Below are 72,089 nucleotides of genomic sequence, written 5' to 3' on the forward strand. Positions count from 1 at the left end.
TTTTCTCAATTAACATTTTATTCTATCACCTTAAACTAGTTTACAACCTTTAGGAATCAGAATTTCAGCAATAGACTTTAATTCCAAACATTTTCACAATTAGGTCCCAAAAATCAATTTCCATTGAAATTGCCTAATAAAATCATCTCATAAACAAATTAAAGCTTTAATTTCATTATATTTCATCATAAACTTACAGAACTCAACCATGGTGACTTTAAATTTCATCCATGAAATCAAAAACTAATGAATTTAATAGTAGGACCTAGTTGTAAAAGTCTTAGAAACACAAAAATTACAAGAAAAAGGCAAGGATTAACTCACTTGGTGCAAAAATTATGAAATACCAGCTTATAGAACCCTCCTATGGTGTTTTTAGCTGCTGGAATTGAAGAGAAATGAAGAGAAATCTAGATATTTCCTATTTAGTCCTAGTTTTATTTAGTTAATTTTGCAATATTCCAATTTTACCCTTAATTTATCAATTTTTCTGCTGATTTCATACCCTTGCCGTCCAGCCCAAATAAATTTTGGGTCTAATTGCCTTTTAAATCCTTTCTCATTAGACTAATAAGCTATTTATCACTCTAGCAACTTTTACACCTATTACAATTCAGTCCTTTTCATTTAATTGACTACCCAAACATTAAAATTTCCTAACGAAATTTTAATACCACATTAATAACATTTCATAAATATTTATAAAATTATTTTTGACTCGGTTTTACGAGATAGAGGTCCCGATACCTTATTTTACCCAATTTCTTCAATAATTTCTTTTTCTAACTAATCACTAAATTGATAAAATTTTCCTATCAATATTTTCATACGATTTTCCTATCATATAAATTTTCAAGCAAAAATATTGAATTAAATTTCTCTTTAAATCGGATCTATGGTTACGAAACCATTGTTCCGATAACCTTGAATTTAGGCCATTACATCCATTGCCATTCCTAATAAGTTAAACTAGAATTTATAACTCACCTGTATAACCTTGAGTTTTTCAAAGGAAAATTGAATGTGATAAGGACCAAGCCACTTCGGTGGTTAATGTAATCTCTCGAATTCGAAACTACCATCTAGGTCGAGTTGGGGAGGTTACATAATCGCTACGAAATTATAATTAATTAAAGGACCAATTAGAAATTGGACCCTTCCAATAATGTCAAACAGCTGTGGATGTTGTTTGTCACCCACTTAATTGATTAATTAAGTTTATAATTAACTAATTAAGAGTTATTCAATTAAATTAGATTAGTTAAGTATAAAACTAGGTATATAAGTAAAAATTAAAAAAAATTATTTTGTCCTTCTCTATTCGTCTTCTCAAAAAAAAAGGAAAATTAGGGTTTTGAATTTGAACTTCAGTCCTTCAAAATAGGTAAGTATACAAGTTCGTTTCTTGTAATTTTTATATTTTTGAGATCATGGTAGTTCGATTTAGCTAATCCGTGTTTTATTTTTCAAAACTGCCGAAGTTTCAAAATATTTCCATTGATGAATGCTTGAATTTGTCGGTGTTATTTGGTTAGATTTTAAGCTTGGATATGAAAAAAGACTAATTTGTAAAGTTTAATTATTAATTTTGAACATAGACACTAAAGTGTAAATATTTCAAAATTGAGGATAAATTTTTATAATTATGGATAATAGAGGGCTGTAAAAGGAGGTAATTAAAACCGTATTGTAAATCAAAGCTCAAATTTGAAAGATATATCTATTTCGAATTTAGGGACTAAATTGAATAAAATACAAAACTTTAAGGAAAATTTAAAAAATGAAATTAAAATGATTTATGCTTACAATAGGATGATATAAAGTATTTGAAATTGATAAATTGAAATGAATTATCATATAGAGCGAGAATTCAATAAAACAAGAGATAATCGAGAAAAAAGCAAAATTCCATATTAGCCCTCAACATCTTATTGCTTGTTGTTTTTCCATGTAAGTTTATATGAAACTTCCTATGTTAAATTTTTTTTTGTATTATTTTGCTTGTTGATAGAAATGATGTGAAATTTAATGATTTTTGGCATCGAAATGACTAAATTGTAAAATAAGAAATATATGATAAATATGAATACATGATATTGAACAAATGTTGAATTGTTATATGATTGGATGTGTATATACGATAATATTACAATGTTTAAAATGTATATGGATTGTTATTCGAAATGTGAAAAGTGTGTATACGATTATAAGGTTTGATATGATATGGAAAATGATTAAATTGTAAAATATGAATTACACGGCAACCATGAGTGGATATGAGGTATCGAATGGTAAAGAAATGTTTATATGGATGATATGATATGTAATAACTATTAAAGAGAGATTGAATTGATACAAAAATGGTAATAGGCCCATGTGAACTTAGTAAATGATTAAGATACGAATGACATGACATTAGGGTTCAAAAAAAATTGGGTGTGGGTTAGGGATTCATTTATCGATGGATAAGATCCAGCATGTGTTGTGAATTCTCGAAAACTTGAGTGAGCAACATCGAATAAAGTTTGTAAAAGTAAACTTGACCTATAGCTTGTGTGAGCAAATTCAAATATTACAACTTATGTGAGCAAAATTGTCCCATGTATCTAACATTAATTAAGTATAGCTCTCCGAGCGAAAACTATGATTAAAATGGAAATGAAATGGTTGAAAGGTATGATCATGAATTGAATTGTTGTGTTTATAGTTTGAACATGATTCGAAAAGTATCTGATGTATAATGGAATAGTTGTATATGAATTGAGTTTTCGGGTTTTGTTGCAAATGGACTGACCTATTGATTGTATAATTGAATTGTACACGATAATGTAAGGATGCTAAGGATGCCATGTTGTGTAGCATTATATTATAATTACTTAATTTGTTGTAAAGTTAAAGTAAGTTAAAGCCAATTTTTGTATGAACTTACTAAGCATTTAAAATCTTACTCCAGTATTTTCTATTTATGCAGATTTTTTATTTGTGGAACTTTTTAGTCAGATTAACTAGAAGATTACACTATCCCATCATCATTTCAATAGTCTTTTGGCCTGTTTTAACTTTGGTTTGGTGGCATGTACATAGGCGTTGTTTGTGTAACATCTTGTGGATGAACGGTCTAGTTCAAATGTTGTTTAATGCTTGTTGAGAGGAATCTAACCATATACGCATTAAAGTATGTTTTGGGAAATATGATATATTATATTTGTGATTTGGTATGAATGGCTAGTTGAAATTTCAATGGTATATTTTGAATGTGGTTAGGGCAAAGTTTCAACTTGGTTGAATGATTGAAATCATGTTAAGTGATTTGTACAACTTATTAAGTTGTTTTGAGTTAATTTGGTGTTAGTTCAAGATGTTTTGAATTGGGGAAATTTATATGATGCATATATGAGTATGAATTGACTTGAGAATGTGAATGTTGAATAATTTGAAATGTTAAAAATAGTTTTGATATGAATTGGTGCCGAATGTGGCATATTGTATGTATTGTGCAGGTGTAGGTTGTGTTAGGTGCCATCTTTGAGTTGATTTGGAAAATGGTTTTAAATTGTTGTCAAAAGGCTTATTCAATACCAATAACAGAACCCACATCACGACGTCGTATAGTGGACGTCTCGACGAGAAATGGACTTTAGGCCATGTCAAAACGAGGCCAAGTCAGTATGTCACGTCACAACAAGGAACTCCCTCACGTCGCAACATCGATATGAACTTTTGCAATATTTGTAGTTTGGTCCTTGTTCAAAGTCTAGTCAACTCTAGAGCTTATGTAAGCTCGTTTAATATTCAAGAAAGGTTTTTAAATTGTACTGAACGACTTAAATTATGGTAATTGATGATTTTCGATTCGAATTATCCATTAAATGTCTTTAATTGGTCCATTTTGTACTGTATCATTTTGTAGCTTAGTCCATGCGATCGGGACAGGCGAAGAGTCTTACAATTCTCTAGTCAATGTACTTATTTTTAAGGTAAATATGAGATCTAAGAGTGTTCTCTAGCCACTATGGGATTAAAACTAACTTTTTCATGAAAATAGTGAGTAAAATGATATTTATTTATTGGATGTGAGCATGTGAATGTTCTCTAGCTAATGTGGGATTAAAAATATTTTTTAATGAAATAGTGAAAAAGTGAACTATGAGAGTATTCTCTAGCCAATGTGAGATTAAAATTAACTTTTCAATGAAAATAGTGAAAGTTAACTATGAGAGTATTATCTAGTCGGTGTGTGATTAAAATTAACTTTTTAATGAAAATAGTAAAGAAATTGTTCTTATTTATAAGGTAAATGTGAGATATGAGGGTGTTCTCTAGTCAATGTTGGATTAAAATTAACTTTTAACTTTTCAATATCTTAAACTATATCTAAAAATATGTATTTTTTTATCTTATTAATTTATCTGAAAAAATAAAATAAATGGTAGTCGAACAATAAAACTATTTCATATAAATATATTATTATTTAAATAATTTTAAGTTATGAACCTTTTCTCATAATTTTTTTCAAAGAAAAAACTTTAAAAATTTTATGAAAATATCAAAGAAATTTATACTTATGTAAGTGTGAGTTATGAAGTGTTCTTTATTCGACGTAGGATTAAAAATTCAGTGTAACATCCCGAATTAAGGCCTAGTCGGCACAGTGGTTTTGAGACCACAAATCCAAAGTAGAAATAATTATTTTATGATTATTAGGAGGTCTATGATATGATTGCATGCTTGTGTGAAAATTTCATAAAGAAATTTCATTGATAAAGTGTCCAATTTGACATTAAGGACTAAATTGCAAAAGTTGCAAAATGTGAGTTCTAGAAGCCTTAAGCATTAACATTCCATGGATTATTAATTAGAGGTCCTTAAATATCAAATTGCCTAATTTCTATTTTATGGGCAAAAATGGGCATGAATAGGAAATTTTTGAAAGAAATGCCTTAAGGGCATTTTTGTCATTTGGTTAATAAAAGAATAAAAAGGGAAAATAAAGCCAAAATTTGTCCATATTCTCCAACCCTTGGCAGAAATTCTCAAGCTCTCCATAGCTAGGGTTTTTTCATCTTTCAAGCTTAATTGTAAGTACATCCTAGCCACGTTTTTAATGTTCTTTACATTTTTAAAGTCCTCGCAACCCGATTTACCTATTTCTACCATTATTTTGAAGTAGGGTGCATGTTTGAAATTTGACCCATGTATGACATGCATGTCTTTTGATGTTGAATGGAGAAATATGAATGTTTGATGTGTGATAAACATCTTTTACCAAGTGATTTCTAGTGAAAATGGCTAAAAAGGACTTATTTGTAAAGTTCATAAAATGGGAAGTAAGATGTATGATTTATTGAGAAATGTGGGCTTCTATGAGTATGTTTTAAGTCCGGCTAGGCTTGGGTAACAAAGAAAACGAACACATTTCATTTTACGAGCCTAGGAACTAATTTGTAAATATGTGAAATTTAGGGGCAAGATTGTAATTTTACCTAAATATAGTTTTTGGACTTATTTGAATAATCTGATTATTAAATGAGCTGAATTTTCTATTATAGATCAAGAAAAATGGAGTCTGGACCTAGACCGAGGAAAAAATAATGTTTTGGACTAAATTGAATTAATTGCCCATATTTTGCACCGAGTTAAGTTCATGTGTAAATAATGCAATATTGTATCATGTTTTAATGATTTATTTATGTATGAATTTCTATGTATGAATTTCTATGTTTGATTTTTATAATGAGTGTATGAACGATATTGGTCAATGAGATTGACATTATGAATGAGTTCGACGAATATGTGATGTCGAGAAAAATCCCGTTTGAACCTTAGGAATAATTTAGGATACAATGTGACATGTCACTAGGAACTATGTGACTATGAGCTCATGAGATTATGTGAATATGTGACTATGTGAATCCGGGTGCTAGTCATGTACGTCCTACCGGTGGCTGGGTAGCCTGGCATGTGTTGCGGGTACCTGTCAACTTGTGTAAGCAGCCCGAATAGTTACATCCTGACTGTCAACTTATGTGAGCAGGCCCGTAATTAGCTCAAGAATGAGCAATGTCTGATTGTGATACGAGGTAGCATGTGGCTTCGTCTAAAGCACTATGTGCAACTCTTCTGTGTATCTGATAGTATTCCAAGTGTTCAACAGGTAAATTAGTGAGTTGTTCGACAAGTAAGTCATTGATGAGGAAATACGAGAATGTATTACGATTTAGTACAAGTATGTACAAAAAACTCTTATGAATGAACTCCGTATGTGATAATCTTTTGGTAAGTTTGAAAATGTGTAAATTATGCCTATAAATTTAAGTTATGCCCATGAATTTATGATGACACATATGTAAACTATGTTATGTCAATGGTATCTATATTTATATTTATATATATTAATGATTATGTTGCTATTTATTTGCATGTAAACTTACTAAGCTATATGCTTGCTTCCCCTCTCTTTTCCATTTTCTTATAGTATCGCCAAGCTAACTGGGGGATCGAAGGACGTCAGAGATTCGATCACACTAGCAATTGGAAAATTTGGGTATAATTAGTCTCAACATTTTGAGTATGGCATGTATAGGGACTTGGTCTTTTTGTTATATGTCATATTGGTCTAGCCAAATGTGTTGGCTTAAGGTAATATTTGATTCATTTTGTATATTGCCGTGTGGTATGGTTCATATTGATTATTTGTGTTGTAACCCTAACAAATTATGCATGCATGCAATGTGTTATGCTTGATGTGGTTGCTTGTGGATGATATGTGTAATGAATGGCATATGTGCTAAATGAATGAATCGTGGCTAATAAGTATGACCAAAGCTATTGTATAATTGAGTAGGTTTATCATGATGAATAAATATGAAATTGGTGTGGAATGCCATATGAAAGCATAATGGTTTGGATAGGTGATATGTTGACATTACAAAGTCATGGATTAATCATGTTTATGAGTATTTAAATGACTAAATATACTATGTTGCATGCCATCAAAAATGTATGAGTGAGCATTTAAGGGTGACAAATGGCTTGGAAAATAGCCTAAAAGTTGTCCACACGGTCTGCCCCATGACTGTGTGATTCGACCGTGTGTCCCCGCCACCCTAATTAGGTGAAATAGAATGCCCAGTAGTAAACACACGGGCAGAGACACGACCGTATGTCTCAGCCGTGTGAAGAACACGACCTCAGGACTTGGGCGTGTGTCCAGGCCATGTGAAGACTACACTTAATTTTTGGAATTTAATTCACCACAAGGCCTAAGCACATGGGCGTGTGATTTGGCCGTGTGACCCTAATTAATTTGATGACATCATAAACAGAGAGTTACATGGGCTAAGGACATGGGCATGTCCCAAGCCACACAGGTGTGTGTGGCCATATGGCCTACCCATACGGGCATGTGACTCTCTAAAGTAGGAAAATTTTCTAAGTTTTTCCAAAGTTTTCTAAAGATCTCAATTTAGTCTCGAACCACTCCCGGTGTATGCTTTGAGCCCATATAAGGGACAATTTGCTTATGTATGAATAGAATGGATTTGAACAAAATTTTATGGCCTGGTTTTGTATGTTTGCTGGTGACTAAGTCTGATAATACCTCGTACCCTATCCCGGCATCAAGTACGGGTAAGGGGTGTTACATTTAGTGGTATTAGAGCTACAATTTAGTCGATTCTCGGAATAACTTAGCATGTGTACGAGTCTAGCTATACATGCCATACATATATTATGATAGTGTGATGACTCTTAACGATTTTAACATATGTTTTTATATAGTAAATTGATCACAACAGAGCAATGGCGGATGATGTTGAAAGTAACGTGCCTATACCCACTGAAGGGGCAGTGCCGTCTGATAGTAGACCCCCTACAGTTAGTCGAGGAGAAGGACACAGGGAAGCCTTTCTCCATATGATTGACGCCAGGTATACGAAGTTCGTTCGAATGAACCCAAACGCTCAACCCCCTCCACCCCTATCTATTCCTCAGCCTATTCCTGTAACACCCCAAGGTATACGTTTTATGAGACTAAATAGACCTCCAGTGGAAAAAATTTGAAAACAAAAGGCCGAAGAGTTCTGAGCTAGTATAGATGATGACCCCGAGAGGGCAGAGTTCTGGCTTGAGAATACCATTAGGGTGTTTGATGAGTTATCATACACACCTGAAGAATGCATGAAATGTGTTGTGTCCCTCCTAAGAGACTCGACTTATCAGTGGTGGAACACCCTTGTGTCGGTGGTACCAAGGGAGAGAATTAACTGGGCATTTTTCCAATAAGAATTCCGTAAGAGGTACATTAGCTAGAGATTTATTGATCAAAAAAGGAAGAAATTCCTCGAGTTAAAATAGGGCCGAATGACGGTAACAGAATATAAGCGTGAATTTGTGAGACTGAGCAAATATGCTCGAGAATGTGTATCGACTGAGGCCATTATGTGCAAAAGATTTGAAGATGAATTAAACTAAGACATTCAATTGTTGGTGGGTGTCCTTGAATTGAGATAATTTGTTATGCTCGTGAAAGAGCTTGTAAGGCCGAGGAATTGGCTAAAGAGAAGAGAAAAGTTGAGATAGAGTTTTGAGATTCGAAGAAGAGACAGATGGGTAAATCATTTCAATCCTCAACTAAGAAACTGAGAGAGTTTAATACTCGATTGAGTGTTTCAGTTAGGTTTTCGAACAGAAACCATGGAAAACAATATTCGGGTCACAAGGCTCAAACTACTTTGATAGCGAGTGTGGGTAACGCTCGACCAAATAGACCTAAGTGTCAACATTGTGGCAGACGTCACCCTGATGAATACTGGATGAATAGTCGGGCATGTTCCATGTAATATCCCAAATTAGGGCCTAATCGGAATAGTGGTTTCGTGACCATAAATCCGAGATAGAAATAATTATTTTATAATTATTTTTAGGTTTATGATATGATTTCATGATTGTGTGAAAATTTCGTGATGAAATTCTATGCCTAAAGTGCTTAAATTGAAAGTAGGGAACAAATCGAATAAGTTGCAAAACTTGCATTCTAGAAGTTTTTAGTATGAAATTGTTTTGGAATATTAATGAGGAGGTCTTAAATAGCAATTTGACCAATTTTAAGTTCATGGACAAAATTAGGACATGGAAGGAATTTTTGGAAAGTTTAGTAGTAAGGGTATTTTAGTCATTTAGTTATTAAAATGAATTAAAAACAAAATTAAAAGCCAATTTTTGTCCATCTTCTTCATTAGGCCGAAATTTCAAGGGTTCTCCATAGCTAGGGTTTGTTTCAAGCTTCCAAGCTCCATAGTAAGTGATTCCAAGCCCCGTTTTTAATGATTTTTACGATTTTGAGATCCCGGTAACTCGATAAAGCTTATGTTAGCAATAATTTAACCTAGGATTTATATTTGGAAAAATACCCATAGGTGAAATTTGTGTATTTTGATGTTTTATGATAGAATATGAAGTTTTAAATTATGTTAGACAACTTGTACTACTCGATTTTAAGCAAAAACGAGTAAAAGGGCTTAATCGGTAAAAATACCTAATAGTCACAAGTACATGTTAGAGTGAGAATTTGATGTTGCCATAGAAGAGAAAAGTGATCAGCATGTTGTAAAACAAAAGAATAAGGAATAAATTCTAATCCCGAGCCTAAGGGCAAAAATGTAAATATGCAAAAGTTTAGGGGTAAAATTGTAATTTTGCCAAAATTTGAGTTAAGGATTAATTTGATAATGTGAGTATTAAATAAGCTAAATGTGTTATTTTAGATCAAGAAAGATGTGGAATCGACCTCAATCGAGGAAAAGAAAAGATTGTGGACTAAATTGCAAAATCTTTGTATTTTGGTACCAAGGTAAGTTCATGTGTAAATAATGTATCATAATGGTTATTTTTAAGTTATTGATGTTAATTATATGTTATGCTGAATTTTAATATGAAATGTATGCTTTGTGGTTAATTTCAAATAATATGTAAATTATGTGAACTACTTGTTAAATATAATTGTTACCGAGTATTGATTTCGGCATTCTACGGAAGACGGCAAGGATAAGTGTTCGAGGAAAAATCCCGTTTGAACCTTAGGAATAGATTACGATACAAGTGACATGTCACTAGGATGATTGAGCATCCGAACTCGTTGAGTTGAGTCCGAGTTCACTTATGGATGCGAATGTCTGAACTCGTTGAGTTGAGTCCGAGTTCGTGAGATGTAACTAGGCATCCGAACTCGTTGAGTTGAGTCCGAGTTCACTTATGGATGCGAACGCCTGAGCTCGTTGAGTTGAGTCCGAGTTCACTTATGGGCGGGTTACATGATTGCTTGATTGCATATATGGCACTTATGTGCAAGTTATCCATGTATCCGAATTATATTCCGATGTGTTCAACGGGTAAAGTTCTACTCAATGGAGGAATATTCGAGATGTAAAGAGAAGTATTGGTGAGTGATGTGAAATGGTTATTTTGGACAGGTATGTATTTAACCCTCGGGCTGAGTATTGATACAACCATGATAAGGTAATAAGATGATGAAAAATGATTAAAAATGTGATATGTGTTTTAGTGATACATGCTAATGTTGATTGGTATGACTGTTTGTTATGTTACTTATTATTTGCATATGAACTTACTAAGCATTTATGCTTACTCCCTCCTTCTTATTCATTGTAGTTTTGGACAAGCCAGCTCAGGAGTCGGGATAGGTCGAAGGCTCAGTCACACTATCCGGAAGACTTTTGGTAATGGCTTGTAAATTTAAGTATGGCATGTATAGCAATATACTTTTTTTTGTGTAAATGATCTTATGGTATGGTGATGGAATGGTTAAGGAAATGCTTGATAATGATAAATTATGAAAATATTTAGTTTAGATTATATTTGATGTTAAGGAAAATTATTAAGATACTTAGTGCATAAAAAACTCATAAAAGGGATGAAATTTGCCATAAACAGAATACTGCAGCAACACTGACGCGAGTTTAAAAATTTACTAAACATCATAGAAATTGAACTTGGTGGTGGAATACATATCAAATTGAAGCTTATAATGTCTAGTTTCACATGAAACAAATGAAACAGGTAAAGGAATTATATGTTACAAGATATTTGAATTTTAGTGAAACAGGGTCATAGCAGTTTCTGAATCCCCTGTTCCAACTTTAGAAATTCACCATAAATTGTAAAGATATAATTAGGTAGTGTATTTTATATTCTCAAAATCCTTATTGAGTATAGTTTCATTAGAAACAAACCTCATAGTCATATGGATTTTTTACAGAGAGAAATGTGGTTTGTAGTAAATAGAGGTCAGACCAGTCAAGTCCTGAAACAGGGGTAACTTTAACTAATAAACTGTACTAATTGGCCCAACCAAAAATTCTAGAAAAAAATCAGTAGATAGGTATATGAGTCTAGATTTAGGGAAAATTTACAGATCTTGATTTCGAGTTTCGTAACTCGAGATATGATTTTTCTTGTGACTATGATGCAAGTAGCTTAAAAGCTATGAATGTAGAAATAAATAATCCAAAGTTCTAAATATGTTAAATTAAGCTTAGTAACACCTCATACTTGACTTCGGCGACGGTCTCGGGCGTGGGGGCGTTACATTCCAAGTGTGGTTCACATGATCATTTTATCAAGGATTGTATTAAGACGGTTGAAAAGGAAAAATTTCAGAGTGCAAGATTGGGCAATGATACTTCTAAAGGGAGACCACAAAAGAATCCGGGAAATGGAACGAGTAGTAAGAGTGCACCTAGAGAACCCGCTGTGAGACCAAAGGGTAGAGTACCTACGAGGACTTACGCCATTCGTGTTCGCGAAGAAGCTTGATCCCTTGATGTGATTACAAGTACTTTTTCTCTCTATGATACTTCTGTTGTTGCTTTGATTGATCCGGGATCTACCCATTCTTATGTATGTGTGAAATTGGTGTCTAGCATGAATATGCCTATTGAGTCTATAGAATTTTTTATAAAAGTGTCAAACCCTCTAGGCAAGCATGTGATAGTTGACGAAGTATGTAAAAACTATCCTTTAATGATTAAAGGTCATTGTTTTCCGGCTAATCTCATGCTTTTTCCGTTTGATGAATTTGATATAATACTTTGTATGGATTGGTTGACTATGCATGATGTAGTAGTAAACTGTGGAAGAAAAATTATTGAATTGAAATATGAAAGTGGTGATATTCTTCGGGTTGAATCAGATGAATCGGATAGCTTGCCTGTAGTGATTTCTTCTATGACTGCTCAGAGATGTATGAGAAAGGGTTATGAAGCTTATCTTGCCTTTGTGTTGAATACGAGGGAGTCTGACTTGAAAATTGAGTCAGTGCTGATAATATGCAAATATACAAATGTGTTTCTGGAAGAGTTGCCCGGATTGCCTCTAATTAGGGAAGTTGAGTTTGGCATTAAATTAGTTTATGGTACTGCACCTATTTCTATTACTCTATATAGAATGGCTCCGACGGAGTTAAAGGAGTCAAAAGTCCAGTTACAAGAGTTAACGGATAAAGGTTTCGTGAGACCTAGTTATTCTCCGTGGGGAGCACTGGTGCTATTTATGAAAAAGAAAGATGGTTCAATGAGATTGTGCATTGACTACCGATAGCTCAATAAGGTAACCATAAAGAACAAGTACCCCTTACCAAGAATCGATAACTTGTTTGACCAATTGAAGGGAGCCACGATATTTTCAAAGATAAACTTGAGGTCCGGTTACTACCAGTTTAGAGTTAAAGATTTAGACATACCGATGACTGCATTTCGGACTAGGTATGGTCACTATGAATTTTTGGTTATGCCTTTTGGTTTAACGAATGCCCCCGTGATATTTATGGATTTAATGAACCGTATTTTCTGACCATACTTAGATAAATTTGTGGTTGTTTTTATTGACAATATACTGATTTATTCTCGTGATGAGACCAAGCATGCCAAACACTTGACAACGGTTTTGCAAACCTTGAGAGATAAGCAGTTGTATGCTAAGTTTAGTAAAAGTGAGTTTTGGCTTTGAGAAGTCGGATTCTTGGGGCACATTATTTCGGTTGATGGCATTCGAGTAGATCCGAGTAAGATTTCAGCTATTGTTGAATGGAAACCGTCAAGGAATGTGTCAGAGGTTAGAAGATTCTTAGGCTTAGCCGGTTATTACAGACGGTATGTTAAAGGATTTCCCATGATTGCTACTCCGATGATGAGATTGTTACAAAAGGATGTCAAGTTTGAATGGACGGAAAAATGTCAACAGAGTTTTGAGAAACTAAAAGCATCGTTAACTGAGGCTCCAATTTTAGTACAACCTAAACCGAAAAAAGAATTTATGGTTTATAGTGATGCATCCTTGAATGGATTGGGTTGTGTACTTATACAAGAAGGCAAGGTGATAGCTTATGCCCAAAGAACTATCTGACACACGATTTCAAGTTGGCTGCCATTGAGTTTGTGTTGAAGATTTGGAGACATGATTTGTATGGTGAGAAATGTCGTGTGTATACTAATCATAAAAGTCTAAAGTACTTGATGACTCAAAAGGATTTGAACCTACGACAACGGAGATGGCTAGAGTTGATAAAAGATTATGAGCTAGTGATTGATTATCACCCGGGGAAGGCGAACGTGGTCGTCGATGCCTTGAGTAGGAAATCTTTGTTTACATTGAGGGCTATGAACACTCAATTGGCCTTATCAGATGATGGTTCGATTCTAGCTGAGTTAAGAGCTAGACCAATATTTCTCCGAGAGATTTATGAAGCTCAGTAAAGTGACGGTGATTTGCACTCCAAAAGAGTCCAATTTGAATCGGGTATGGAATCAGATTTTCAAATTAGTTCCAATGGTTGCTTGATGTTCCGAGATAGGATTTGTATTCCTAAGAATACCGAGTTGATTTAGAAGATTTTGCTTGAGGCCATAGTGGTCGTTTGTCTATGCATCCACGTTGTACGAAAATGTACAATGACTTGAAGAAATTGTATTTGTGGCTGAGTATGAAAAGAAATATTTTTGAGTTTGTTTTGAGATGTCTGATTTGTCAAGAAGTGAAAGCTGAACACCAAGTACCTTCAGGCTTACTTTAGCCTGTGATGGTTCCTGAGTGGAAATGGAACCATATTACTATGTATTTCGTGACGGGATTGCCTTTGACACTCAGAAAGAAAGATGTTGTATGGGCTGTTATAGATCGATTGACAAAGTCGGCTCATTTTATCCCAATACACACTGACTATTCACCTGATAAGCTAGCCGAGTTGTATATTTCTGAAATAGTGAGGTTGCACGGAGAGCGTTCATCGATTATATTCGATAGAGATCCAAGGTTCACTTTGCGATTTTGGAAGAAGTTGCAGGACGCTTTAGGTACAAAGTTAAATTTTAGTACCACTTTCCATCCACATACCGACGGTCAGTCTGAGCGAGTAATTCAAATTCTTGAAGATATGTTGCGGTGTTCTGTCCTTGAATTCTAAGGTAATTGGGAAAAGTATTTACCATTGGTAGAATTTGCCTACAAAAACAGTTTTCAGTCGAGTTTGAAAATGGCACCTTATGAGGCACTGTATGGGCGTAAGTGTCGAACGCCTTTATATTGGACCGAACTCAGAGAGAAACAGATTCACGGAGTTGATTTAGTCAGGGAAACCAAAGAAAAAGTAAAGATATTACGTGCTTGTTTGAAAGCCGCTTTGAATAGACAGAAATCATACGCAGATTTGACATGGAAAGAGATTGAGTTTTAGATCGGTGATAAGGTATTTTTGAGATTTGGTAGAAAAGGCAAATTAAGTACACGATTTATTGGACCATATGAGAGTAGGGCCAGTTGCCTATCGGTTAGCATTACTATCTAAATTGGAAAAGATTCATGATGTGTTCCATGTATCTATGTTGCGCCGATACTAATCTGATTCTTCGAATGTGATTTCACAGACAGAGGTCGAGATCCAACAGGATATGACTTATGGGGAAGAGCTGGTTAAGATTTAAGCCCGATAAGTAAAACAATTGAGAAATAAAAGTATTGCCCTTGTGAAAATTTTATGGCAAAGACATAGGGTTGAAGAGGCTACATAGGAGACCGAGAAAAACATGAGAAACCAATACCCAAACCTTTTCATCGGTAAGATTTTCAGAGACGAAAATCCCTAAGTGGGGAGAATTGTAACATCTCAAATTAGGGCCTAGTCAAAATAATGGTTTCGAGACCACAAATCTAAAGTAGAAATAATAATTTTATAATTATTAGGAGGTCTATGATATGATTGCATGCTTGTGTGAAAATTTCATGAAGAGATTTCATTGATAAAGTGTCCAATTTGACATTTAGGACTAGATTGCAAAAGTTGCAAAATGTGAGTTCTAGAAGCCTTAAGCATTAAATTTTCATGGATCATTAATTAGAGGTCCTTAAATAGCAAATTGACCAATTTCTATTTTTATGGGCAAAAATGGGCATGAATAGGAAAATTTTGAAAGAAATGCCTTAAGGGCATTTTTGTCATTTGGTTAATAAAAGAATAAAAAGGGAAAATAAAGCCAAAATTTGTCCATCATCTCCAACCCTTGGCCGAAATTCTCAATCTCAACATAACTAGGGTTTTGTCATCTTTCAAGCTTGATTATAAGTACATCCTAGCCCCGTTTTTAATGCTCTTTACATTTTTAAAGTCCTCGCAACCCGATTTTCCTATTTCTACCATTATTTTGAAGTAGGGTTCATGTTTGAAATTTGACCCATGTATGACATGCATGTCTTTTGATGTTTAATGGAGGAATATGAATGTTTGATGTGTGATAAATATCTTTACCAAGTGATTTCTAGTGAAAATAGCTAAAAATGACTTATTTGTAAAGTTTGTAAAATGGGAAGTAAGATGTATGATTTATTGAGAAATGTGGGCTTCTATGAGTATGTTATAAGTTCGGCTAGGCTTGGGTAACAAAGAAAACGAACACATTTCATTCTACGAGCCTAGGGACTAATTTGTAAATATGTGAAAGTTTAGGGGCAAAATTGTAATTTTGCCTAAATATAGTTTTTGGACTGATTTGAATAATGTGATGATTAAATGAGCTGAATTTGCTATTATAGATCAAGAAAAATGGAGTCCGGACCTAGACTGGGGAAAAAATAATGTTTTGGACTAAATTGAATTAATTGTCCATATTTTGCACCTAGTAAGTTCATGTGTAAATAATGCAATATTGCATCATGTTTTAGTGATTTATTAATGTATGAATTTCTATGTTTGATTTTTATAATGAGTGTATGAACGATATTGGTCAATGAGATTGACATTATGAATGAGTTCGACGAATATGTGATGTCGAGAAAAATCCCGTTTGAACCTTAGGAATAATTTAGGATACAATGTGACATGTCACTAGGAACTATGTGACTATGAGCTCATGAGATTATGTGAATATGTGACTATGTGAATCCGGGTGCTAGTCATGTACGTCCTACCGGTGGCTGGGTAGCTTGGCATGTGTTGCGGGTACCTGTCAACTTGTGTAAGCAGCCCGAATAGTTACGTCCTGACTGTCAACTTATGTGAGCAGGCCCGTAATTAGCTCAAGAATGAGCAATGTCTGATTGTGATATGAGGTAGCATGTGGCTTCGTCTAAAGCACTATGTGCAACTCTTCTGTGTATCCGATAGTATTCCAGGTGTTCAACAGGTAAATCAGTGAGTTGTTCGACAAGTAAGTCATTGATGAGGAAATACGAGAATATATTACAAGTTAGTACAGGTATGTACGAAAAACTCTTATGAATGAACTCTGTATGTGACGTAAGGTTGAAAATGTGTAAATTATGCCTATAAATTTAAGTTATGCCCATGAATTTATGATGACACATATGTAAACTATGTTATGTCAATGGTATCTATAGATATATATATTAATGATTATGTTTCTATTTATTTACAAGTGAACTTACTAAGCTATATGCTTACTCCCCCTCTCTTTTCCATTTTCTTTTAGTATTGCCAAGCTAGCTCAAGGATCGAAGGACGTCGAAGATTCGATCACACTATCAATTGGAAAATTTGGGTATAGTTAGTCTCAACATTTTGAGTATGGCATGTATAGGGACTTGGTCTTTTTGTTATATGTCATATTGGTATAGCCAAATGTGTTGGCTTATGGTAATATTTAATTCATTTTGTATATGGCCATGTGGTATGATTTATATTGATTATTTGGGTTGTAACCCTAATTAATTATGAATGCATGCAATGTGTTATGCTTGATGTGGTTGCTTGTGGATGATATGTGTGATGAATGGCATATGTGCTAAATGAATGAATCGTGGCTAATAAGTATGACCAAAGCTATGGTATAATTGAGTAAATTGAAAATAGGTTTATCATGCTGAATAAATATGAAATTGGTGTGGAATGCCATATGAAAGCATGATGGTTTGGATAGGTGATTTGTTGACATTACAAAGTCATGGATTAATCATGTTTATGAGTATTTGAATGACTAAATATACTAGTTCCATGCCATCAAAATGTATGAGTGAATGAGCATTTAAGGGTGACAAATAGCTTGGAAAATAGCCTAAAAGTTGTCCACACGATCTACCCCATGGGTGTATGATTCGACTGTGTGTCCCCTGCACCCTAATTAGGTGAAACAAAATGCCCAGCAGTAAACACAAGAGCAGAGGCACGGTCGTGTGTCTCAGCCATGTAAAAAATACGGCCTCAGGACTTAGGCATGTGCCCAGGCTGTGTGAAGTCTACACTTAATTTTTGGAATTTAATTCGCCACATGGCCTAAGCACACGGGCACGTGATTTGGCCATGTAACCCTAATTAAGTTGATGATATCATAAACAGAGAGTTACACAGGTTGAGGACACGGGCGTGTCCCAAGCCACACGGGCGTGTGTGGCCATACGACCTACCCACATAGGCGTGTGATTCTCCAAAGTAGGAAAATTTTCTAAGTTTTTCTAAAGTTGTCTAAAGTTCTCGGTTTAGTCCCAAACCACTCCCGGTGTATGCTTTGGGCTTCGTAGACCCATATAAGGGACAATTTGCTTATGTATGAATGGAATGGATTTGAACGAAATTTTATGACCCGGTTTTGTATGTTTGCTTGTGACTAAGTCAGATAATGCCTCGTACCCTGTCCCGGCGTCAGATACGGGTAAAGGTTTTTACATTGAGTGTATAAACAATTGCCACATGCCAACAAAATGAGTATGCCATGTGTCAAAAAAGCAGGTTATTCACATCAATGGGGAGCTGAATACGTTATAATATATATGTAATTTATATTATATAAAATTAAATTTATAATAATATATAATATTATAGTGTAAATATTAAATGATACATTAACTTGTTTATATTTAAATTTTTAATAAAAAGAAAAAATATTTGTTGGAACATTTTTAAATATTTATAGTGTTCCAATAACTATAAATGAATGGGTGTAATTAATCAAAAGATTATATTGTTTGATTTTTTGAAAAAGAATTATAACTATTTAAATAATTTTACTTGAATAGTTATAATTAAATGAATAATTATATGTTTATTTTAAAGACATTATTATTCAGAAAACACCTATTGATGAAAGATGTCTCTATGAAGAGACATGAAAATTCCTATAAATAGGAATGAGATTTCATTTGGAAATCATACATTCAAATTCTAATATTATTTCTTTCCTTCCTTCGTTTTCTAATATTATTAGATTATTCTATAAAGTATTACTGCAGAAATCCTTTATAAATATTGAGTTTCTTGTCATACAATTGCTCAGTGTGTAGTTGGCTATTCTCGTCAATGCAAAACGCAAATAGTCATTGGCTTCATTGTATCCTCGAGGTTAATTTGCTTGGAACTCGTTTGCACACCGAAGATAGGTGAGGGTGAATATAACGTTAAAGATAGTGGCTTGATACACGCCTTGGAGCCTTATCCTATTTCTTCTTCTGTTCGAGTTCCGTTCGTGTGTTCAAGATTTTTCTCACCGAAGATTTGTACTAACAATTTTAAGGTTATAATTCATGATGACTACCACAACTCATGAAAGTGGAACACTAAGGGAGCTAGCTTCCAATTTGTCAAACTTGACCGGTTTGATGGTGGCAATTTTCGACGATGGAAGAAAAATATGCACTTCTTGTTATCAACTTTGAAGATTGCCTATGTTTTGGATACTCCAAGACCTGACGAGACTGAAAACAAATCTGTTGCTGCAACCCGAGAAAGACAAAAATGGGACAATGCTGATTACATGTGCATGGACCACATATTGAATGGTTTATCTGATGGTTTGTTCGACACCTACCAAAACGAGGTCACTGCTAAAGAATTATGGGACAAATTGGAGACAAGATACATGACCGAGGATGTTACAAGTAAGAAATTTCTTGTCAGTCGTTTCAATAATTATCAAATGGATGATGTTCGTTCTGTTATGGAATAATTTCGTGATATTGAAAAGATGCTGAATCAATTCAAGCAATATGATATGAAAATGAATGAAATGATTGTTGTATCTTCTATAATAGACAAACTTCCTCCATCTTGGAAAGACTTTAAAAGAAGTCTAAAACATAAGAAAGAGGAAATATCTCTTGAGGCTTTGGCAAATCATCTTCGTATTGAAGAAGAATATAGAAAGCAAGATCAGAATCTAAATTCTAAAAATGCCAAAGTGCATGTTACGGAAGAAGTACAGACTACTAAACCATTCAAGAGAAAGTTCAAACAGACTAATAAAACACCTAAGTTTAAAAAGAAACAAAAAGGTTCATGCTATCATTATGGTAAGCCGGGACATTTCAAGAATGAATGTCGATTTTTAAAGAAGAAATCATCTTCTAAGGCTGATAATAACGAAAAGTTCGTTGCAATGATATCTGAAATTAATATGGCTCAAGATGATAATACATGGTGGATTGATACCAGAGCAACCAAACATGTGTGCAAAGACAAAAGCATGTTCACAAAGAAAAATAGAATTGCTTGATTTGATACATGTATAAGTAAGAAAAATAAAATTATAGGAAATTGAATGACATGTATAAGTTAGATTTAACTCCTGTTTTTAATAATAATATTGGAAAATGCAATACATGTATGTTGACTAAAATTACAAGAAACCATTTCTCTAAGGTTAAAAGAAAAACAAAATTGCTTGATTTGATATATAGTGATTTACGTGACATGCATAATACTCCTACATTAGGTGGAAAGAAATATTTGTTACTTTTATTAATGATTGTTCTAGATATTGTTATGTATATTTATTGTATTCAAAAGATGAAGCACTTGATAAATTTAAAGTTTATAAATCTGAAGTTGAACTTCAGTGTGAATCATTTATCAAGTGCTTAAGATCGGATAGAGGTGGAGAATACTATAATCCAAGTTATTTTGAATCCACTGGGATTATCCATCAAGTTTCAGCCCCCTACACACTACAACAAAATGGTGTAGCTGAAAGGAAAAATAGAGTCTTAACTAAAATGGTAAATTCAATGTTATCATATTCAGGTCTTGGACAAGGTTTTTGGGGAGAAGCTGTTCTAATAGCTTGTCATATATTGAATAGAGTTCCTAACAAGGAAACTAAAATAACTCCTTATGAACAATGGAAAAAAAGGAAACCAAACCTTAATTATTTGAAGGTTTGGGGTTGTAGAGTTATTGTCAAAGTTCCAACACCTAAGCGTAAAAAGTTAGGTGAAAGACAAATTGAATGCATATTTATAGGATATGCACATAATAGCAAGGCATATAAGTTCTTGGTAATTGAACCAAATGATTCAATTTCAATTAATACTGTTATTGAATCAAGAGATGCTATTTTTGATGAAAATAGATTTAATTCTATATCAAGACAATTACAGCCACAAAAATTGATTCATTCTTCAAATGAGAATGAGATTCCATTAGAACAAATTGATAATAATGATGAATCTTGTCAAGATTTAAGAAAAAGTAAGAAAATTAAAAAGGTCAAAGATTTTGGACCAGATTTCATTATGTTTTTTGTAGAAGGAAAAGGTGAAAATATATGCAATAAGATACCTTATTGTTATAATACAGAATCTGATCCTATTACATTTGAAGAGGCAATGAAATCTCAAGACTCTGCTTTTTGGAAAGAAGTAATAAATGATGAGATAAATTCAATAATGGGAAATCAAACTTGGATCTTAGTTGATCTTCCACCGGGTTCCAAACCAATAGGTTGTAAATGGATCTTCAAAAAGAAAATGAAGGTCGATGGAACCATTGATAAGTTTAAAGTAAGGTTGGTAGCCAAAGGTTTTACACAAAAATAAGGTATTGATTACTTTGATACCTATGCTCTAGTAGCAAGAATTGCTACAATTAGACTCTTAATATCACTTACCTCTATATATAATTTGGTTGTTCACCAAATGGATGTTAAAACTGCATTTTTAAATGGTGAATTGGAAGAGGAAGTGTACATGGAACAACCGGAAGGATTTGTTGTTCCAGGACAAGAGCATAAGGTTTGTAAGCTTGTTAAATCTTTATATGGACTTAAACAAGCACCAAAACAGTGGCACCAAAAGTTTGACAATGTTGTTTTAGCTAATGGCTATAAAATAAATGAATCCGATAAGTGTATATATAGCAAATTTGAAAATGGAAAAGGTGTCATAATTTACTTATATGTAGATGACATGCTCATTTTTGGCATGGATTTGGAACAAATACAAAACACAAAGAAATTATTGTCAAACAACTTTGCTGTGAAGGATATGGGTGTACTAGATGTTATTCTCGGGATTAAAATAACCCGAGATGAAAGCACTATAGCTTTATCACAATCACATTACATTGAAAATGTGCTTAAAAAGTTTGATCTTTTCAAATGTATACCTGCATCTACACCCATGGATCCTCAAATAAAATTAGTATCTAATGCTGGTAGGAAAATTGATCAATTGAAATATGCAAGTCTAATTGGTTGTCTTATGTACATAATGACTTGTACAAGACCAGATATTGCATATGCTGTTGGGAAATTGAGTAGGTACACAAGTAATCCAAATAGCTTGCATTGGCAAGCTTTGAATAGAGTACTTAGGTACTTAAAGAAAACTATTAACTATGGATTGTGTTATAATGGATATCCTCCAATTTTAGAAGGGTATTCAGATGCTAGTGGGATTACAAATTCAGATGCTTGGGGTTCCAAGAAACAAACATGTATTACTGATTCCACCATGGCAACAGAATTTATTACATTAGTTGCTGCATCTAAAGAAGTAGAATGGTTAAGAAATTTGCTTTATGATGTACCTTTATGGCCTAAGCCAATTTCACCTATTTCTATCCGTTGTGATAGGGAGGTTACTCTAGCAAAGGCATATAGCCAAATATATAATGGAAAATTTAGACACATTGGATTAAGACATAGTTATGTCCGACAATTAATTTTTGATGGAGTGATCACTATTAATTATGTGAGGTCAAGTGAAAATTTGGCGGATCCTTTGACAAAAAGTCTTCCTAGAGATACAGTAAAAAGGACCTCGAAAGGGATGGGACTCAAGCCCATTAATTAGAGTCACCCATGATGGAAACTCAACTAAATGCTTGGTATAACGTCAAGTCTTGAGTTCAATGAGACAAAGTACATCATTAGTATGTGATTGTTAGCACTGTAAATAAATCCATCCTAAGATTAAAGTGCTAGGTACCCGTAATGATAAGGGAAGGATGAGTAATGTACTCTTAATGGACCCATAACATAAAAATGTTAGAGTGTTATAATTACGGGAACACTCTTGATGGTATCTACCTATGTGAGTGGAAGTATGGCCGCTTCTAGGAGCTCAAGGGCTTGGTTCTGACAGCACTCATGAAAAAAGGACAAAGACACATGGCCATAATAGTGTCCCTAGATACTATGCATTGACCGATGTTGAAATTATTGTGTGAGATGTGTTCGGTTAATCAAATGAAATAATTGGTTCAAAGCTTAGTCTACCATGCAATTTCGATTAACTTTAACATGTTTTCACTAAGTGAAGGTTCAATCGTAAGATACCTTTCATTTATGCAAATTGATTTCCAAGAATATCAAAATCTAAAATATTTTGAAAATGGGGGGAGATTGTTGGAACATTTTCAAATATTTATAGTGTTCCAATAATTATAAATGAATAGGTGTAATTAATCAAAAGATTATATTGTTTGATTTTTTGAAAAAGAATTATAACTATTTAAATAATTTTATTTGAATAGTTATAGTTAAAATAATAATTATGTGTTTATTTTAAAGACATTATTATTCAGAAAGACACCTATTGATGAAAGATGTCTCTATGAAGAGACATGAAAATTCCTATAAATAGGAATGAGATTTCATTTGGAAATCATACCATCAAATTCTAATAGTCTTTCTTTCCTTCCTTCGTTTTCTAATATTATTAGATTATTCTATAAAGTATTACTGTAGAAATCCTTTATAGAAATTGAGTTTTTTGTCATACAATTGCTCAATGTGTAGTGGGTTATTCTCGTCAGTGCAAAACGCAAATAGTCATTGGCTTCATTGTATCCTTGAGGTTAATTTGCTTGGAACTCGTTTGCACACCAAAGATAGGTGAGAGCGAATATAACCTTAAAGATAGTGGCTTGATACACGCCTTGGAGCCTTGTCCTATTTCTTCTTTTGTTCGAGTTTCATTCGTGTGTTCGAGATTTTCCTCACCGAAGATTTGTACCAACAATATTAAATATCAAATTCAAAATAACATATTTTTAAAAAATATTTTGAAATATTTACAATGTGGGCCACCTAAATTGAGCTTAAGTTAACTATTTAAAAATAAGGATAGGCTTTGGTAAATTTTGAAGTCATATTTTTTATTGAATCAATCTTGAGGAAGCAAGAAATGCATTAATATTACATGTATGTCTAGCTCAAAATTAAGTCATGAACACCTTTATTTATAAATAACATGACTTTGAAATAAAATTAACTTGAATTGAGGTAAATATTATTATATCCCTAATAAATTCAACCATCTTAATGAAGACTCAAAGTTTCACGAAAATCCTTTCATATTGTGGAGCTTACATTGAAAATTTCATGACCGCACAACGGCTGTCCCGTTTTAGACGTGGTATGCCAAAGTTTGACCCGTTGGATTAAGCTCATACTGTTTTTGGAAGCTAAATGTGGACGGTTGGCGAAGAGCTTGCGCCAATCAGCTAGGTTTCAATGCTGTGGTTTGGGATAGTAATGAACACGTAACATATGGAAGCTTATATGCAGGGTCTTGATTTGCAGGTGAATTATGTCAAGATTGAAAGTGATTCTTTGGTTTTTATCAACTTCTTTACAGCTAGTGACCATATATGTCTAGCTTGGGGACTTTTGATTGATTTTATTCTCTTCTTCATAGTTTTTACACTATGTTTGGATTGTATTAAACCTAGAGAAAGGAAATGGAAGGAAAGTAACACCCTTTTCCTTATTTGGATAGTTTCTTCTCTCCCTTGGGTTACTTCAGTTTTAATTACTCCATTTGGGAGAATAGTTAAAGAAAAAAATTAAAGTTACTTTTAATTTATCTTCTTAAATCTTTTACATGAATTATTTTAATCAATCATTGTAATCAATCATTCTCTTAATTAAACAAAAATTATAGTTTTTTTTATTTTACTTAATTAATTTTATCTATCCAAATAAAATAAATACACATAATATATTCTTTTATTTAATTTTCCCCCTTTCTTTTATAGATTTTTATCCAAATATAAAGTTAGTGTTGCAAGGTTGAATCATGTTTTGCGATTTGGGAACCAACCTGCTCATTATTTGGCAAAGTTTGTCTGGGGGGTGTCGTGATGGTAGTGTCTCGTAGAGAAGTCAACCTCTTCCTTGTAGTCCATGGATTTGTATTGACATTGATTCTATTAATAATGATTTTTTCGGTGCACTCTTTTTTCACTTTAGAATGGTTTTTAACAAGACATCGTTTTTTATAAAAAAAATATTTACTTTAAAATTTTAAAAATATTAAGATTTTTAATATTATTAAATATACATATTAAATAATTATTAATATAATTATTATTTTATTATTTTATTAAAACTATTTAAAATTACAATTTTATTTTAATAATAAAATATAACATTAATAATAATTTTAAAATTTAAATAGTATTTTTAATATTTTATCAAGAATATTTTAATAATAAATATATAGAATTATAATTTTACAGTTATTTAGTAATAATTTTTTATAATATAAAATATAAATATTTTAGTAGTATAAATACGGATATTTATCTAAATCCTATTTAACTTTATTTATCCTTCCGGGTCCAATGTTATGTGCTGCTATCCGCTTTTATATATGATCTCAAATTTCAATTTTAATTAGGCATTAATTATATAAAACAATATAGTTATTATAAGATAAATTTTAGTAAAATTTATTATATTTAAAAAAAAAGGGTTTTTGGAAAGCTGCAGTGAAACAAACATAGTGTAAGAGAAGTGGTAACTCATTCAAGCAGACAAGTGGAACAACAGAGCATGTTTGTGTAAGATATTCTTTGTTACTGTTTAGTTTTGAAATGGCAATATCTACATCCGGTAGAAGACATGAGTTCTAGGATTAGAAAGAGTGAGAAAGAGGGGAATTATGGCAAAGAATGGATGCCTTTTTCTTTTTTCTTTTTCCAACGTATGAAAAATATCTAATTCTTTGAGATATTCCTTTTGATAATTTATTGCGAGTTTTTACCATTAAACGACAGCTCTTCACGTCGTACCACATTTCGACCTTAATTTCCACGGTCGTGGCGTATTACGCACCCGTCTACCTTAATCAGTTCTCACCTCGCATAGCGCAACCAAAGCGAAAAAAAGTAATAACGAAAAACAAAAAACTGCAGCAAGGGTTTTCCTCTGGTTCTCTTCTCTCTTTCGACTTTCACTGATCATCCATGGCTCATACCTCTGCTTCCGATTCCCGCCTCCTCCTCACCGTCAACCCTTCCCATCCGATCTCCAAAGGTAGTTTACCTCACCGATTTCCTTTCCCCTTCTACCATTAAGTGATTAACATCTTCTTACATTCTTCTTCTCTAAAACCCTACCTCTTACCGTTTCTTCTTTTACTCATTTCTTTCTGATATTTAAATGCATTATTGTAGATTCAGTGGTTTTACGAGATTGCTTTGTGCGTGTTTTTTTTCTTAATATTTTTTAGTTTGTTGCTTCGAAGCTAGGGTTTTTGTTTTATCATCTGGAAGGTTTTTCTTTTCTCTCCTTTTTTTCTCTGGTGCCATTTTTTTGCGGTTAAGCACGGCACACTTTAGTTTCCGACTTACCGTTCTTGATATATATATATATATATTTCAATTTGAAAAGTACGATGTGATAAGGCGTAGTGAAGTAGTTCAATTTATTTTTTCTTTTTCAGATTAGTTCAACTCAAAACTAGTATTAGACTTTCTTTTATTGCGCTTTTTTTTTTCAGTCTTGATTTAAATGCTATGATTTATGTGATTAATTATATAAAAAAATTGCATAGTTGTTTATTCCATTTATAAATGGCACCTTAGCATTGTACTTACAATTGATCGTGCAATTTGTCTTGTTAGCTGCTTCATTAATGCATTTTATTGAGAAATTCCTTTGGCTTTTTATTAGTTTGAAATGCTGCTTGTGAAAGTAGGCTTCCTAAATTATGCCTTTCTAGACTTAACGCATTTTTTTTTCATTGTTCCGTGCTTCTGTTTTTCATATTCAATGATGAATCAACGTGGCAGTTTCAAGAGGCAAGTTCAGTAATTTACCAGAAAATGTGTGTATTCAATAAAATTCTGGGCTTGAGGCATTTCTAATGACTTGTTGCGTACTGTCTTTGAATGGGACTAAGCATTTTGATTTCAAATACTTGCTTTGAATAGCTGCCATGTTTCTAATTGATGCTTCTGATTATTTTATGTAGATGTTCAAGGATCTGACAATGCTATTCCGCTTTCACCACAATGGCTTCTTTCAAAGCCAGGGGAGAATAAGCCCGGAATAGGAACTATGGTATGTTATTATTGTTGTTGTGTACTGATTCATGGTGTCCTTGTTCATTTATAGACGGGTTTAATGTTGTGTGAAGGCTTTCTCCATCCTTCTATCAACATACAGTTCTCATCTCAATAATTAGTTAATGTTCTGTTTAATATTCTTACTCTCTCAAACTCCCCCCTTAATTTTAAATCATCCATGCAGGAAAATCATTCTGTGCCATATCCTTCTCATGGAGGTCGCTCTGAAGTCATGAAGCCGTCTGGAAATGGCGAGGGGATGCATGATACCCCAAAGAAGGATGTCTTTAGACCATCCTTACTTGATATGGAAACTGGCCGCCGAGACCGCTGGCGTGATGAAGAACGAGATACCCATTCATCTCTGCTCAAAGATCACTGGAGGGATGGAGATAAAGAGCTCAGTGACACCCACAGGGTTGATCGATTGGTAGATAACTTGCCTTCAAGACAATTTGGAGAAGCACGCCGTGCACCGACTGAGCGGTGGACTGATTCAGGTAACAGGGACTCAAATTATGATCAAAAGCGTGAGAGCAAATGGAGCACACGCTGGGGACCTGATGATAAAAACAATGAAAGGTCACGAGATAAGTGGGCAGACTCTGGTAGAGATGGTGATATGCCTCTTGACAAAGGGTTGCCTCATCTTTCCAGTCATGGGAAGGATGTGAGAGAGGGGGATCACTATCGCCCATGGAGATCCACCTCTTCTCAGAGTCGAGGAAGGGGAGAGCCTCCCCATCACCAAGCGCTAACTCCAAGCAAGCAGGTTCCCACATTTTCTTATGGCCGGGGACGTGGAGAAAGTCACCCTTCAACATTTTCTGCTGGCCGTGGAAGGGGAAGTTCTGGTGGAAATTCAGGGGCTAGTATACCTTCTCATCATCAAACTCTGGGAACCATATCTGACAAGGGTGAAATTGACCATGGAGAGCCATCCCCTTTACAGTATAGTAGGAAAAAAATGCTTGACTTATATATGAGGACCGACTTGAGAATTTACCAAAAACTCATAGAAGAGCTTCTATCAGTGCCTTCACTTACACAAAATGAACCATTGGAACCTCTAGCTCTTTGTGCTCCTAATTCTGATGAAATGGTAATTATTTTATTTTTAATGTATTAGGATGGTAAACCTTGATCTAGAGTCCTCAGTTGATTTCATTGCTTCTTTGATAGCTTGTTCTAAAGGGAATAGACAGAGGGGACATAACAAGTAGTGGTTCTCCTCAGATGCCTAAAGATGGGCCTGCCAGCCGGAACTCTACAGAGTATACTCATCCAAGAAGAAACAAGATTGGTATTCAGCAAGTGCACCTTATATTCTACTGTCAATTTGTTTATATTTTGAAATTTGAAGTAGTGTCTAATTTCTGCTGGAACATGTTTATGCAGGCAGTAGAGAAGATATACCACCTGCTGTTGATGATTGTAAAGAAGAAAGTTCTGACATTCCAAACAGCAATTATTCACAGCTTGAAAAGCATAAGGGATACCCAGATACTAAGTTCAAATATGAAGGTATAATTACATAAACCAATTAATCCTGTATTTGGTAACACCTCTGGCAACCATCTTGCAATTACTTAATTGGATGTGAGAAGTATTCTGAATTGAAGCTTTTGAACCATATGGGAAATTATATCGGGCTACTTTTAAAAAATTAATGCAACAGCCGACATGGTTTGGAATAAAAAGAAGACTCAGGTAGCCAACTGGAATCAATTTGTCTGTGGGGGTTAAGGGCTAGTTGAGTTTTGATGAGGAATGCAATAATCACATTGTGGATTACAATTTTGTGTTCAATGGATTGCTTATTTATTTTCCGTGATTGGGACTTTGTTCATACTAAAGTTCAGCATTTCTGTTGTTTGAAATCCAATGCACTAAACTGTATTCTATAGATTTGATATATTACTCTCCTTTGTCAACTTGCACTTATTTGATTATGAGAATTGATCTTCTATTCATTTATGTTCTTGCAGACAATAGGGTTCTTTTCAAAAGGGATGAAGAGGTGCCCATAAGTAGGGAATCGAGCATACAAGTGCCCAACTCTGTTAATCTTGGCACCATGTGGCGAACCTCTTCATTTGGGGAACGATCACCTCCAGTCACACATGACTGGAAGGAGATTCCAAATGATGCCAGGTCAAGAACCCCTGACATGAGCTGGTCACAACCACAGAAAGATATGATTAACCAACGAGAAAGTAATGTGATGAATTCATCCTATGCTAGAGATGAAGCAAATTGGCAATCTAGTGAGGATCCTATCCTTACGAGGCAGCCATCTGGAATTTTGGTGAGGGAACCTGAACCTAGGAAGCTGACTGCTCCGGAGGACCTTATTCTTCACTATAAAGATCCTCAAGGTGAAATTCAAGGCCCCTTTTCAGGGATTGATATTATAAGCTGGTTTGAGGCAGGGTATTTTGGGTTAGATTTGGAAGTTCGGCTAGCTAGTGCACCCAAGGACTCACCATTTTCCTTACTTGGTGATGTAATGCCCCACTTGCGAGCTAAAGCACGTCCACCACCTGGATTTGGTGTGCCAAAACAGGGTGAACTCTCTGATTTGTCAAGCAGACCAAATTACAGTAGCCCTGGAAAAGTTCATGCTGGTGCAAGTGAGATCAATATGATCAGAAATGAGCCAAGGCAAGCAACAGAAGCTGAAAATAGATTTTTGGAGTCACTCATGTCTGGTGGTATGAGCAATCCATCCCAAGGTTGGGACTTTACATAGAGACACTATCGCATATTTATTTATTTATAATATATAATTTTTGTTTGCTGAACTCTGAAGGTATAGTTCTAGGGTTCTAATCCGAAAGAATCTCCTCCACAGTTTAATCAAATTTTCTTTTATTATTTTCTAACAGCCTGCCTGATTTCTTGGATGGTTTTGCTTTCAGGCCTGCAAGGATATGTTCCAAACAATCCTAGTAGCATTCCGCCATCTGGAATAGAAAATGGGAGTGACCTCTATCTGTTGGGCCGGAGAATGACACTGGAACGGCAAATGTCTTTGCCAAAACCCTACCCTTATTGGCAGGGGAGAGATGGTGCATCTTTAGTTCCAAAGCCGGATATCATCTCTGAGTCACCCACACGCCATGCAAAACTCCTCCCTTCATTGACTGACAACACTCCTCAGCTGCCTCCACAAGCTGCTGATTTAATGTCCATCCTCCAAGGATTACCTGACAGGTCTGCTCCTGGAGTAAACAACAGTGTCAGTGGTTGGGCAAATTTTCCTGCACACGGTGCATTAGATACTCATCAAGAGAAGATCGAGATACATCATGCTCAAAATTTTCCTAACCAAGTGTCGTTTGGGATCCAGCAACAAAGGCTGCAAGCACCAACCCCACCTTCCTTGACAAGTTTGCTTGGTCAAACTGTGGATAAGCCATCTGGAATTTTACAACCTGAGAAGTTTATCTCCACTTCATCTCAAGACCCCCAACTGCTAAATATGTTGCAACAGCAGTATTTAATGCAGCAGCTACAACCCCAGACACCAGTACCAACTCCACAGATGCTGCTGCTTGAAAAGATGATGTTGCTTAAGCAGCAACAGAAACTGGAGGAACAGCAACAGTTGTTGCGGCAACAACAATTGCTTTCACAGGTTTTGCAAGAACAATCGCAGCAGCATTTAAGTGAACCCTCTTTTGGACACTCACAGACTACCACAATACCAACAGGTAATTCATCCGTGGATCCGGCTCAACCTCAGTCATCACCACAGGATATTCTTCAGATTGGTTCGCAGATCCCGGGCAACCAAGATGAGCATGCCTATAATATGAACCTGTCTCAGCAAGTTTCCAGGGGTACCAGTTATGCTGTTAGTTCTGGGTCCCCACCTGTGCTTCTACCACAAGAGATGCTCAGTAGTATCAATTGTCAGAAGAGCTGGGGTACTAATGCACCAGAACTGGTAAATGGCATGCAACAGTCTTTACTGGTGAAAACAAATGTTGTTGAAAGCTCGCCCTCATTGGAAGTGAAATTATCTTCTCAGGAGGCTTCTCCTGTGCAAGAGCCCCTCCTAACGTCAGACAGCCATGCACTTACTGTGGAGCAGCCGCTGGAACGTGCTAAGAAGATTGATGAAATTGTGCCAGTTGTACACCCCATGAATGATGCAAACCGTGGAACCTTGGAGGGCCATGAAATTACTTCTGCTAGAACCTCTAAAACCGATACACCTATTAATGAGTGTGTTCAACCTACTGGTGCTATCGATGAACTGCAAGTTGGAAGAGAAAAAAGCAATGATCAGCCTTCTGTGGTGAGAGAAGTTAAGAATGTTGAAGCTCCTGAGGTAAGAAAAGCTTCAGAAAAGAAGTCTAGAAAGCAAAAATCTAGTAAATCACAAGCTTCAGACCCTGCAAAGGGACTTTCAAAGGCTTCCTCTTTGGTGCAATCAAAACCATCTGAAACTGTAGAGTCAGTTGTTGGTGACTCAAACACTGCTGGACATAAGATTGATGGGATGTCTCAAGGAAAGAAGGAAGAGAACAAATCCAGAAATGCTCCCATGGATTCTGACTATGCTAAAAGCTTTTCAGCTGCTAACGTTGGTGTTGTGGATGATGAAACCAAAGAACCTAAGGGTGAGATTCAACCTTCTAGTTCTTCCCCAATGCAGAACCCAACTGTACAGCCTGCTGTACGTGCTTGGAAACCTGCTCCTGGTTTCAAGGCAAAGTCATTATTGGAAATCCAACAGGAAGAACAGAGGAAGGCTCAAACTGAAATCGCAGTATCAGAGGTTACTTCTTCTGTCAACTCTCTAAGTGTGTCAACTCCATGGACTGGGGTTGTCTCTAGTTTAGAACCCGGAGTTTCTAGAGAATGTCAAAGAGATGCAGATATTTCTGAGTCAGCTATTGTGAAACCTGAAAGTTTAAATTCATTGAGTAAAAAAAATTCATCACTTGATCTGTTGCCAGAAGAAGTTTTGGCAAAATCAAGGGAAAGAGATGCCGATGTTCCTGGCACTACTACATCTGCCCATGTTACCACTACAATTGTGGAACCCACTGATAATGACAATTTTATTGAGGCTAAAGAAACTAAAAAGAGTCGGAAAAAGTCTGCCAAAGCAAAGGGCGTGGGAGCAAAAGTTTCAGGTATTCCAAATATTGCTGATGCTGTTCTTGTTAGTGCAAGTACTGTTGAGAAAGGCAAAAGTTCTCGTCCAGCACAGGCTGAGAAGGAATTATTGCCTTCAATTCCATCAGGTCCTTCTTTGGGAGATTTTGTACCTTGGAAAGAGGAACAAGTAAACCCTTCCCCTGCTCCAGCTTGGTCTGCTGATTCTAAGAAACTCCCTAAACCTACATCATTGCGAGACATCCAAAAGGAGCAGAAGAGGAATTCCTCTGTCCAGCCAACAAATCCAATAATGACTCCTCATAAATCCCAATCAAGTCAGTCAACCCCTGCTGGTGTTTCATCATGGTCCATCACTTCATCTTCACCTTCAAAGACTGCATCTCCACTCCAGATAAATTCTCATGCATCTCAGTCAAAATATAAAGGAGATGATGACCTTTTCTGGGGTCCAATTGATCACTCCAAGCAAGAAACGAAACAGTATGTCCTCTTCCCCTAGCACCCCTGCCTTTCTTAAGAAGAAAAAATAATAATGCATACATACATACATACACACACTGACATTCATTTCTCTTTTTTACTCTTGTGAAGTATTTTTCTGACTTGCTAGGGTGAGTTGGAAAGGTTGGGTCTCTGGTTATTTTAGCTGCATTCTAGCCTGCAAAGATAACATACTTAAGCTTCCTTTGCAACTCCTTGTTATCCAGAGCAGCTAAGTAATGTGGTTAGAGGGTGGCTTTCTTCTACTTGAAATTAAAATGAGATACCGATTTCAACTTAACAATAAATATCCAAACTTTTGAGGTTCATTTTGCTATTTTTAATCCTATCTAAAATTATATTAAGTTATACCTCCATGTAAACTGATAGCATTAGAAAAGTTTATCCTTGCTGACTTGATGTTTAATGAGATTCAAATGTAATCACTATATGGGTATGTGAAAGTTATATTTTGTTGTAAACAGAGGTGATTTCCCACTTCTTGCAAATGCGGGCAGCCGGGGAACAAAAAGCACTCCTGCTAAAGGAACTGCAAGTGGGGCATTAAGTCGGCAAAAGTCAAGTGGCAGAGCTATTGACCGCTCTTTGTCATCCTCTCCTTCCTCTGCTCAGTCCTCCCTTAAAGGCAAAAGTGATATGTTGACAAAGCATTCTGGTAAGTCATTCTAGGATGAGTAATCGGTCTTTGTATGTTTGTTTTTTGTTTGACTGCCTCTTAAAAATTAGACGTCACAATGAATTTAACTATCATGCAGAGGCCATGGATTTCAGAGATTGGTGTGAGGGTGAATGTGTTAGGCTTATTGGGACAAAAGGTAAGGTATTTTGCTCCGCACTTCCAAAATTATCCCATTTTAGGTGGAGATGATGTTTGTATGTTTTATTCTTTTGGAAAAGTACAGATCACGTAAATTTTGATTTTGGCTTCTCTTTTCAAGCCTTAGATGATATCCTTTCAATTATTGCTTGTTCCAACTTTCTGAAGTTGTCGTGGTAGTATTGCTAGATGCAAAGCAGGTTGAATATTCATTGAATGTTGGCATTTTAACCTTGTGTCGCTTTTTTTTTTTTTTAACTCTTTTGCCAGATACAAGTTTCTTGGAATTTTGTTTGAAGCAATCTAGATCCGAGGCTGAGATACTTCTGGTAGAGAACCTTGGATCATTTGATCCAAATCACGAGTTCATTGAGAAATTTCTCAACTACAAGGAATTGCTACCAGCTGATGTGCTTGAGATTGCTTTTCAAAATAGATGTGACAGAAAGTTCATGGATATGGGCACTGGAAATGTGAACTCAGGCAGTACAAGTGTTGATAACTTAGACCAAGATGTTGGAGATGGGTCTTCTAAGGGAGGAGGCAAGAAGAAAGGGAAGAAAGGGAAGAAGGTGAGTCCGGCTGTTTTGGGATTCAATGTCGTCAGCAACCGGATTATGATGGGTGAGATTCAGACAGTAGAAGATTGATAAATCTTGACTTCTCTTTGAGATATCATAACATAGATTATTGAGACGTCGGGCTAGTTGTAAATACATTTGGCTTTACTCTTTGTAAATGTCCAGCTAGGGTTTCATTTTTTTTTTAACAATCTTTTAACCATCTTAGGGAGCAGGAGTAATTGAAAACTGCTCAAGCGTTTTTGTTGGAGCGGTGAAAGTCGTTTATTTTTGGAGGTTTATTTATAAAAGAGCTACTTTGATCACAAAAAGTGTTGATAGATTGATGCCTATTGGTAGTACGTTTCCATAGATTAGGTCATGCTCTCGCTTTTTTTTTTTTTTTTTCCGTTACTAGATCACATCACCTAAGCAAAATAGAAGGTTAATGCAATTTTTGAACTCTGGCAATTAGATACATTTGGTGTTTGTATATATTTTTCAGGTAAGTAGGTCTTATATTATCTGATTTTGGATTCTATGTGATTACTTGAAAAATAAAAATAAAAATAAAATATATATTTTAAAAGTTTTAGGTGATAATATGACACTACTAAAATATTATTATGTAGTATAGGTATTAAAGCGGATTTATTTGTCTAAGTAAAAACAAAATAATGGTAATTTAGGCTCTTAGTCGCTGTTTTATGTCTCAACAATTGGTTGTTGAACTGATCTAAGTTATTAATTTTTAATTAGATTGGTCTCGTTTCAATTAAATAAAAATTTTAAAATTCATAAAAAATTAAAATTATATTACCGATTTTTTAAATTTAGTTCCATAGATTTATACTATTTTGTGGGTCAATCAATTCTTTCCCTTGTTTCGGATCAATATACTGTTCGATTCCTCATCCAATTGATTCGGCTCGATTTCAATAACCTTAGTATGACTATCATACTTTTACATCTATTAGCTTTCTTTTAAAAAATATATATTGTTAAACTACAATTCAAAGCTTTTTTTAGTGCAATTTTGACAATGAAATAAGTTGACATCAAATTCATGGGCTTTCGAGAGGATTAAAGAATAAGATTGAAAGAAAATCAAAGGAGAGAATTGTAATATAAATTTTATTGATGAATTTTAGTGAGTTTATAAACTACGCTGACTTGATTTCTTCTAACAAATTGGTGATTGTTAACATTTATACTACACTTATGACTCATTTAATATATGTTTGATTCACTTTCACCAACATTCACCCTACCTTCTTCTTTTCTTTCAAATCTTTATTTTTTGTTCCTTTTTCCCCTTCTATTTCTACCATTCATCATCATATTTTCTTCCTTCATTCTCCTTTCAAGCCATTATGCTACTATCTTTTTCATAGGTGTATACCGACAACATTTTGAAGATATGATATGTGGAAGCTAGGCTGTTAGGCTATTAGCTTTATACCGTTAACTAAGCTCGTTAGAACAAGATGGAAGCTAGATTGATAGTTTATTGTGTATTCTAAACTATTGTTAATTTAATTAAAATATCAAAAATTTCATAACATTGTTATTATACTTTTGAAAATTGAAATTATTTGATCGTGTTAATTCATGATTTAGTCAACATTTTTAATTATTATAAACTAGAATACTTAAACTAATAAATAATTAATAATATTTTAGTAAATAATAACACAATATCTAACAATTCATAACAAAATAGTAAATTATGATAGATAAGACGATAGTTATATGTTTAATCATTAGAATATTAAAATTTGCATAAGTTTTTATACTACAAATTTCACTATTATTTTAGGTTTTAAATTATATTAATTTTGTAATTTAACTCACAAACATTAGATCATTAAATTGCATATTTCTTAGATTGCCTACCATTTTAGAATAAAATTATTATTTTAATTATTTTAATGATTTAAAATTAATAGAAATATATATATGTATATATATAAGAACAAATATTAATGGCAAATTTCATAATTAAAAATATTAATTATCATAAAGTAAAAAATTATCTTAGTAGCAAACAATTTATTAATTACGATTGATAATATAAAAATAAATTATATATATAACTAAATAATCGCTAAGTTTGATTTAATGTTGAATTTAAGTATCAAAGATTAAAAATTTGTTATCACCTTAACATTAATTGATGAGATTTTAATCAATTTTTTTATGAAAAATAAGTAAAATTAAATTTATTATGATTTCATGTGTATCACATTATATAAAACTATTCTTATATATGTACACCCATTCTTCTTCAACTTAATTTCTTTGTATTTTAACTTCTACCCAAAAAAGGAGAGAGAAAAATCCAACTTAATCATTGCTCTCTCTTAAGATCAGGTGGAGGCAGGAAAGTTTCATCAGACAAGCCACAAATATTGAAATCAACCTCATGAATCCTCCATGTTTCTTCAATCTTCCTCTTGTGATTATGGGACTTGCCATATCTGTAAAGAGTCGTCATGGTATTCCCACTATGGGCTACTTTAATGCCATCGGTTTGCTTGTAGTCTTGAACCACTGATTCCACAGTGGTCTCCCAAAATACTCGGTCTTTCCTGTTTGGTGGTTTCATCATCACCAGCTTTCTGTCCTCGAATTTCATAAGAAGCCCACTTCTTTGGCTGAAATATCCCCAGATGGTGTGATGGATTATCTCCGTCTGAGCCGAGCTTTGTTCTTTGAGGACGCTTGAAGCAGTTTCAAGCCTGAGTATGAAACAATCTTCATTGTTAATCGTCCTCTCTCCTACACAAACAGCTTCTTTGAATAAACTAGCCGTGCTCCTTGGGTCCAATCCCTGAGGAAATCATGCACCGCCAGATGGTACAATTTGAGCACTTCTTTAAAGGTTAGGCACTTATTTGACCATGTGAGCCATCTCTAAAAGATTGAACATTAATTTGAGCATTTACCCTAAAATTAAATACCTGGAAGAATCTTCGTAGGGGTCTTGGAGGGCCTCTATTTGCATGTCCAGGTTGAGAAGTGGATTGATTCCAAGCAACCTTACCATCACTCCCTGCACTAACCTTAAAACCCGCCACAACAAGTTCCAAATACCACAAATCCGGGTTCTTTTGCCACAAGACGAAATCCCCAACCTCACAATTCCTCCTTAGTTGCACGCTATCATAACCTGCTTGCATCTCTGAACCCTTCATTTTCACTCGTCCCATTGCACACATGCTTGTCGCTGAACCCAACGCCAAATGCCCTCCACTCGCCGCTACAGACTGCTGCACTATATATTTTGCACTCGAAGATTCCTACAAATTATATTGAACATCCTCATTAATAGTATTGGTGTTCATACCTTGGAATATTTGAAGAAGAGCTTTGTGTTTTCTACTTACAAACGGACAATGTCTGAGGGGAGATGAAAGTGTATAATTCAACAAATGGACTTGAAAAGGGATGAGAGGAGCCCCAACAATCTTAAGCAAAGCTAAGAACTCGGTATCTGATTTAGCTTGGAGATGGGGTGTTGATGATAAATTATCATTCATTAAAGCTCGCATGTTTAGCCATGGTAATAAAGCCGCATCGGTGCCCAATTGGGTACACATTTCTTCGAGAATAGGCACTTCCAGGACGGTTTCTAGGCCGTCTTGGATATGGAGATTAGGGATAGGGCATGTCTTCCTTATCATAATTTTTTTGATTGGAGTTAATGGAAAATAAAATGAACCACAACTCCCCAAGGCTCCAACACACAGCAGCAGAAAGAACTGGAGAGAAAGAAGCCTCGGAAAGAGAGGCTTCTCAAAGCCTCTGAAATTGTGGAAACTAATTGAAGTTTGAAAAACAAAATAGAATAGAATAATTATGAGATTTGGGTTTGAATTTGATAAAGATATTTGAGGGCAGAGGTGCCCCTTGCGGGTAGCCATCGTTCGTGCTTGCACCATTTTTAACGGTGCGTAATTTTGCTTTAATATTGGGAGTAGCCTGATCACCAAACAGCACTCCATATGTTTAGGTATAATCCTATTAAACCGTTAAACAGATTTAAGTTTATTTATCTAGAAAATTGATTCAAGTAAATATATTGATCAACGCAACTAAACCATTCAAGTTGAATGGTAAAACCATCATGATTTCTGTTATATTGGATTTGGAGGCTTTTACCTTAATTTTATCTGGATTTAAATCTTATTGGACTTGGATTTATTCTTATTACCAATGTCAACATTTTTGTAATATTAATTCATGATTTTACTCTTACTTTTTTATTTTTGTACTAATTTTTTTCCCAATTCAGTTCCTAAAGTATCATTCCTCTATATATTTTGATCTAATTTTTTAACACCGTTAAAAAATAGGCAGCCACTAAAAACATGCCATGTGGCATTGGCATTCTTAATTTATATATATATATGTATATATTATCATAAATTTCTATAGGTGAGTAAGTAGCCTAAAAAAATGGACATATGTATCTTTTTTTAAAAATTTACTATACTCATGCTTATAGAGTCTAAAAACTTCACTGATAGTATGCCAAATGTTTTTTCCTATTTATATATCAATTTTTAAAAAATAAATATATAAAAATTTTACAAAATATATAATAATAAAAATATAAAAATAAAAATTCATTAATTTTATAAAATAATTAAATGTTTTTGACCCAAAAAATCTAACAAAATTTTTTTCATGAACATGTTCTTCATGTGAGAAAAGAGAATAATTAGGCACTCTTATATTTTTTTTATTAAGGAAGGTAAAAATTATTACATAATAATCAATCTAGAAAAAGATAAACTAGTAACATCCTCATGTAGCACATTCAAAGCAAAATCAGGACGTTGGGACCAAATGTAAAAGTCAATAATCATTCCTTCTATAGCCTTTGTTAATCAATCAATCAATAAAAATAAAGATTGATGCCAAAAAAAGGCTCAAAAATACAATTAGGCCATTTTGATAAAACATGCAAACATTAGTGACCAAATTTGTCATTAAGCCTTAAAGTTTCAAACCAAAACCCAAACTAAAGCAAGAAAATTTCTAAATCCCAAACTAATCCCAAAAAGTTTCCAGATTCCAACATCAATGGCCATCGCTTGCCACCATGCTCCACTGTCAATCATCACTCACTAGTAGTCATTTAAGTCCAAATTTCATTATTCTCTTGTTTTTTACATCTCTTTCCATTTTTAGCATTTATTTTTTTAAAATAACACTAAATTTTTGTATATCTACAAATAAATCTCGAAACTTCAACACCAAATTAGATATTTTTCATTGATGAATTCTCTTCAAATTTCAATATATTCTTCCTCTTTTTATATGCTTCTCTTTCACCGTTTAAATCAACCAAAAATAGCCCCAAAAATCCATTCTTGCTTTGGCTGAAATTTTGAGTAATGATCTTTTATGCTTTTTTATTTGTATAACGTTAATAGTTATAATATGAATATGGTAATACAGAGGAATATTTTAATTATGGTTGTTTGTATTGAAAAGAAAAATGGAGGAGAGAGAAGAAGAGAGAATCTGAGAAAAATGAATTAAAAAATAAATTTTTTATTAATTTTATTTAACTTTAATAAATATATTTTTAAGTAAATACAATTTAAGTAATATTTTTTATGAAAATATATAAGGAACTATGTGACATTCTTTAATTGGTTGTATTTTTTGTAATTAATTTTTTTGGATTAAAAACTATAATAAAAAGATAATTTAGATTCTAATAAATGGGAAAATAGATATACTTTGAAGTTCGAATTAAACTTTTTTTATTATAATATTCAAATTTATATTATTAACACTTATAACTTTTGGAAAATCTCAAATAAAAAAGAGTGATACAGAACATCCATCTGATTTTGTAATATTTTTAGTTAAAATATATCATAATTTATACTTTTCAAAATTTTAGAATTCAGTCAATGTACTTTTAAATTTTCAAAATTCAGGTTCAACTTTGATACTATTAAATTTTTTTACTAAATTTATTTGTTGACATTTTGAAATAATAATAAAAAATACTCTATTCATAGTCATGTAATTAAAAAATCGACGTTGTAATAAACTAGAATTTAACAAAAAAAATTAACAATATTAGTAATTAGACTAAAATTTTGAAATTTAAAAAAGGAAGAGACTAAATTTTTAAAAATAAAAATAGAGAAATTAAATTTTAATTTTTTAAAGATACGAAAACTTATGAAATATTGTATTTAAGGACTTCGGCATGAGTACCAAATATTAGGCAATCTCAGATAGGTCAGCTCCAACTTTGCATGTACCACATTCCCATTAATATAAATTGATAAGGGTGGTTTATATTTCATTCATATTTCTTAAATAAGGGTTTCTTTTTGTCCATTTTAATTATTTTAAAATAAAAAAAATATTAAATTTTAATTTAATTTAACTTAAAAAGTTATAAAAATAATATTTGAATCATTTTCGGTGCTTCCATCATATTATTAATCGGCAAAATAAAAAAAAACCTTTTTAGTAGATAGTTAAAAATTAATTATAATTTTTCTATGTGTATCAGACTTAAAGAGATAAAAAGTTAAGAAAAACCCCAGTTTCAATCAATGAAAGTATGTTGGTCAAACCTCAAAACCAAACCCCTCAATGAAATTTGACGTAGTTGTGGAGATAGTTGAGTTTAAACAATTTTGTTTTAAAGTGGAGTGTTTCAAACAAACTCATCAACAATCTACTTATAAAATCTTTCTCCACAGTTAATCTTCCATATCTTTTTTAATATTCTCAGACAACAATACTTTTTTGATTAAAATAATTTACAAATTTCTTAAAATCTATAATATTGTAATTTGAGTTTAAATCAATGTAGTAAAATCATATCTTCAAATCGATTATTCTAACAAATTTGGAATAAATAATCGTCTTCCTTCAAGATTTTAGAGAATCCTATATAAAAAGGTTTTAGGGTAGTTAATGAGATATGAAGATGTCTTTAATTAAATGGAATGATAGTTAAAACTCTTATCAAACACTCATTTGGTATAGATTTGAACCGTATTACCCCATCCCCTACTTTTAAATCTTATAATCAACAATCTTAATTGTGAAGCTTATATATATTTAGGGTGAAGCTTATATATAAAAGTTGGCTATACAACTTTTTTAGACAATTGATTATACAACTTTTAGTAAAAATAAGTGCAAATGATAACAATCAACAATGATATTAATGTTGTGAATGGCTTTGATTATATCTTTATCTTTGTCTTGCTAAGCATTTCTAGGCCATTCCAGTGGCCAATGTAACTTTCTAAATTCAACCATAACGACTGGGTTGAGTTTGGGGTGTTATAAAAGACGTGATGGTGTAGAGACCAATTTACCTAGAAAGGTGAAAAGCTAGAAAGAGATAAGAAGAAAGGTTGAGGAATGACAAGGGAGAAGAAGTATTCTCAAGTTGCTAGAGAGGCCAAAATATCCCTTCTTCTTTGTTTGGGGGGTATTTTTGGTGGAAGTCCTCTTGTTTGCTTATGCGGTGTGGCAGGTCGTTGTAGTAGAGTTGCCATCAGAGGGTACATGCAGGACGTGCAAGACATGCACTGTGGTTCCCATTCTGTTATGCCGTACGAGGCTGTTACGCTTAGGTGGATTTACTGGTCCTTAAAGGCATGTTCACAGTTGAGGAGTTTCCACATAAAAAAAGCAAGTGCCTTACGTGTAAGGCCCCAAACTCGATCCGAACCTAGGGTGTTACTACTCAAGTCCATGAGAAATTCAATTCTATTCATACAAATTACATTCAATTACAACTGTTTCATTACGACTTTTCTATGAAATATCTAAGTGTAAATCGGGTGAAGATTTAATTAATATATACAGAGAATTTATTTACAACTATGATTGATTTGGTATCCTGGTATATCATAATTATTCTATGTAAAAGACTCATGCAAAACAACTCAAACTCAAACGCACCAACAATTTGCTCTGTATGCATAATAGCCCGCCTTGCCACTCCTTAGCGTAGCCCTGGCGTTGTCCCTCCATTGCAGACCTTAGGAGTTCACCTGAAACATAACACGCAAAAATAAGTTCAACGAAACTTAGTGAGGCAACCGTCATTTACTTAAGTCATATTTGCATGTCACATCTAATATTTCAAGAACCTTATTGTTGCTCTTATTCTTCAACGAGCCTTTAACAAGATTCGCCCCCATTTTTGCTTCTTCACTCACATTGTTACCATACCTTACTCTGATTTCATTTATTTCTTTTTAGTGCCTTGAGACCTTACCTACATTCTCCGTTCACCAAGCTATAACTTTCTCAAATTCAGGAAGAGACTCATACACAAGTGATCAATACTTCTTTTCGAGCATGTCATGTTTATGTTCATTTTCAGAATAAATTCTCATTACCTCGCTATATCTCTTGGAATTTTCATCTCTACACAAATCCCATATTGAATACCTTACCATAATACCCATAGATACGTTTTGTACTTACCATTCTCACTGTTTGCATTTATGAGTAATATGGAATACGCCTTTCATTTAGTACAGAATCCACCACAAAGAACGTCCTTCATGGTTTATTCTTGGGAGCCTTTCCAGAACATGCCACAGGTGTAACCCTCTGTGTGCCTCGAAAACTTTCTCTATGGGATTTTCCAAAGAAGATGTTCCTCTGAACTCTGCTATAAGGGTATTTCTTTTATTCTTTGCCACGAGGGCTCTAAGTCCAGAATTCATATTTCATATTGTTCCCTTCCTTATTTGTCAAGAACTTCGTTCCTTCCAAATATGTCATAGAAATCATTTCTTTCTTTCAAAGTCCGCTACAGAGGCGTTTCTTTCAAAAGATTGCCACAAAGGTCATCCCTTAGAGTGCACCACAAAGGTGTCCTTTACTAGATTTGCCACGAAGGCTTTCATCTCTTAGTTTGCCATAAGGGTTTCCATTTCGCCACAAAGGCTTTCGTTTTCTAGCGTAGTCATGGTAGGGATTCGCCTAAACTCAGATTACGTGAGGTTTTGCCCTCATCGTCTTGGGTCACACAAAAAGCCCTATTAGGTAATAACCTTCCTTTAGTTCATTCCATACGATGCCATAACCCACCAGCTATGGTCTTACACTGTATGATTCTTCCATATGGTGCCATGGACTTTTCCTTTCAAAGAATCGTGTTTAAAGTCCTGACGGACTCATTTGGACGACTCTATGGAGATAGACACAAACTCATCATTATTTAAAGAAGAATATGGGTTCTAGATTTATGAGTTTTTTTGAACTATTTAATTATTGTTTTATTCTATTTTGGGCAATAATTAGTATTGGGCAAATTATATTTTAGTCATTTAAAGTGTTATGCAACTTTTATGTCATGGTAAATTGTGCTTTGTGGCGTCCAATGATTGGTCTACGTGGCGAAAAGAAATTATGCCAAATTTCTGTTAGAGTTTTTAACAGAAGTGATCAAAATGAACGAACTATATAACATGAGTGTCTAAATTGAAAATTTTTTATTTTGAGTGTTTAAAATAAAATATTTTATAATTGAGCGAAGAAAAAAGATAAAGAATCACTTTTGTACGGGAGAGCGCCAAAAGGCCCAAAACTAACGATTTTAAGCGGATCAAATTTGGTTTACATGGACCAAACGAAACCCCCAAAAAATAAAAGCATTTGCCGCCTTAATCTATTTTACCGCCAATTTTCAAAATTTCACCAATTACTTTAGAATAGATCTGCGGATCCCTAATATTCTTCTGCATTTCTATATCAATCAAAAACAAAATCCAATACATCCTATTCTCCGCTACCGTTCCAGACATGGACAGCGACGAGGATTTAGAGCTAGTTTCCCCTTCCGACCACACATCATCTTCTATTCAAGACAGAAAGTTTAAACGATTGAAGAAGCTGAAAACGGTTTCCGAGAATCCATCCCATTTTGAAGCCCTTGATTTGGATTCATCGGACGCCCAAGTTGTTGAGGAGCCGAAATTGGGATCTGGGATTGGGTCTGACTCCGCGTTCCATGATTTTGACGAGGGAAATGAATTGAGTTTTGGATTTGATGAGTTGGGTGTTGATGGAAATGGGTCGGGTTCAGTAGCTAAACGGGTGCTGGATTTTGATTCAATGACCCAGGAAGTTGATGGGACCGGTGAAGATCAGAACAAAGAGATGGGAATTAGGGATGTGGAACAGGAGTCAGACAAGAAACGGCCTAGTTCTGATGAAATGAGGAGTAAAGAAACGAAAAAGAAAAAGAGAGCGAAAGGAGTCGGCGATGGGGATATGCCCATGTTACCTGAAAGAAGAACAGCGAAGGTAAAAATAAATATTCTCTTATTTTTTACACTACAAATCACAATATTTAAATTGTTTGTTTCTGATAGTTCTTTGTCCGATTTTCCGTGGTTTGTTATTAATATTTTTACAGGAAAGAAGAGAACATCTTGTCCAGCTTCGTGCTGAATCTCAGAGACTGCTCCGAGGTATCTTGGAGAATAATGATTTATTTAAACTTAGGTTTGTAACTTGAATGAGTAACAACTTTAACTCTTGAATTATATGCGACTTTGGTTAGAAACTAGAGATGCGGCATTTAAACCAGCACCGATTGTTCAAAAGCCCATATCATCAGTTTTGGAGAAGATTCGGCGAAGGAAGCTTGAGGTTTCAAAAAAGTGAGTACTTAACTTTTTAGTTTGCCTCTATGTTGATTTGGTACTTTTGAAGTTGTTATAAATTTTTACATGCTTTGCCAATTTATAGATGGTTATGATAAGTTGTTAAATTTTCCAGGACGTATTTTGCTATTGATGATCATGATGGTAATTCAAGCAAAGATTTGGAGGAGACTGGATCTGAAAATGTTGGCGAGCACGAGAGAGGCAATGATAGGGCGGTTATGGAAGTTGAAAGTGAGGAAACAATTTTAAAGCATGGGATTTCGGATACCTCGTGTTCTGATGAAAGAAAGAATGCTGAGAATGTCTCAAGTCATGAAAATTTTTCACCGCAGATTGTGAGTAATTCATATGATATTATAACAGTGAATTTTATTATTGCATGTTTGAAAGTTTTATGGATTTTATGATTTTAAGGTTGCAAACAAATTTCGGGAAGGTAGTATATTTCATTTACATGTGATTATCAATCTGGTAAAGTCAGATCAGATGAGTTCTTGCATCATGTTCAGGTAAACTTGTATCTGTTCTGATGGTATCATTTCTTACATTACTGGCCGCTAGTGAGGAACCCAAACCTGCGTTTCGAGCTCCTGTAAATGATACCCAGGTTTCTTTTCACCCTCACATTTTATTGGTTGAAGAAGTAATACTTAAGGAATCTAATTGCTTGACTCTGTATATTCTAGGATCTATTTTCTGATTCCCAAACAAGTGACTCCAAAGATGAGCTTGCAGATGAGACTCCTGATAGCCCTTTAGAAGAAGTTTTGGCACCGTCCGTTCTTGCTATGAACTTAAAGCTTGACTCTGCTCCTCTTGATGATATGTGAGTCTTAGAACTTTCTATTATTTCTTTTGTGAAGGATGTCATTTGTTTGGAGTGGGCTTATAAGCATCGTTATAGTACTTGCGAGAACTCAATCTACTGGGGTTTAGCAATGGAACATGCCTAGCGTTTTCTTTAAAGAAAAGTTAGTTTTAGGGCTATCTTGGGAATTAGTTTGGAATTGTAATGAATTTGCAATATGTGAAGGCAACTTATTTTGAATATTTTCATTATACCTAGTAAAAATTAAATCAATCATTGCCCTTCACAGGTTCTGTTGGATCTAATATGTACGTTTATCACCTTGTTTCTTGTAGTTTCTCTGACGAAGAGGACAATGACAAGGAGAACATTGATCCTCATCCACATGAATCTGTTGATTTGTCTCCAACTAATGCTGACCCTGTTAAAGCATTTGTTGATGAAGAAGCTGAAGAAGAAGATGACAGTGACAATGACTTACTTCGCTTCCAAGATGATGACAATGAAGAGGATGAAGATTCTGAAGATTTAGAAGAACTCAGGGATATGATAGCAACTGGATTTGAAGAAAAGCAAAGTGATATTGATAGGCGAATGGAACTCCATCAGAAATTGCTTGACCAACAGGATGCTGCTAAAACAGCACAGTTATTGCGGAAATGGGGTCCGAAGCAGAGAGAAACTGACCAGCATGATGATGAAGGATTTGTGGAAGATGATGAAGAGGATGGAGACGATGAAGAGGATTTCTTTGAAAATGAAGATTCACGTCCAGTAAACTTGCGCTTACATATAAAAAAGATAAAGGAAATGATACCACAAATGTTCACTGATAAGGACGACATTTATATATCATCTGATGACGAGGAAGTAGAAAAAAAGCTTGTTGAAAAGAGCTTGTATGAGAAAGCCGTAAGTTACCATCAATTTTAGATTTGAGCATGCGTAACCTTTTTGGTCCTTAAGTATGCATCTTTATTTCTTCATTGCTTTGATTATGAGATAGGAACTGAATTAAGTGATATGGAACAGAATCAGCAAGCTGAGCCCTTGCCACCAACAAAGGATGCAAGGTCCACAGAACTCTTTGGTTATATTAAGAAGGTCAACAATATGCCTGAAACCAGAAGAAAGGCCAAAACATCATGTAAGATTCTTTTCTACAAATTTTTCTCAATGAAGAAATTTGCTTTTCAGCATTTCCTGATGGTCATTACCGTTGCTCTTGATTTTGGCAGCCTTTTCTAATATGCTATTCATTGGGAAAAAAGGGAATGAGCCCTCAAAGGTAAGCTATTTTGCCATCTTTTGATTTGAATAAGGTGGCATTGGAGGCAACTAAGTTTTATTGTCCTTGGTAAACTTTGCAGTCATCTTTTATAGGTCGGGGATCAAATTGTTCTATTCCATCATCTACCAAGCATGGACCAGGCGTCTTACGTTCATTTATATTTGAACGTGAAGACAACAATAGCAGCACAACCTCGATAGCAGAAAGTCCTTCCGCTGTGGTAGGCTTGCTTTGGAATTGGCAATTGTTTATAATAGTAGCTAAATTCAGCTGCCATTTCATTTCCAGAAATTAGATTGCTAGAAGTATCTTTGTTTAATTGCCTTCCATTTACGAAATCTGAATGCAGATCCAAAAGGAGAACAGACCAAAGAAAAATGCTCCATCAGCCAAGTTTAGTAATTCACAGATCAGATCAAGTTCACAACCAAGAAAAGATGAGATGGAAACAAGTTCTGGAGCTCAATTATTGGAAATATTAAGGCGTTCCTCCTCACTGCAAACAAGTGAGTGCACTGGTAAGAGATGTACTGTAGGCCAAACTGAATCCATATTTGCTGCATTCAAGCTGGAAAAGAAATCAATAGGAACCAAAAGGCCGAATATATCTGTAAAGACTCTTTAGATCATTTAGCACCCAACATTTGATATCTCAAATGCCAAACCCTAGTTCTATGAAGTAAAACGTATTTGCATTTCTTTCTCTAAATTCTGCCCTGTAGATAAAATGTTGGTGGTCCGGGTTCCTTATTCTGATGTCAAATAAAAGGTTGTTTTATTTCAGAAAATGGGAACCGAATTCCCTTTTGGTAGTGATAGATGTTACGATTACAACACAGATAAACAAAGCTTGAGTTTAGTTGACTGTAATATGCAACAACTTCGAGGATAAGAACACATATGGCAAATCACAACTTAGGCACCTGTCTTAGTAAACAAATTAAAGGAAAAGGAAAAGAAAGCTAATTAAAATAACGAATAAATTATCGATTATAGGAACTTTGATTGATTATATAAAAAATCTCACGCGTCAATAACAGGCAAAATCTATGTCATAAAGGTGAACCTCAAGAACGAAAAATGGTGTAAAATAATAAAATCAGAGGCGCTTGGACGGTTTTCTTTTATGCAGATGGGCTATGGCTTAAGACCGAATCAATCATCTTCTAAGTTTCTTTGTTCTTGGTAAAGTTGACTGGATCAGACAGGTACTGCCATGCCTTTCTTTGCCATGCTATCTAGTATATCATTCAGAGCTTGACATACCCCAACTATCTGCAAAGTCATATACCAAGACAAGTTGGAAAACTTATAAAAAAATGGCTAAATTAAATAGATATTCAATATTCATTGGTCATTACTTGTTGATCCCATTGTTGCAGCTCCTCTGTGTCGTCTTCAAAATGTATAACCGCTTCCACCTGATGCATACCAAAATGTCAAATTGATCACTGAATCCATTAAAGCAGGAATTAAACAACTAGTGTGGCAAGAAATTGAAACCTGGTCTACTGAGCCCCTCATTCTATCCTCATAAATCATTCTTGATGCTATCTTTTCAGCCTGCAAAGAATTATCAGTCAATCATCTTATCTGTAAGTACAATAAATGGAAGTATGTCCTTATAGAGAGAGCAAAAATCACAAGCCAAACAAGTAGGTTATATGATGGCAGCTGCTATTGTCGCTTAGTTGGAGGTAAAAGTACCATGGAGGCTCCCATATTAAAAGTCAGATTGCATCTCATCTCCTTTACTTAAAAAATTAGCAAATTAGTTTATGTACATTAGATCAAAAAGCAAATTGGTCTTTCTATTAAAAATTCCATCAATTTCTACTATTAAAATTTGGTTCTTGTACGTCAACATGAGGTACACATTGCACACCATATGTCATTGTCTAGTTATTCGATCGACCACGCTAGTTTTTAACAGTACAAAGAGATGAAATTTTTAACAAAAAAAAATCAATTTGCTCTTTAATTTAATGTATAGAGATTAGTTTGCCTATTTTTTGAGTAGAAAGGTTAAAATGCAATCTAGCTCTTAATATAGGGGCTTCCATGATACTTTTACCCTTAGTTGGACCAAACAGATGTCACAAAGGAATCATACCTTATGAGGAGGAATGCCCAGCAAAGTACCTAACTCATCAAAACTACAACAAAGACAGCAGAACTTTGTTAAAATTTTACAAACTTCGAAGTAAGATAAGATGAAAATAGACGGTGTTACATTCTAACCTTATATTTGTGTAAAGTTTGCTTGCACTCAGAATATTATGCTCTATCATGGCACGGTCCAGCACAGTGAAATTGTCAGGAAGCACTGCTTTCTGTTGGGAAACAAAAAGGTTAAATCTAAAGACCACAGAATTCAACTTCATTATAAATTCAACATCCAGGAAAGTTGAACTTTTATAACCTCATGAGGTTTAAGTTCTTCAGCGAATGCATCAATTTCAGGTTTTCTTAAAATCCTCTCCAAATAAACCTGTCATTTCCATTTAAATCCCAATCAAATAGACAACAATACACAAGGCTAGTGCATGCAGGTATGCACGAGATATGGAGAGAGAACCTTTTGTAATATCGGATATATCTTTAGCTTGGAACATCGTTCATCCTGAAACATGTACCAAACCAATAGCATAATTAGACTCAGTTTCAAACAATAAAAGGAATTTCTCATATTACATTCCACATTAGAAGTGTTTACTTTGTAAAGGGTGGCAAGCACACGAGAGCGTTGAGGACCAGCAGCTGCTAAAATTGTACATGTTACAGCAGCAGACAGAGCTTGCTCCAGTGCATCCTCATCAATTATCCTGTAATAAGGGAAAACCGATAACTTTTCTATCATAATTCCTCAAACATATCTCAAAATTCAGAAAAGGAGAAATGAGATTAAAGCTAACTGATAATTGTACGTGCTATGCAAATCATGATCATTTTAAATGTAAAGATGATGTCTAGAATCAATGTACTTCTGTATATGTCAACTAATAACTGCTTCCTAAATGGAAACACAAGCAGAACTTTTAGATTAAAAAAGAAGAGATACTAAAATTACGTACTCATCTCCTATTTGCCGCTTCTCAATTTGAGAGATGTCATAGTACCGCAGTGCTGCTTCCAAGAACTTCCTCTTCATATCCAAAATCCTTGCATAGCAGACCTGAAAATAAGAAAAAGAATAAAGTAAAGAACAAATGACCCCACTTCCAGCTCTAATATTACATTTATTGCCTAAAAACTGTGCCAAACCTTGTACTGTAAAATCAATACTTCATGCTGACTGTTGCTAATCAAGAATGAAGCTTTATTAATAAAAGCTTCTGCATTAACAGCATCATCATCCTGTAAAATACTCAAGCAATAGTTTCAGTCAGAGCTCAAAACAAATTTCAAGTGTCAGCAATGGAATAAATAACCACATTACTCCTTGACATTCTAACTTGTCCAAACTGTCTAAATCATGCTAGTATTCAAGAAAAAAAAATTCCAAAAAGAATTCAATACCTCAAGATATAGACGAGCAATTTGAACACATTTTGACAATCTGAATGTGTCATCAATAACCCTGAGCCAGATCACAAACATATAAGCATCATCAATAGGACCAAAAGAATACATATATTTGTATGCGTCTGTGTAGCCATCATCGAAAAATTAAATAGAATCTTACTCTCAGACCTCATTCCAGAATCTAAATCAATCCCACTTAGTATCTGCGCTGCTTTTGAGCACTGCTGCTCAGATTCATACAACTCAGCAAGTTTCTCTCTAATAAACAATACCTGTAAACTCATACAAAATAAACATGCTTTTCTTAGAAAGTAAACATGAGGCATAAACACAGACACAGACACAATTACCCTTTTGCAAACAAAATGCAAGCAATTTTAAGGTAAAATAATAAATTAATACAATTTGGGAGAACTGTAATTGATGCATTCACGAGAGTTCTCAACCACGGAAAAGATTGAACAATGTGGTATCTAAAGGTACAAGAGTACTTCCAAATTCAATAATGTCCCTATAGCTTCCAGTAAGAAGGTAGCAATCAAATGTAAAACGAACCTGTTCTTCGAATGAAACGACACGAGGCTGAATCTGATCAAGTGTATAATGGGAAATTTCCTTTTGAGCATCTGGCTTCAGTCTCTCTAATTCATGTGCGAAAGTTTGTAAAAGCTGCCTCGAAACCATCAGCGGGACATCGTCCGATAACACTGAAGCAAACATTAATCACCAATTAAAATCGCTAAAACTAAAAAAAAGGCCCTAAATAACCAAATAAATCAAGCAAGAGTAAGGTAATTACTATGATCAATGAATTTATTGGCTTGAACTATGTCGTTTGACGAGAAAACAGTTGATAAAATGTGTTTGTATTGCTCGATTTTTTGCCTCTGGTCTACGACCGCCAAGGCGTTTGCTAATGCACTCTTCATTGTCTAAAAATTAGAAACCCTAAGCCCTAAATTCTTTTCTTTTTAGTTTTTCTGAGAACAGAGAGATTAAGAAAATCGATGCTTTGCTGTTTATGGCGGTTTTATTTTGATTTATGGTTTCTGCAACCGAGTCTCTGAGGTTTTTAATCGGGTAAACTGCACTAACTCCCCCTAAATTTCATTTAAAATTATATTTTTATCACTCAACTTTCAAATGTTATCAAATTGCTACACTTTTATCACTCGGCTTATTACTCCCGTTAAAAAAATGTTGCACCCTGAGCTATAGTTTAAAAAATATTAAAAAATCTATAAAAATAATTAAAAAAACATAATTCTTAAAAAAATAAAAATATTTAAATATGTATAAATTTAAAAAATTCTTAAAATTAGAACTTGAAAAATTTTAAACTAACATTTCTTGTAAACTTTTATCATATAAAAAATCTTAAAATTTTCAAACTAAATTCCATTTATTTTTCACCACACCTTCAAACACATCAGCAACTTCATGTTGTTTTATCTAGAAATTGCTTTTCAAATTTTGTTATGTTTTATTTTTTCTCAAAGCTTTAAAAGCCCTAGTAAAATACATCTCAATGCAAGATTCATATTCCACTATTAGATCGATTGTTGCTTCTCGAGTTTTCAAGAAACAAAATCTAGACTTGTAACATTGTTTTCATTTTTGAGAATCATAAAAACTTATATCATTGACGATCTATTTGCAAGATTTTTTCGATAATTATGAAAAAAAAGGAAAAAAATTAAGAAAGAAGAGGGCAAGAGAGAAGTGTACAATGTTCTCTCATATCGTTTGGGTTCTTTGATAAGCTCCAATTTTTGAAATTTAAGATTTTTTTCCCTTCCAATTATAATACAAAGTACCTACTCTACTTCTTTTCTAAATTCCCCATTTCTTTTTTGTAACTCTAGTTACTAGTGTTGGGGATCGACTCGATTAAGCAACGAATAAGTTAAAAATAGTGAAAGAAATTGAGAAATTGAACACACAAAATTAACGTGAAAAAACCCCCTCCAAAGAGGATAAAAAACCACGGGCAAAAATAATTTTACTATAATGAAAAAGAACAAATAGTACAAAGATGGAGATAAAAACTAAACCCCGAAACCCAAAAACAAAAGAACTTCCAAAACGTAAACACAAAATTCTCAAAAAGTGTTATGAGTTCTAATCTCTAATGGGTGTATTTTCTAAGATTGTAAAAGAGTCTATTTATAGGCTAAATTCATAAGTCAAATAATAATAAAATAATCTAGACTAATCAGAATTTGATTGAAACAAATAAATATAGTTTAACTAGAAGATTATTTCTCAAATTTGTCTGAAATAGGATTCGTACTAACAAATCTCCACCTTGACTCATATTTCCACAACGCCATCTTTGCTAAAGCTTGTCATGAGCCTATCTTGAACTATGCCGAGAATTAACTGAGTCGAATTTGTGCTTGAAAATTGGAAGACTTCTAACCTTCGACTTGTACTTTGCCAAATCAAAACTAGCCCAGGTCTAATTTTCACAAACATAGTGCCCTAACTTTTCAAAATCTACATCCAAAAGAGAACCTCTCTTCAACGAAACTATCATACCTTTTTCCCTCATATGACCAAGTTGCCTCCGCTCTAAATGAGTTAACTTCGACTCCGTAATAGACGAGGGACGTCCAATTTCATCGATCACTTTAGAACCTTCCAGAATATAAAGACTGTCGATCCTTTTACCTTTTAACAAAATGAGAGCTCCATGAGATATCTTAATGCAGCTCGACTCGATGTTGATTCTACATCCATTCGAGTCTAAAATACTTAAGGAGATGAGATTCTTTTGTAAATCAGGTACATACCTGACATCTGAGAGTGTCCTAATCATCCTATCGTGCATCCTAATTTTAATAGTACTAATACCAATTACGTTACTGGATGGATTGTTTCCCATGCGCACAACTCCACGTTCAACCAAATTGTATGTGGAAAACCATTCTCTATTGTGATACATGTGGAAAGAACATCACGAATCTAGCATCCACTCGGACATAAGCTTGGAGTTATCGCTTGTTGACACTAACAAGAAATCATCACCGCTTTCATCAGTCAAATTAGCACCAGCTACATTTTCATCGTTACTCTCAACAGCTCTTTTATTTCGCAGTTTATAACAATCTGCTTTGACGTGACCTAACTTTTTACAATAGCAACACATTTTGTCTCGCTTCTTTGATGCTACCAAAATGGAAGCTTGCCTATTTGCCTTACTATCCTAACCAAACTCATTGCGAGCTTGTCTCTACTCAAAAAATGACCCTTCACATCTTCGAACAAGAGTTTGTCTCTGCCATAAATCAGGGTCTTCCTAAAGGATTTGTATAAAGGGGTTAAAGAGCACAATAATAGCATAGCCTGATCTTCATCGTCAATCTGAACATCAACGTTCTTTAAATCATTTAAAAGAGTAACAAATTGACTAATGTGATATTTAAGAAACTCACCTTCGTTCATACGAAACGTAAATAGATATTGTTTCAACACTAAACGGTTAGCCAGAGACTTAGTCGCATAAGGAGTTTCTAACCTTTTCCACAAGGCGGATGAAGTCTTTTCCATCAATATCTCTTGCAATACTGTATTCGCGAGGCACAACTGGATTACAAACAAGGCCTTTTCATCAAGCTCTTCCCATTATGTTTGATTTGGATTCTCAAACTTTTTCCTTGTAATAACCTTTTTCAGGCTGATTTAAACTAGAATTGCCATCATCTGAACTTACCATTGATTGAATTTTGTGACACCATCAAACTTATCAATTTCAAACCTTGTTGCTGCCATATCTAAACAGGTTGATTTACGAAAATTGAACTAGCTCTGATACCACTTGTTTGGGATCGACCCAATTAATCAACAAACAAGTAAAAATAACGGAAGAAATTGGGAAATTGAATCTACAAATTTAACGTGAAAAAACCCCTCCAAAGAGGATAAAAACTACGGGCAAAAATAATTTTACTATAATGGAAAAAGAATAAATAGTACAAAGATGGAGATAAAAACTAAACCTCGAAACCCGAAAAATAAATAACCCTCAAAATGTAAACACAAAATTCTCCAAAAGTGTTATGAGTTCTAATATCTAATGGGTGTATTTTCTAAGGTTGTAAAATAGTCTATTTACAGGCTAAATTCATAGGTCAAATAATAATAAAATCTAGACTAATCAGAGTTTGATTGAAACAAATAAATATAGTTTAACTAGAAAATTATTTCTCAAATTTGATTGAAATAGGGGTCAAACTCAACAACTAGATTGATTAAGTTTTTGAGTAACTTCTAGTTTTAGAATTTTGAATTTTTTAAATTGAGCTCTTCTTCTTTTCAAAAACCCACAATTTCTTCTCTCAAATTTCAAGTCAAGATTTTACTTCAGTTATAAATAAAACATATATATATTATTTTTAATGTGATTTTTTATGAGCTACAAAATTTGTAGTTTTTCCTTGCTGCAATTATTTTTATATAATTAATTAATTATTTTTTAATATTTTTTTATTTTTTTACAATTATTGTTAAAAAAATTTAAAAAATATCTAAATGGTTTTAACTATAGGTTAGGGGCCAAATAGCTATTAACCTTTTGAATTAAGATGCAATGTTACTTTTTGAGCAGAAGTTAACAATTGAGTCAATTGAGTGACAAAAACGTAACAATTTAATAACATTAGTGACTATTATATACCTTTTGAAAGTTTATGACCAAAATATAATTTTAAACAAAGTTTAGGGACAGTTGGTATAGTTTATCCTTTTTAATTTCATAGGCAATAAAATATTCTTAACACAATTCACATTGAATTAGTTATATTTTAGACAAAAAAAAAAATTTAAGGTCAAAGCACTATTCAAATCTATATGGTCTTAGTGTATATAAAATATAATTTTTAAGAATTCAATCATTTGTTTTTTTGGATTTGATTATTAACATTATTAAATTTTTTTGTTAAATTTTCTACATTGTCATTGAAATTAATTTTTTTTTTACTTAGTGTTTATGTAACAAAAAAAAATATATTATAATGGACTTGAACTTAATAGTGAACTTTAATGGTTTTAACAATTCTTAAAAATTCCCAAAACATTTAATAGTGAATTTAAATAAAATGTTTAGACTAATTAATAACATTATAAAAATTAAGATACCAAATTATGTCAAAAATTAGAGTAAAGAGATTTAATTTCAAATTTAAGCATAGTATAAAGAGCAAAATTAAAATTTGACAATTGTTATATTATCTTAGAAAAATAAAAAGACAAAAAAAGGTGTTTATTTGAACAAGTGTTAGATAAGAAATGCCTTAAGACATCTTGTACCTTTTAAAAAGTGGATTTGATAGTAATTTTATCTTGACTCATGAATACACATACGGATTAAGACCTTAAACAATAGAAATCTAAAAAAAAAATCGAGTGAATCAAGTATGAATTTGTAAGTATCTGAATATACCCAATTAAATTTAAAATAATAAATTAAAAAATTCGTATAGGTATATATAAATATGAGTAAACTACTTATTAGTCATACTAAAATTAAATTATTCCTATTTTAGTCACTTCAAAATTCTTTTTGTTAATTTAATTATTGCTGTTAATTAAATTCATCAATTTGGGCAGCCACTATTAAATCCACTATTTCATTGTTAAATCCATTTTATTTTTTAAATTTTCTTACTTTTTCATTATTTTTTCTTTTCTTTTTTCTCATCTTCTTCCTTGTTTGGCAGAGATGGAGGAGTGGATGTGACCTGCTGATGAACATTGTGAGCTTGTTGCCATGGCAGAGATAGAGTAGGAGAGAGCATGAGGTTGCCAAGGATTATGAACTCTCTTTGCTCCGTTTTTGGTGTGAACTGTGCAGTATTTTACTTGGTCTATAAACTGACCACAAGTGAGATATGCATGAGGAGAAAGTTAAGAAAATAAATAAATTTCTTGCAAAACATAAAAGTAACATCTGATCATGCTTAACGGAGCAAATTTCTTCATTTGTTTATATGGTAATGACCATGCCAACTGACAGTGATTAGCTAGTAAAAGTGGTCCAGTTTTCCTTTCATCCTGATAGCACTATGCTTGCTTAGAACAAGCTCCATTTTAGGGGTAATTTTGATATAATAATTAAATATCACTCTGGCTGAAATGATGAAGTTAGTGATAAATATTAAAATTATACATGCACTTTAATTTAATAAGAATTTGATATATGAATTTTAATTTTGTGTAATTATATACATTAAACTTTAATTTTGATTCAATTGTATATATTTAAATAAATGAATACATCAATTTATTTTTATATTGGAATTATAATTATCTGTGTATGTAATATGTAAATATAAAATGATGTTATATTAATTTCTTTAAAATTTGTTACATAACATTTTCACCACATTATATGATGGCTGTCGAATCTACCAAAAATAAATTCCTACACTTGAACTGAAATTAAATCAAATTTGCAGTATAGTAAGTAGGATTGATCCCAGAGAGACTAGACTAATCAGTTTTATTATTTCCTACCACCAAGAAATTATGTGAACCTATGAAAGTAAAGAAGGGAGATTAAATCTAAATATAAAATAAATAATTAAAATTCAAATAAAAATAAATACTAGAAATAAATTGAACGCGATAAAAATAAACAAACAAAAATAAAATTAAGTAAATAGATATAACAAAAGCTCCAGTTGCAGGCACGATTTTGACTCCAGCTTCAAATAAATCCTGGACAATAGATTTTCTCCTCCATAAGTCGGTTATAATGATCGAGGAACAACCTCTTTTGTATGGAAATTAACTATGGGAACAACCCGACTACTAATCCTTGCTAAACGAATAACCTTGAAATTAGTTTCCACAATTTAATTCCTCAATAGCTTTGCAAACTAAAAAGACTCAGCTCAAATCAATGACCTCAACTGCGCGATTCGTTTAAACTTGATTGGTAACTCCCTTAGCCTCAATTGGTCTTATAAATTTGTTCTTCAATGGACCAAACACAAAGCTCTTCTCAATTTTGATACTAAAACAACGTTGTAAAAGGATTGAGTTTATCTCTTAAACCGAAGAATTAATGAATATCAAATTAAAAAATATGTGTACAATTTCGAAATCTCACAATTCTATTACCAAATTAATTATCCGCCTAAAACTAGAGTAAAGATTGAACTACTCATAATTTAAACAACAAACAAGAAAATAACTAGAAGAAAATTAAAGTTGAAAATTAAAAAGAAAATTATCTCCAAAAACTGAAATCCTTGTGCGGCTGCCAAAAACCAAATTCAAAGTCTATGCTCAAAACCAAAAATCAAGCCAAAAGCTTTCTTTTCTTTCTTGTTTTATACCTGACTTCATCCTTACGCTTCCCTATATACTAATAAACCCTAAAATAGAATATATAATTTTTCTTTATCCTTCAAGATAAATTCAACCCCTAATTAAACTCTTAAAAAATAGAAAATAATAAAAGTATGTATTAAAATAGTCTTAATGTTTAACAATCTTGTGCTCCACTTCAACCCTGATGCAAAACCTTCATCTTAATCCACAATTTGACTTGTTTTCCAATGAACTGGACAATATTATACCTATGTAGAAATTTACCAATAATATGTCAAAACCAATAGAATTCATGTCCAAAAATAATTGCAATGGATAACAAAATTATGTTAATTAAGCATAGTATCAAATCCCCCACTTAGTCATTAGTCAATGCTTGTCCTTAAGTTTTTAATGCATACCACACTCATTTAAACCAATTCAATCAAGCAATTAGACACTATTCTTCTAAGAAGACACATCAATTCGCAATTCAATTAAATACATAAATTATCAAAACATCAATTCATAGTAAATTGTAAAGCCTTGAATTGGTTATCATAATATTTCATAATTGGGCTCCATAACACCAACATATACACAAGAAAATTGTAAAGACACCAAAATTAACCAATTCAAAACCATAAACTACCTTCTGTCCCATTTTCTTGTGTTCATTTTTTTTTTAAAATTTAAAAGCATGTCTAGAGTGTCACTAAATCTTTTTACACGAAGAAGGATGAAAACTCAAGCGCCACACTCTGGTTATTCAATTCGTCACGTCTCTAGATGTAAGGCCATAAAAATAGGTCTAGTAGTTTCGGGTAAGTTTATTGGGTTCCGAGTGAAAATTAGGAGTTAATCGGGTTTATAAGTAAATTTATTATTATTATTAGTTAGTTAGCTTAATTTCATTTAAAAATCAGGAAATAATATTCTAGAAAATAAAAAAAATTAGAAAAATTAATTTTATAGTTTTAAATAATTTTTAGGTAAATTAAATATTTTGGATCAAATTAGAATTAAAAAATAAATTAAAATGGGGTTTAATTGAGAGAATTTAAAATATTAATTACATAGGACCATTTTGCAAAACAAGGGAAATACTTGAGTGGTTCTATGGTAAATTACCCATATTTTCAAAATTTTGGAGGGAAAGAATTATTTAGTAAAACAAGGGAATTGTGGGAGTGGTCTGATGGCAATTTCCCCAATTTTTGGAAATTAGGCGGGGGTTCTTCAGTTCAAAAACACTGTAGCCTCCTCACTTCACACACAATTCTCACCCAATTTCTAAGCATTTTCTCTCGTTTTTCTTTTTCTTTTCTGAAGTCCACATATCAAGGATTATATTTCATCTTTTATTCTCTGAAAATTCTCCAGAAAAGATTTCCAAAGTTGAGAAAAAACTCATTCGAGTTCTTCAAAGATCTTGATCCAATTTTCAATATTGGTGATTCTAGATCGGTTGAAGGTATTTCTCAACTCTAAATTCATTCTAAGGTTTTTTTAATCATTATTTTTTATTTAAATTGATTAAAATGGTTTTTTCAAATCTTGATTTCTTAGCTTTTGAATAGGAGATTCATTAATGGTGAATTCATGGTTTTGAGTTGGAATCTAAGTTTAAATGGATATTTAAGCTCAAATCATATTTATTAAGAGGTTTTTGATTAGAAAACAAAAGTTGATCAATTTTGAAAAATCAGTTTTTTTTAACTAATAATATGAGTTGATTTTCCGGAAAATTATGAAACGATTTGTTTAATGAAATTGATGCTTAGGTTTTCTGTTGATAGATTAGGAATGATGTTTAGAAATGATTTTTGGTGCAGAAAAGGTCATTTTGGGGCTAAAATTTTTGTTTCAACTAGATCGTGAGTTTTCAGTAAGGTAGATTAGAGAGGCATTTCAGGTTTATGTAGTTCATGATTTTTCGATTTTCTTATTGTTAATGATAGCTTGTAACATGTATTTTACCTCTGTTTAAGATCCACATCGAGTAATGGCCACTGCTAACCAGAATTGAGGCCCAAACACAACTACTTGATACACTTTGGCTTGAGAAGTATAGTGTGAATATGAGTGGTTTTTAAAGGCAATTGGTAAACATGCCTATTTACATTCTGAATTAAGGTTTTGAATTGTGTTTGTAGTGATTCAATTGTATCTCGCATGGTTTAGATTTCAAAATTGATTTTAATTTTATGAAAGCATATTTGTAAATGATTTATGGAAACTGTGAATAGAGTGTTTGATATGGTTGATTTGAATTGTATTGATTAATAATTGAAGCATGGATTACTGTATATTAAAGCACTTGATGATGATTTTATAGTTGGTTTTAAATCCACGGATAAAGACACTTATTGAGCTTATCCATGTTGATGTTAAAATTGCTAAGTGACATGCTTTAAATTAAATTTTTATATCATGAGTTAAGTGCTTAAATATCAGTGATTATGCCAGGTGTGTTTGGTTATATTGGCGACATTGCATGGTGGATCTATTAGATATAGATGACATACCATAGGATTAATGAGTAATCACCACTGCATGTGTTATTTGTGAGCATATAACTCTAGGAGTATTGACTTTGCTGGAGTGAATAAGGGAGTGTTGAGTTTTTTTTTCTCCACTCAATCATTGGCGATTTTGAGGCAACATAAGGGAGTGTATGGCTACGCCCCACTAAACTAAAGTATTGTATTAGATATTTGGGAGATTGGAGGTCTGTTTATCCAATGCATGATCACATGTTTATATTTTGCCATGGATGTCATTTTCCAATATAAGTGTGTGTTTGTTAAATATATTATGTTTTCATATTCCATAATAAATGTGATTTTTACTCATGGAATAACATGTGGAATTATGATGTTATGATGTTGCATTACTGCTGGAAATTTCAGTCAATTGAATGCCATAATTAAGTGTGAAAATATAATTGAAACTATGGATCATATACCTGAAATTTGATAAATGATTTGTCTTGGTTTTTGGTGTGATTTACTTATTGAATTTATGGTCATTCACTAAGCTTTTTTAGCTCACATCCTCACAGCTTTATGAGAGTTTTTCTAGCTTTGAAGAGTCGAGGAGCAAGGGCAAGGCTGGTCCAAGTTTAAAGCTACTTGGTAGTATAGATTAATGAATTTTCTATAGATCATTAGAGAGCATTGTGACACTCAATTGGGATAATTTGATACATTTGTAATGGATGTTTGAGACTTACATTTGGATATTAATTTTGAGATGTTATATTTGTTTTTTTTTATGTTTGGTTTTATGGTTAAATGTTGAGTGTAGTATTGTATGTTGCTAATTGATAACATGGTGATTGAAGCATGAAATTTTCACTAATAAATTTTAATTGTAGTTTGTCAAGGAATGGATAGCTTTGTGACTAAGATAAGTCCATTGTATGTTTTAATTATTGTTTATTAAGCATGATTTTGAATTTTTAAATTATTATACACATGTTGTTTATTAGTTGTAATTAGATTAGATAGTTATTAGTTAGAATTGAGGTGTTATAAGGTTGGGGTGTGCTTTAGGTGATTTTGTGTTGGAGAGTCACTTCAGTGACTAATGCGTCGTTTTAGATTTGGGTCGGTCTGTTCCAGTCAGGTTTGGAGTGTCACACTAGATGACTACTAGCTCTTCTCATAATTATCAAGATTAGTGGAGTAAGTGAATAGGTTAGAACGTTAATCAATCTTTTGACGTGAAGATAGTTGACAACCTAAGCACTTGACTCCGGTTATTCGACTGGTTGCAATTCTAAAGCTTTACTCATAATCTAAACAATCAATGGAGTATTTATTGATTTTTTTTATTTTTTTCAAAAACAAATTTCAACACAAAATAAGACAAAAGATCATCTACAACAAAGTATCCTTACAATTAAGGTGTCTCGATAAATTTAGTAAAAACCAATATCATAGAGCAATCAATTTCACACACAATTATTATCCGAAGTAATTATGTAACACCTCTAACCAGTATTCGTCGCTAGAACAAGGTTACGGAGCATTACCGGACAAACAAAATATTAAACATTCAAATCATACATTAATACAAACATAATCAAATTTCATTCAAATACATCTATAATGTCCCTTAATCGAGCCCTCGAGGTTCTAAAATTACTATAGAAACAATCCGGTACAAAATCAGAAACATTTGAAAGTTTTAAGAAAAAGTTGAAAAAATTGGACTGCAGGGGTCACATGGTCGTGTGGCCAGGCCATGTGACTCACATGGCTGATACACACACAAGTGTCTCAAGCCGTGTGAACATTCAAAATAGGGACACACGACCATGTCCTAGTCCGTGTAACTCACTGACTTGGGTGACACAGCTAAGCCACACGCCCGTGTGCCAGGCAGTGTACCCTTCAAAATGATCTCACACGTCAGCGTGCCAGGCCGTGTGCTACACACGGCTGAGACAAACACCCGTGTCTCAGGCCATGTGGCCTCAAAATAAACTTTAAAACTCAAGTTTACCATTTCAAATTGCTTCAACACGACCGTGTGCTAGACACTGCTGAGACACACGCCAGTGTCTTAGGCCATGTGGCCTTAAAATGAACCTTAAAACACAAGTTTACCATTTCAAATTGCTTGGACCTTAAAAAACTCAAATACTAACCAAAATACCAAATCAAAATGTCATTAATAATAAAAAACACATCAAAACCAACCTAATATATGCCTAACCAATGTACCCTCATTGGTACCACAATTATATACAACTTTACCTCAAAATACACTTTAATTCAATTCATCAACTCATTCAAGCAATACCAAATCACAACAATTTAAATATATGTAAGCCACACATACTGGCATAACAACTATACCTCATTCTCATACCATTTGCAAATTGGTTATTTGCACAAAATATCATTCATAACATTTATATAAGCCAAACATTAACCAAAACAGCATAAAAGCCTATACATGCCATATAATCTGAATTAGATGTTTCAAAAACTACCGAGATAAACTGGATAGTAACTTGAGTGCCGATCCGATCGTCCAACCTTCTGAAAATCTACAATGACATTAAACAATACAAGTAAGCTTAATAAAGTTTAGTAAGTTCGACGAGTTAAACGAAAATCTTACCAAACTAACTATAATAAATCAAACAATAAAAATCATCCAAGAGAACTCCCTGTCATTAACAACTTCAATCGATAAATACATCCGTATTCAAATCAATACAAAAATAAATAATATGTCTTTCAAATTCGTTAAATAAATCACCTTACCGAGATTTTCCATTCAAAGAACGTATTAAGGGTAAAAGTACATAGTCAACAGAAGCTCATAAGAGCTGGTCCTCCCAAATACGCCAGCAGAAGCTCGTAAGAGCTAATCCACCCAATCATGCCAAATAGAAAATAAAACGCGAGAGTTCGCAAAAAATGTTGGACCCTGATTTACTTGGGTAAAATGCCGATATCTCCCTCCAGTACCATCTCCACTCCAAATCCCGTCATACACCAAATCATGAATGTACTCAAATCTCACGTTCAATTCAAACCGAATATCAAATTCAATATTATAGTTCAAACAATAATTAATTTCCAATAATAGAATATATAATACCAATCACCAATTAATACAACTGTTAAATTTTAACCGTACGAACTTACCTGGACTGAATTGTAGTAATTGTAGAAGTTTAGGGACTATTCCGGTATTTTTTCTTTTCCACGAGTATCTTCGGGATCTTGATCTAAAATATAAAATTACTCATTTATTAGAATATATTTCATTTCCAATCCATTTTACAATTAATACCCTTTTTTTTAATTTGCACAATTACCCTAAACTTTTACAATTTTTACAATTTAATCCCTTAATTAGTTAATTCATCAAATTAACTAATTTTATCAAATAAATAATGTATCCAAATATTCTAGGCCCTCAAAAATCCCCTAATAAACCTAAAATTCACTATCAAACCCTAATAGTTTGACATTCTCACAATTTAATCCTAAAATCAAGATTTAAAAAAAAATCTCTTTACAAACTCATCAAATAGCACAATAAAGACTCTAAATACATAATATTCATAAAAAAAAATTCAATATTCAACAATGGAAACTTCCAAAATTTTTAACAGAATCAGAAACGGAGATACAGGCTAGTTGGACCTAGTTGCAACGATCTCAAAAACATAAAAATTACAAGAAACAAGTAAGAAATTCACTCACATGCATAAAAATTTGCTTGGCCGATTCTCTTAGCTTGAAAAATCATGAATTTCGACTATGGAAATGTAAGAAGAAGAAACCTATTTCTTTTTACTTAATTTTATTTTAATTTCAACTAAATTACAAGTTTACCATTATAATTTCATTATTTTGTCATTTTCCTTCAATTTGCCTTCCCACTATATTATTTAGGGCTTAATTATCACTTAAGTCCTTCTTCAATTAATAATTACACCATTTCATCACCTAATTGTTATAATTAGCAAGTTTTACACCTTTTTCAATTTAGTTTTTTTTTCTTTAATTAACTAACTTAACATTAATATTTCTTAACCAAATTTTAATACGACTATAATGACTCTATAAATATTCTAAAAATAATATTTATGAGTCAACACGATGAAATTTTTGGTCCCGAAACCATTGTTTTGTCACCACTAAAAGCTGGACTGTTACAAATTAAGTGAACCAATGTGTTTTCTTATCAAAATCAAGTCATCGGGTAAAAAAAATTCAAATATCTAGATGCTTGAAATAATTGAGAAAGTGATTATCAAATTTTACCAAATGAAAATAGCATACTAAGAAAATGAAAAATGTAATTCATGCTCAAAGACTAAGCAAGTAATGACACAATTCACCATTGGCGGTTAAAATATATCAATTAACAAGTCATTTCAATCTGTTCCACTTAATGCATACATTTTCCACAATGTATCAAAACTAGAGGTAAATATGGGTCGAGCCATCCGGGCCGGCCCAAAGGCCCGCTCGAAATGTGATAGGGTTTGGACAGAAATATAGGCCCGAAAAATGGGCTTGGACAAAAAAATAAGGCCCGTTTAAAAAACGGGCCGGGCTTCTGGTAATGTATTTTTGGCCCAGGCTCGGCCCGAATTCACTAAAGGAATTTTTTTTTAAATATTATTTTCTTATTATTTTCTCCCTATATTGCTACTATTTTACTGTTGTGTTGCTACTATTTTGTTGTTATTGTTTGGATATTATATAAAACTTATTTTATTGTTAATTTTGTTATTATTTTAGAGACATTTGCTTGTTAAGTTGCATATATCTTAGTGTTATTTAAGTATACATATTTTTTAAAATTTATTTTCAATTTGTTGGGAAATATTTATTTTAATATTTTAGTATTTTTGATGTATTGTATATATTTTAAAATTATATAAAAATAATATAAAAATTAATATGGGCTGGGCGGGTTCGGCCCGGGTTTTAGTATTTTTATCCGGGTTGGGCATGGGCAAAATTTTAGGCCCATTTTTTGGGCCGGGCCAGCCTGGGCCTAGCAAACGGGTCTAAATTTTTAGTCGAGCCTGGCCAAACTCGAACGATGCTCGCATCTAATCACAATAAAAATAAATGGATGTATTAAGTTTGAAGAGGAAACTTCCCTGTGTTTTTTAATTTTGTGGTGGTGGAAGAAAAGGCAGTGTACAATTGAGGAAAGCAAAGAATGCAGTAAGATTTGTCTCAATCCTATCAGCCAAATGCAATGCGGTGTCCAAATGTGTTGCAAAAGAAGTGTCAATGTCTTTCTAATCATTTTTGGTCATCTGAGTACATCGTAACAAAATAGAAACCATAGGAAGAAAATAGAAGGCACCATTTAGTTTGCCCTGAAAACCCATCCCCTCCAAATATGTCGAGTCCAAAGACATCATCTCACAAGCCACATGCAAATCATTATCATGAAGGTCAAGCAAGCGTTTATGCAATGCAATCTAAGTAATTAAAAACCTAAGATGAGATGACGTATGTTTTCGACAACACTAACAAATTAGGAAGCTACTATTAACTAAGAATAACTTTCTTTTTCGTTTATATGCACCAAAGGAAATAAAACTTGATTTTCATTAACACATTATAGGAATCCTTTAAACTAGAAAAATAGGATAGCAAGGAATCAATGGTCATATTTTAAAACTGGATCTTGAAGGAAAATGTCCTTCAATTTGCTAGGACCATACGATACCTTATAAGTTCTAGTCCATTCTCAATATAGTCTATAGGGGTCAAATGACTCATGTTAATCAAATAAACTATTCAAGTATTCACTAGTGAGTGCATAGTCATTAGTGATCAAACTTAATGCAATGTTAAACTCAGTAATCAATAATTTAAAGTGCTTTCCCCTCATACAGAATGTAATAGGCACTTTAAATTCATAAGTGGTATAAAACTCACGAGTGAGCTAAATGCCGAAAAATTAATCATAAAATAGTGTTTCCAACCAATATTCCCAAACAATTTAAGTATGTCACTACAAATATGCAAAGCATCTAAAGTCAGCTCATGAACATGCTTACAATGTATGGATTTGCAATAAAGGTTAGCATACCATTTTCATTTTGTCACTTTGTTGAACGAAAAATGTTCGTGTAACTCGAGTTCCAAAATAGGTAAAATGTGCATTCCCTTGTCGAGTCAATTGTCATGCCCACACTTCCTATGTTGGCTTTGAGATTGATAGGATGAGAGCAATGTGACAACCTGATTTTCAGTGATGTCAGAAATAGTGGTTTTGAGACCATAAGTTCAATGAAATAATTCGTAAATATTGTTTAATTAATATATTTACAAGGTCTTTAGAGTCATATTAAATTTTGGTTGAGAAATTTTATCGTTTAGATAGTTTAATAAGCAAAAATTAAGTAATTAAATTAAAAGGGGCTAAATAGATAAATTAGCCTTTTGGGAATTTAGTGAGTGGAAATTAATGATGCAATGCTTAAATGAATGGTTTAATTAGGCTTAATCTTAGATTAATTAAGGCTTAATTAAGAAAGTTAAAATATTTACAAAAATACCATGATATACATAATAAATGAAACCCAAAATTTAAGAAGAAAATTAGAAATTTTCTTTATCTCCTCCATGAAAAAGGTAAAGAGCTAGGGTTTTTGTTCCTTTTTTATTCAAGCTTTGATTTGGTAAGTATTGATGCCCGTTTTTAGTAATTTTTATGTTTTTGAGTTCGTATTAGCTTGACCTAGCTAAATCGAGGACCAATTTGTGGAATAGTTAAAAGTTATAAAAGTTTCCATTGATGAATGAAGTTATTTCTTAAAGCTTGTGATGAAATATGAAATCTTGTTGATAGATTTAATTATTTTGAAAAGTGATTTTTGATGATATTTAATGTTTAGGGACTAAATTGATTTAATGATAAATTGCTTGTACTTGAGGTGAAATTTTTTCAAATGGGGGGCTGATACGAAGTTATAGAACATTGGGTTATCATGGGTGTTAAGGAAAAATGGGTAATTTGCATGATTAGGGCCTAGGCACTAAATTGAATGAATATGAAAAGTTGAGGGGAAAGTAAGTAATTTTCTAAAAAGGACCTAATTGCATGAAAGGATCAAATTGTGTTGTTATTCTAATTATGGAATGAAATTATTATGTTTAGATCAAGAACATGCTGATAATCGTGGAATAGGGAAAATTATGGAATAGTCCTGGTACTTTGGAATTTGCTGCAAATTAATCTAGTAAGTTCTTACGTTTATTTGTGCTTATAAAATAATTATTCTTTGTTAATATACTCTTAATGAATGTTGTATTATATACTGGAAGTATGCTTCACTGATCTATATTTACTGATACTACGAAAAGAAGCTTAATCGAGCAAATCCTACTGTTATACTGAATGAAGCTCAATCTAGCAAATCCTATTGTTATACAGAGTGAAACTCAAACAAGTAGAAATCTACTGATATACTGATGAAAAGTTAAATCGAGCAATATCCACTGAGTATACTGAATTATTGAATTGATTGTTAATTACTATTATAAGTTGCGTATAATGGAAATCTCTACGTTAATACTGATTAAACCTATGTTTTATTTGAAAAGTTTATTAGATTTCGAACAAAATTACTAAGCTTCTTTAAAGCTTACCTGTATTTTGTTTATTTTGTAGATTACATTTTCAACGTTAAAAAGATCGGGTCAATATAGGAATCACACTATCCGAGAACCTTGGTAGATTTAATTTCTTGGTTTTGGTATATGGTATGTACTAGGACCCCTACGTATAGTTATGTCAAATACCTAGTTTTGAGTAAAATGCTATGACATGTTGTGTACTTAAATGACTTGTGATCTCCTACTTGTTACCTAAATGTGTCTTAATGGTTATGGTATGAAGTGATATGTTATGTGTTAACTTAAAGCTTGTAATGAAATGGATGTTTGTTTTTTAGAGATATAATCTGATTGTGGTTGTAAAGTTGGGGGTGAATTGTGGTGAGATTTATTGGGGTGTTAATGATGACAAAATGTATGATATATATAGAATGAATTTATGGTCATGTTTGGGTGTATTTGAAGTTTTTTTTGACATTTCAAAATGTGTATTTGAAAGTATATAGGTACCTAACAATAAGGGGTGAAATTGAGCATGGAATTGGTCATTTTGGGTTCACACGACTTGGGACACAGGCTGTCAGACGGCCGTGTAAAGCACACGGGCAACCCTTGCGGGAAAACAATATAGGTGCAGTTTTCACACGGGTAGACACACAACCTGCGACAAGCCGTGTAAAGATATTTCGATTATTACACAGGCTGACACACAGTCTGTGATACGGTTATGTGATCCAAATCAGTGAGTAACACGATTTATGCACACAAGCGTTTGGGATAACCACACGACTATGTTGGAGCCACACGAGCTGGACTCTGTCACACGGCTGTGTGATCCCTAACTTGAAATTTTCAATTTTTCCCTAGATGGTCTGATTTGTTCTAAATTGGTCCCTGAATGCTCATGACTTATTTCTAGAGCTTCGAAAGCTCAATCTAAGATCGAGACTGAGTAACCTCTTTCATACTGAATATTACTTGTAATTATGAGATTGAATTGTTTGCTGAATATAAATTATTATTAACTGTTCCAACTTGACTGGTAACATCTTGTATCCTATTCCGGCAACAGAAACAGATAAGGGTGTTACAAGCAAGTGATGCGGTCGTTGAGAGCACCAAAAATATCCTATTCCCTGTAAAATAATGAAAAAGAACAGTAAATGGAAGTAGGGTCGAATCCTCAGGGATCGGATTATACGAATCCTTGTTTCTCGAAATCCTGGCAGAATCGTGCCCAAGAAAACATGCGTGACAGAAAAAAATAAAAAAAATAACAGAATTAAAGATTTGATTTGGAAAAAATAAAAAACAGAATCTAAAGTTGACTGAAATTGTGATTACGAAAATAATAAAAATAATAAAGAGAGTTGAAGGAAAAGAAATTCTTATTGGTAGATTCCAGCCTCCAGTTGTCTCATTCCGCCTTGGGTTCGATCCTCGACTTTTAAATGACCATTTTCAACTCAAGTAAGCCAATTATAGTGGAAGAGGACGCCTACGACCACCAGCTCCAAAGATTAGACTTACGATTTTTAGGGAACCTGACTCTAGCTAGTAATCTATGCTAGATAAACGCTTCTCAATGGTGAATCCCATGCCATTTCGTCTCTTTGGCTCGCCAACCTCTGAAGCAGTAAGTTAAAGAACTGATTATGCAATCCTTCCAAAGCATACAAAGCGGCCGCCTTTGCAAATGCTGAAAAGCTTACTTCTTAAGGGCCATGGACGGAAGCGTCAGCCCGTAGTGCAGAGAAACGATGAATACTTGACGAGAAGGCTAAGTATGGATTCTAGGCCTCAAGAACCCTTTTTGGGGAATATTGACAACTTTCGGCTAGATAGGTTTTAGTGGCTCATGATAATGGTGGAAAAAGAAATAAATATAAAAAGGGAAAAGGGAATTTTATTGAAAGAAAATATGAAGAAACAAAAGCCTGGACTTTCAGGGGGAGAGTGTTTACAGAAAAAAATGAACACCAAATAGAGTCACTTCACCCCCTATTTATAGTGCTAGGGAGACAGTCTAATTGAACTTAAATTCTAAAAAGTTAAATACATTTAATTAAAGATAAATAAAGATAATTAAAATAAAATCCTAAATTTAAATAATCCTAATAATTATCTTAATATTAATTATCCTAATATAAATAAAATGGAGTGTTATAAAATAAAATCTCTTCTTTTTGCATTTTTAGTCATTGTGTCTTCCATGCTTGCACTTTTGGCACAATCTTTTTCTTGTGTCGCATATCAGCCCATTGTGTCTCCAAATTCACACTTTTGTCCCTTAATTTTGCTTTTGCCTCCAAATCAGTCCCTAAAAGATAAAAAGACATATATAGCTGAAATTAGTAGGATCAAGCTCAGAATAAACATATGATTAATACATAAAAATACGTTATTCTAGAGCATTATCAAATTCCCCCTACTTAGCCCATGCTTGCCCTCAAGTATGGTTCCTGTCCACCGTGAAAATTAAATCCTGCCATGAAAGAAATTCTACTCCAAAGTTTTATAAAAATTAGTCAAAATGCATACAAAAAATAAAGAGAACCCTTAGCTTGATTTAAGTAAAATTTGAAAAAGTGTTCTAATTAACACAAACAAAATTAAGATCGACTTGGATTATTTCATGAAAATTAGGTAATTTACCAAACCTATCAAGACACCCTACTCATTTTTACCTTTAGTCCTCACATTTTATTAATATGACTTTTTTTTCTTTTTTTTTTCTTTTTGTTATAGAATTTTAATTTTATTTATTTATTTTTACTTAGGAATATACTGCACCTTTTGACGCGAAGAGAGATGACAACCCAAGCACCCCACCCTGGTTACTCAGCCCAGCACATTCCTAATTTTTTTATTATTCCTAGGAACATATCGAACCTTTTGACGCGAAGAGAGATGACAACCCAAGCACCTCATCCCGGTTACTCGGCCCAACACATTCTTAGAAATTAATTCCGGTTAGCGGAGTTTTACCTAACACGTCACACAACCTTTTGACGCGAAATAGGATGACAACCCAAGCACCCTACCCCGGTTACTCAGCTAGTCATGTCTTAAGCTGCACTCATAACCACGGAAACATTATTATTATTAAACGAAATTGTAATTTTAGAGGACTTAGGAAAAATAATCAAGTGTCAAAAATAAGTTTCAGTAACCACCTTAATAGTCATGAACACATTTTAAGCATGCAATTAAGTGTCCTAAATAAAATAGTGGAGATGAAATCTATCAAGCAAAATCATAATTAACTCAATAGAAAAAAATCATGCATGAAGGTCAAACAATGGCAAAGTCATGGTTAAATTCTTGGTCATGAAAAGAGGAAAGATATTCCAAAAAAAATAGTGAGCCAGCAACAATAGCAACAACCAAACCAGCAGCAATAACAAAAATTCAGCAGCTAAAACGACAGGAATAACTTCCTCCCCTACTTAAAACACGTAGTCCTGGATGTGGAATAAAGAAAATAGAATAAAAATGGTATAGATGAACTCCCCGTGTAATCACTGTCATTCGCGTATGATGGTGATGAGATCCGCTAGTTGCTAGCCAAAAGTGTCGAGTCGAGCCTCGATACGCTCAAGGTGTTGTTCTACGGTCATCGATGGTTGAGCTTGAGTGGGTGCATTGTCATGATTTCGCCATCGAAAGACTCGTTCAGTCAGTGTGGTGCGAACACCTGAAGGGACAAAAAGAAAGGAAGATGGAGTGCCAACAAACAGTCCCATCGAGTTGAGACATCGAGAATCCAAAGGATCGGCCTGACAAACAACATGTAATTCTGAAATAGGAGCATTAGTGCCATGTAGGGAAAATAACAGTTGTGTAATAAAAGAGCCCAAAATTAGAGGCTGTTTTGCATTTATAACATGTTCGAATTGAAGTGCATACCAATAGCCCAAGTTTACCGGACGACCGGTATACATACACCATAACAAAAATAATTTCGTCTTCGAGACGGTAGCCGAAGCATTTCGTCGACTTGAAAAATTATAGGCCAAATAACGGTGTATGTAACAAAAGGCAGGGTTACGAAACCACAAATCCTTTGAGGTTTTCGAGCTATATGTGGATTCGACATTATTAGTTAATAAAGCAAAGGCCTCGTTAGCCTCAAAATCTACAGGAAAAGTATATAAGCTGTGTTCATAATCACTGCTCATAGAATAGTCATCAGTCACAAAAGATAGTGTTATATTAAAATCGGTAATGGACA

At 33.4% G+C, this 72,089-nt stretch overlaps 4 protein-coding genes across 9 annotated transcripts; 2 read left to right on the top strand and 2 right to left on the bottom strand.

Annotated features, from left to right (window-relative positions):
• Positions 1-25,659: 25,659 nt before the first annotated feature.
• On the top strand, positions 25,660-34,428 carry LOC107918049 (protein ESSENTIAL FOR POTEXVIRUS ACCUMULATION 1). 4 transcript variants are annotated; one of them, XM_041101315.1, is made up of 11 exons: positions 25,660-26,054; positions 26,813-26,821; positions 26,995-27,083; positions 27,273-28,190; positions 28,271-28,391; positions 28,487-28,612; positions 29,077-29,823; positions 30,010-32,704; positions 33,190-33,380; positions 33,481-33,545; positions 33,813-34,428. In XM_041101315.1, exons 1-11 carry the CDS (start codon positions 25,985-25,987, stop codon positions 33,837-33,839), a joined length of 5,058 nt encoding a protein of 1,685 aa, XP_040957249.1. In that variant the 5' UTR covers positions 25,660-25,984; the 3' UTR covers positions 33,840-34,428. The 4 variants fall into 4 exon arrangements, with proteins under 4 accessions (XP_040957249.1, XP_040957201.1, XP_040957294.1 ...); XM_041101267.1 differs by having other exon boundaries at positions 33,481-33,540; XM_041101360.1 differs by lacking the exon at positions 26,813-26,821.
• Positions 34,429-36,301: 1,873 nt separating this feature from the next.
• On the bottom strand, positions 36,302-38,043 carry LOC107917619 (uncharacterized). The gene is made up of 3 exons (XM_016846934.2): positions 37,492-38,043; positions 37,066-37,404; positions 36,302-36,935 (listed from the first exon to the last, which is right to left on the bottom strand). Exons 1-3 carry the CDS (start codon positions 38,026-38,028, stop codon positions 36,453-36,455), a joined length of 1,359 nt encoding a protein of 452 aa, XP_016702423.2. The 5' UTR covers positions 38,029-38,043; the 3' UTR covers positions 36,302-36,452.
• A 5,803-nt stretch (positions 38,044-43,846) lies between these two features.
• LOC107916653 (glutamic acid-rich protein) lies at positions 43,847-47,701 on the top strand. 3 transcript variants are annotated; one of them, XM_041101480.1, is made up of 11 exons: positions 43,847-44,425; positions 44,538-44,592; positions 44,685-44,784; positions 44,903-45,125; positions 45,344-45,397; positions 45,477-45,616; positions 45,934-46,510; positions 46,631-46,745; positions 46,837-46,886; positions 46,982-47,109; positions 47,239-47,504. In XM_041101480.1, the coding sequence occupies exons 1-10, from the start codon at positions 43,922-43,924 to the stop codon at positions 47,087-47,089; spliced, it is 1,926 nt and encodes a 641-aa protein (XP_040957414.1). In that variant the 5' UTR covers positions 43,847-43,921; the 3' UTR covers positions 47,090-47,109; positions 47,239-47,504. The 3 variants fall into 3 exon arrangements, with proteins under 3 accessions (XP_040957414.1, XP_040957349.1, XP_016701461.1); XM_041101415.1 differs by having other exon boundaries at positions 43,848-44,425; positions 46,969-47,109; positions 47,239-47,701; XM_016845972.2 differs by lacking the exon at positions 45,344-45,397 and having other exon boundaries at positions 43,848-44,425; positions 46,969-47,109; positions 47,239-47,701.
• Positions 47,702-47,879: 178 nt separating this feature from the next.
• On the bottom strand, positions 47,880-51,548 carry LOC107916654 (COP9 signalosome complex subunit 4). Its single transcript, XM_016845973.2, has 14 exons — positions 51,214-51,548; positions 50,970-51,121; positions 50,583-50,686; positions 50,409-50,469; positions 50,154-50,246; positions 49,964-50,064; positions 49,606-49,714; positions 49,468-49,512; positions 49,312-49,380; positions 49,131-49,222; positions 49,003-49,045; positions 48,393-48,452; positions 48,251-48,310; positions 47,880-48,164 (listed from the first exon to the last, which is right to left on the bottom strand). Exons 1-14 carry the CDS (start codon positions 51,341-51,343, stop codon positions 48,090-48,092), a joined length of 1,194 nt encoding a protein of 397 aa, XP_016701462.1. The 5' UTR covers positions 51,344-51,548; the 3' UTR covers positions 47,880-48,089.
• Between the last annotated feature and the right edge of the window lie 20,541 nt (positions 51,549-72,089).

This window comes from Gossypium hirsutum, chromosome A01 (assembly GCF_007990345.1).
Source record: "Gossypium hirsutum isolate 1008001.06 chromosome A01, Gossypium_hirsutum_v2.1, whole genome shotgun sequence".
In the NCBI taxonomy this organism is placed as follows: Eukaryota; Viridiplantae; Streptophyta; class Magnoliopsida; order Malvales; family Malvaceae; genus Gossypium; species Gossypium hirsutum.

Bases quoted from the DNA above. Each gene is read 5' to 3' on its own strand.
- LOC107918049 (XM_041101267.1), top strand. From the start codon at position 25,985: ATGGCTCATACCTCTGCTTCCGATTCCCGCCTCCTCCTCACCGTCAAC. The intron at 27,084-27,272 runs GTATGTTATTAT...TCATCCATGCAG, and splicing joins AGCCCGGAATAGGAACTATG to GAAAATCATTCTGTGCCATA. The intron at 33,381-33,480 runs GTAAGTCATTCT...ACTATCATGCAG, and splicing joins TATGTTGACAAAGCATTCTG to AGGCCATGGATTTCAGAGAT.
- LOC107916653 (XM_041101415.1), top strand. From the start codon at position 43,922: ATGGACAGCGACGAGGATTTAGAGCTAGTTTCCCCTTCCGACCACACA. The intron at 44,785-44,902 runs GTGAGTACTTAA...TAAATTTTCCAG, and splicing joins AAGCTTGAGGTTTCAAAAAA to GACGTATTTTGCTATTGATG. The intron at 46,511-46,630 runs GTAAGTTACCAT...GATATGGAACAG, and splicing joins AGAGCTTGTATGAGAAAGCC to AATCAGCAAGCTGAGCCCTT.
- LOC107917619 (XM_016846934.2), bottom strand. From the start codon at position 38,028: ATGGCTACCCGCAAGGGGCACCTCTGCCCTCAAATATCTTTATCAAAT. The intron at 37,405-37,491 runs GTAAGTAGAAAA...TATAATTTGTAG, and splicing joins CCCTCAGACATTGTCCGTTT to GAATCTTCGAGTGCAAAATA. The intron at 36,936-37,065 runs GTATTTAATTTT...TGATTTCCTCAG, and splicing joins CCCTACGAAGATTCTTCCAG to GGATTGGACCCAAGGAGCAC.
- LOC107916654 (XM_016845973.2), bottom strand. From the start codon at position 51,343: ATGAAGAGTGCATTAGCAAACGCCTTGGCGGTCGTAGACCAGAGGCAA. The intron at 50,470-50,582 runs GTCTGAGAGTAA...GATCTGGCTCAG, and splicing joins GATTTAGATTCTGGAATGAG to GGTTATTGATGACACATTCA. The intron at 48,165-48,250 runs GTAATGACCAAT...ATGACTTTGCAG, and splicing joins TGCAACAATGGGATCAACAA to ATAGTTGGGGTATGTCAAGC.